Genomic DNA, 72,089 nt, shown 5'->3' with positions numbered 1-72,089 from the left:
ATAATTTAAATAATTAAATCATATATATTTAAAAATAATAAAGGTATAGATATCATTTTTTTTATCTTATAAATTTGTGTGATATTTTATTTCTTATCAAGTGATTAGAACTATTTTTCTTTATCTTATAAATTTGTGTGATAGTTTATGTATATATATACTACCGTCTACGTTATGATTTTTTTTCTATTCTTATTTTATTTTTATTATTAATTTTTTTTAAATATTATTGTATTTTATATATATCATGTAGTCATGTAAATATTTATATATACTATAGAATTATAATTCATTCTATTATATATATATTTCTTTTCAAAAAAATAATCAACAAATTTTTATTAAAATTATAGATAATATTTACAACTAAGCAAACGTATTTAGAAGCATTACTCAACCACATTGTATTTCTTGAATACAACAAATTTTATATTCTTATATTTTAAAAATACAACTTTAAGAAATAATATAAGATAGTGTTTTTGTTTACCATAAGATAGTGTTTTTGTTTAATAGAACCATATTAAAATAATATTACTTATATTTTAGGTTTAGAAATTTAACGCGCTGAAAAAATTGAAATCAATTGCAAATGACTTAGTAATAACGATTCTAAGTTCCAACCATTATTAATATATATATTTTCAAAACTCCAGATTACTCTTTCTACTTTTATAAAGTCTCTAGTATATTTATTCTTATGAATTCTTGAAAATGAATATAGTCGATGTCACTTCCAAGAAGGTAAACATGATTTGAGTTCCTTTATTAAAGTATACATTAGAAAATGGACATGACATATTGAATTTTGAGAAATATTAAAGGGTATTAATGTAACTCGTCTTTTAGTGATCATGTTTAGTACAATTTAATATCAAAGCTTAAATATTTTAATTTAACAACTATTATAAAAAATCGTAACAATTCTCATGAATTTTACACTTTATCTGGAGTGAACATCACAACAAATAACAACAGCGGCGCTTTCTATTTTCTCTTTAGAAAAAAATATTTTTAATTATTTTTATTTCTCCTGGATTGTTAATACATTATGGCAAAAATACGGTAACACGTGAGCATCACTTCATGCTCACGTGGGAAAAACGCGCGCGTGGTTTAGCTTAGATTTGTAAACAAACAAGTGACACGAGGCACACAAAAGCCGTATTTGAAGGACTATTTTGTACTTTCGCAACTCCACCACCACCTCCCTTCCCTTTCCTTGGCTCGACTAAATAAGCTTTCTCTCTCTGTCCCTCTCTCTCTAAAAAAATCAAATCCAAGACGACGGGGCTTGCTAACTTACGCTGTGGTGTCACTCAGCCCACCCCTCCCCCACCCACCCACCCACCATCACCAGAACCCTCTCCTTCGTCTCCAAGCTCACCTGCAACTGCAATGAGGGTCCGATCTTCTTCCATTCTCGCATTCTTCTTCCTCCTTGCTCTCCCTTCTATCATTTTTCCCCTCCTCGCCACCGCCGATTCGGTCCAGTCCAACTCAGCCTCGGAGGAGATCAATGCCACCACTATCCTCGACGCCGACGACGACTCTAACTCTACGCGGTCGAGATCCAATGAGGACAGCTTTGCCGACATGATCGATCGGGCGCTGGAGAGAGAGTTCCCCGAGAATGAGCAGAATGAAGGTTCGTATGTAGAAATTGCGTTTCCATTGGTGCCGTTGGTTGTTTAAGGGTGTTCCTTTTTTCATTTTTAGCTGGGATTTTGTTGTTCTGCATTGCGTTATTGTTCTGATGAAATCTTGGTTGGTGACTGTGTTTGATTTTCGATTAATGTGGAAGAAGAGAAAGAGAGATTTAAATTAGAATAGGCGTTACGAAATGGAAAATTAATTATTTGTTTTATTGGTTGGGTTGATGAATTAATGTCACTCGAATTTGTGTGTTCTATTTTGCAGCCACGGATGCTGGTAGCTTCAACAACAGTGTTGCCGGGCAGCAGGTTGGTATTTGCATTTCTTGAAACTGGCCTTAATTTTGTTTTCAAGTTTTTAAATTTTGGTTGGTTTCACTTTCATTGGGTAACATATAGGAGTATAAGAAAGTGAAAACTCAGCTTCAATACGTGTAAATGTTGTAACTTTTAATGTTATATTGTTAATCGAATAAGCAACAACTATTGGAATGGTGGATTCATATGGATTTGGCATTATTCGTCAAAAGATAGAATAGGGAGTTCTAGAAGAAAAATTTAGTTGGAATATCAGAGGAGTGTCTTTAAGAAATTCAACTTAACTCATAAGATCCCAATGTGGCCTGTCCAAATTATCATGAGTTATTCATTAGTAGTGCTTAACTTTTACTTGTAGAAACGGTTTGCAACATCATAGACACTTCTTTTAGTGCGAAAACCATTCATGCTATTCAGGAAATAAAGTGGAAAGTGCAGAGAATGTAGAATAAAATCAAATAAGAAATGATTTAGTCTATAGAATTTTGGTAACATAATTTTGTTATATCAATTTACAATAACCTAGAATAGTTTACTGAAAATGCTTGTAGCCATGTGGCTATTTACAGTAGAGAGATGAGTCACTTAGATTCTGGGCTTTGTAATAAATAATGGGCTTTATTAGTGCTCCAGTGATGTTTAGCTGAGCTTGGTGGAGCTGTTTGCTGAAGTGGCATAGCAAGATGGTCTTAATGTGTTAAAACATTTTATTATCATAATAAGAAAATTTAATATGGGAAAGCAACTATTTGCAGCTAACTGGCCTTGTGAACTTATGCTATACTCTGGTTGTCCTCAATGACAATTGTCGTAAAGCTGATTCATCCATTATAAGTGTTTGGGGAAACCTTGAATCAGGATTTGCACTCTTTCAGTTTTGCAGTGATATAAAGATACTACTTTAGATTGATCTCTTGAAATTTCAAGGCCCTGTAAATTTACTAGTAGGCCCTTCTTTCCTTTATGTTTATTTATTATACTTTTTTTAGAGAGTAAGTGGGGGGTGGGGCTACCATTACAGTGTATTCAGTTACCTGGATTTTTTTTTCCTGGTCTGTCTTGATTATCCTAATTTTTCTTTATTAATATTATTTGCCCATGGAATTAAAAAAAAAACATGTTCTAACTTAGAAATGAAACATCTTTGTTTTCAGGCTGTTTTGGAAACTGTTGCTAGAGTCAAGTCCAAGAAAAATGACACCAAAGAGGAAAAGTAAGTGCTTCTATCTTCTGAAATAATGGTTACTCCTTTTCTTTTCAATGGAAGGAGTAGTAACTGAGTTTACTTAAATCTGTTGCTGTTGAAGTTATGCTCAATATCACAATGGATGCTGAATATTTATGAGCCTTATGTTAGGTCATTTCAGTTTCATGATGTTTTCAATAATGAGAATCAAGCTGAAGATATGCCAACACTGATAGATCGCAAGGTATGCCTAGTAGTTGTCATTGAAAATTTATGTTGGCACATAGTCATTGGCTCTTCTGCTGTACATAACATCACTATCATGGTGGTGCATTGGCATGTCTTCTTTTTAAATTATAATTCAGTGTTTTATTATAGTCTTGATGTGCTAGAATTTTATCTCCAGGACAATGTTTTTATTATATCTAATCGGAAGTCAAAGTTTCCTGTGCTTCAACTTGACGCAAGGTAGGGTGTGTTTTTTTTGCTAGTTTGTTTGTTCCTTAATTTTGCATACAACCAACAGCAGGTTGGCTGATCTAGCTTGATAAAATAATTATTTTCTAGGCTGATATCAGACCTTGTAGTCGTCATTGTCTCTGCAACTTGTGGTGGCATTGCTTTCGCCTGCGCTGGACAACCGGTCCGATCACTATTATTTTCTCTTGCCTTAGATAACTTTCTTTTTAAGTTTTTAAGAGTGTTTATATCTCTAAACTTGTCTCTAAATGTTTGTTTCCTGACCTTTTGACAATGTGCAGGTTATTACTGGATATCTGCTTGCAGGATCTGTCATTGGCCCAGGAGGCTTGAGTTTTGTCAGTGAAATGGTGCAAGTATGTTTTTTAAGCTTTCACACCTGATATACCACTTTTTTGGTTATTGATAGTGGTCTTCTTGTAAGAGATCCTTTTGATATCATCTTATATAAAACTATTATTTTCTCATCCTTCAGCAAGAAGTCTCTTAAATTTATTTGGTCGTTGCTATGTTAAAGTTGAAGATTTTTTTGGTTCATATCATGCATTTATTTACTTCCATTGTCTTGAATCAAATTATTCATGAAGGTTGAGACAGTTGCTCAGTTTGGTGTCATTTTTCTTCTTTTTGCACTAGGCCTGGAGTTTTCTGCTACAAAGGTTAGCTTGTTCAATATTTTTTATTATTATTATCAAATGATTAGGCTGTGATAACTGATAAAAATGTGTTTAATTTACATTTTCAGCTTCGTGTGGTTCGGGCTGTGGCTGTACTAGGAGGTCTACTCCAGATTTTCCTGTTTATGTGCTTATGTGGAATAACAGCTTCTGTATGTCAACATTTTGTGGATTACTATATCTTCCCTTCCCTATTAAACACTTATCTCTAGGTAGACTAGTTTGCTGCTAAATTAGGTTTCTTTATGGTTCTGGGCAGTGAGTTATATTGTCTGTCTATATGACGGTAGGTTTGTACCAAGCTCTAGATACTACTTCAAAAAGCTTGATTAGAAGTTGACACTGCCATAAACCTGTTGGCTGAATTGTGTGATCAATGTTGAGAAGACTTGACTTGAGACTACTTATTATTGTTTTTACCCTTTGTGCCATCATTTCGTATGATGACTGATTCTAATGTGCAAAGCTGCTTGCCATTTCCAGTTATGTGGTGGTAAATCTTCAGAGGGAGTATTTGTTGGAGCATTTCTTTCTATGTCTTCAACTGCGGTGGTAATCCTCTATGTACTGATATCGTTGATTTCTCATTATCTTGTTCATGTTTATATAAAGGGAGAATAAATGACTTAATATTTTTGTATTTCATTCCTCCTATCTTCTTGGGGGAAGTTGTTTATTTAAACATCTATTCTTATTATTATTTGTAATTGGTTATAATTTTTTTTTACTTCTTTTGGTAAGAGGAGAGGGGAATTCAGAATAAAGATTATGGGTTAGTATTTTGTTCTCTGATCTTGTTTGGGATTGGAGTGTTTGGTTGTGCTTGTTTTATTGTAGATTTTCTATGTGGTTTCCTCTTCCACAGTTTTGCTTGTATTATCTTTAATCATTAATATTAGTCTCGTTTCTTATAAATTTTTATTTAATTTTCAATTTTTAATGGGTCATATTGCCATCTTTTGAAACACAAGTGTCCATTTGACATAGTATTTAAAAGCTGGCTTGTTGGCTCTATCTGATCCAGTTAGATCAATTGAAAATATGTGAAAGTTTGGAAAGTTTTTTTAATGTATAATTTTAAACGTGTAATAATATTGTTCTATCTATTTCGTCATGCATTTTCAGATATATAACTGTCAAAAGTCCTCTGCAATGGGTTCTTATGATGTCTTGTATGATGCTCCTTAGGTTTTGAAATTCTTGATGGAGAAAAATAGCATCAATGCCCTTCATGGTCAGGTCACAGTTGGCACTCTTATTCTGCAGGTTTGTGTTTATTCACTGTTCTGCACCTATCTAATTGTTGAATGTCAAGTTTTTGCTACTCGTGTCAGAACTTTCCTCAATATCAAATTATTATATCTTCTCTTAGTTTTGTAATTTATTTTTAAGAGCACTGTTGCGTGCTACCAGGATTGTGCTGTCGGTTTGCTGTTTGCCTTGCTTCCGGTTCTTGGTGGTACTTCTGGTGTTCTTCAAGGAGTGATGTCCATGACCAAATCGTAATAATGACAATTACCTCTCTTTACACACTTTACAAATCATGCAGAATGTGTTTTTTTTTAATTTGTGCATGTTATATTTTGAAAAAACAAACGCTGGGTTCAATTATCATTAAAAGACTGGTGTGAATTAGCTATTTGAAGGCTTAGTTCTGTATATGTTTTTTATTGTAGTTTTGTAATTTGATTTTCATCATGTGAAGTCCTCTGTCATAACTGAATTGATAGCATGATATAGATGCAGTAATTTTTGAAACTTCAATTGAGACTGCCTTTTTTTTTCTTTACCTTATGATGTGCATAGCATGTCTGTTTGTTTGAATTTTTTAGGATCTTGCCATATTTTTCTCCGGCTTATTTAACCTGAGCTTCAGTTGCACCTTACCCTATAACAATTATTCCAAACAATTTATAATATTGGAAATTCAATGAGTATTGCAGTTAATTGGCCTCTGCCTAGGTGAATTATGCACTATTGCTTTTCTCACAACTACTTGTGATCTCAGGTTGGTGGTTCTGATATCATTTTTGGCTATCTTGTCAATAGTATCTCGTACTTGTGTGCCATGGTTCCTTAAGCTCATGATAAGCCTATCATCTCAGGTACTAGTGATAGCTCTTTCAGTTTTTTATATTTCGTGTTATCAATTAAGTGTAGCTGATGAATTTTGTTTCAATTTTTTTTTTCAGACTAATGAACTCTATCAACTGGCATCAGTGGCATTTTGCTTGCTTGTTGCTTGGGTTTGTCCAGTTCCTGTTTCTTTCCTGTTTGATCACAGAACTAATTTATCAATTACTTTTTTAGTATGGAAATAAGATTGATCGTTTTTTAATTCTCTCTCCCCTTCTCTTTTCTGCATTGGTAATACAACTTGTGTTGTATCATCAATGAGATGAAGAGTAAATGGGGAGGGGTTCTGCTGTTTCAAGTCTCCCAATATGTTAATTGTTTTATCAGAACATCTCCATCTGTGGAGTGGGATGCATAAATTTCTTCCTTTTATGCATGTTTAATTGCAAACATGGACATATAATAAAGAATTATGTCATTTCAGTGTAGTGATAAGCTGGGTTTAAGCCTTGAACTTGGCTCATTTGCTGCTGGAGTGATGATTTCAACTACTGATCTTGGTCAACATACACTTGAACAAGTAAGATACTTTTATTTGTGAATCTACTTGAAGAGTGAGGAGCCTAACGAGAGATAATGTTCTTTTGACTTTCAACTTGCTTAAATATGACATACAAATGCATACATGCATGAATGTTTATATGAGACTCCCTTTGGTTTCTTAAAGGGTGGAGATTTGGTTGGGGGAAATAGTTCTAAGGCCTTGTTTGGTTGAGAGTAATGAAAATAGAGGAACAAGAATGAGAATGAGAATGGTGATGGTAATAGAATAGAATAGAATTTAATGAGTAGAAAAAATTTCAATGTGCAATGGAATGGACTTCCCTCCTAGTTTTGGAGGAATAACTATTCCACCAAAATGGTGGAAATGCTAGTCCTGTAGAATGACTATTCCAATGTGTTTAAGAGTAACCAAATAAAGAAATTGAATAAAAAATGTAATTTTTATCATTCTATTCCATTTCTTTCTCCCCAACCAAACTAGACCTACAAGTTAAAAATACTTCATTTTTATTTTAATAAACAAATATAAAAGTATATGCAATTTCCCCCTCTCATCAAGGCAGCTCCGCCACTGGGTATCTTTCTCATTAGTTATGTTTGTGGGAGGTTGACAGAGCTGTGGTTTTTAGTCTGTTCCGCTTGTCTCTTATAATAAGTTTGGTGGCTGATTTGGGACATAATTCCTTTTGGTTTTTGAAATTACTAAAATTGTTACATATATTGGTTAGTGTACTCTACTATAGTTAAATTAGTTCGTCTTAATAACTTTATCTTCCTTTTTATTGTTCATGTATGGGATATCTACTTTGTTATGCTGCTTAATTAAATATTTTAACCTTTAAATGTGATGTTCTCATCTGTTTCTGTCCTTAACTGGAGTTGTTTGTGTGGCAGGTCGAGCCTATTCGTAATTTTTTTGCTGCTCTATTCCTTGCCAGCATAGGGATGTTAATACATGTTCATTTTCTATGGAACCATGTTGATATATTACTTGCAGCTGTTATTTTGGTGATCATTATAAAAACTGTTGTGGTTGCTACTGTTGTCAAGGGGTTCGGATATAACAACAAGACATCTCTTCTTGTAAGATTTTACAAGTTGCCTATACAGTGTATATGATTTTTACAAACATTTCATTGACAGAGGCACCTTGTTATTTTACTCGTGTAGGTTGGCATGTCTCTGGCACAAATTGGTGAATTTGCCTTTGTTCTTTTGAGTCGTGCTTCTAATCTTCATTTGGTAGAGGTGAGTGCTTAATTCTAATCATACGGTTTAAGTGAATGCGTCCATTTGCTGGTCCTCAGTTTTGTTATCTGCTTTGCTTCTTTATGGTACATTAATAATGTTGTTTCTTGAAAACAAAAAAAAAAAAAGAAAAAAGAAAAGTAAAGTTAATACATGAGCCCTCTACCCAATTTTGTGTTAGAGTGACAGAGGAGTTCGGTTTATTACTGTACTTTTATAGGAATGCATCTCTTTTCTTGTGAATGCTTATGGAGGTACATAATTTTGGTCTTAAAGTGCAAAAATTTTAAATAATGTTTTTTTGGTTATGTCAACTTTATCAAATTTAAAACCAAAGTGCAAGTTTTTCTTCTGCAATTTTTCTGAAGGTCTTTAACCTCTTTTGCAGGGAAAATTATATCTATTGCTTCTTGGAACGACAGCTCTCAGTCTGGTGAGATTGCAACATACATGATAAACAAAGTTGATACCATACTGTTCTATTTATTTCAAAAGGAAAATAGCAAATTATTAGGAAGTAGAATGTACAAACTTAATTTTCAGGGACTTCACACTGATTATATTACGGTTGTCATTCTTTTTGTGAAATTATTGGCTAAATTTCTCAATGATTTGTTCTTTCATATGTATATATATATATTTATAGGATGCTACTATGAAACTCATTTGATTCAACTTTCACATTTTTATGATTATCAAGATTTGGATAGAATTTGAAATGGATATACCACCTCAATTGTGAAGTATATCTGCTTTTTATCTGTAGCCTGTTCTGCGTAATTGCTTACATCTAGTGAAAGTCCAGTTCACCTCTGATTTCAGAATATTGTTACTTGCAATCTATGGTGTAGGTAACCACGCCATTGCTCTTCAAGTTGATTCCTGCTGTTGTTCATCTTGGGGTCTTATTGCGGTGGTTTTCTCCAGATAGCCCAAGCGAGGTAACAATCTTCTCTTGTATATATATACATATATGCATGTATGAAACTGCCTTCACAGAAATTTTCAAATTTGAGTTGTCTAATCATTTAGCAAAGCAAGAGTTTTGAGGTACTTAGGAAGTTATTTGTCCTACCAGATTGGACATAAAGGGGATAATCTTCGGTCAGACAGTGCTAAACGGATTGCTATCTTGGTCCACGGCTCTCATGATTCATGATATTAAACATAAAACATGACCCAGAAAATTGCAAACCGTTTACCTGATGAGCTTGTTATACTCTGGAGGACAGGTGCTTAAGAGTGCAAAAGAGGTGGATTGAGTGAGAGAGAGGTTCCCACCACCACTACGACAAAAGCTCTACTTTCTTGCGCACATTCAGTACATAATAATACTGATTCCTGACCAGGCAGGCATGAGTCAATTGATAATTGATAACTCAAACCAAGAAAAAGAAAAAGAACACGAAATCCTACAAGGCAGATCTATAAGCCTAAGCTCATACATGCCAACATTACATTCTAATTCTTTAATTAGGTCATCTTGATTCGTCTATTTTCCCAGATGACCTATTTTGTGTAAAATATCAGCCGGTTTTCTTATTGATCTTGCTTGCAATTCTTTTTTCTTTCCCTTTTTTTGTTCGAGATGAAAATGATTGCAGCTGTGAAACTCCCAAATGTATCATCTTTCATCCCTATAATGAAACCAGTGTTTTTTTAACTGATAGAAAAGAGAACCAATGTGTTTGTTCTTCTTTGTTCCCCTGTTTTTTTCACTACACAACTCAATAGTTGTTACGCCATACAAATATGTCAATCACACAATTCAACAATACCTCTTTATTTATCTCTCTAGAAAAAAAAAAAGAAAAGAAAGAGCGATTCCAGTTGAATCATACTTCATACTATTTGGACAGAATAAAAATCATACACCATTCACTGCAGGGTCACTCCCAGGTAGATTATGTTACTTTCCCCTTGTGCATGATTAAAAGCGATACGCTGTTTTGGCCATATTTAATCGATTGAGATGTCTCTGTTATCTTTCTATTAACTACTATAATTTCATGAAGTGATCCTATTATTAGTAGATAACAAAAAGCTACTATAATTTAATGAAGTAATCCTATTATTAGTAGAAAACAAAAAATTAATCAGGAGAAAAGACAATCACTGTTTCAAAGCATGCCTTTACTTAAAGTCAATTAATCAAGGAATATATTAAGTCATCTGCGTGATGTTAATGTTCGATGATGCTCTAAGATGGGTGTGGATTTAATTAGTAAAGGGTTTGCAGGTCAGCCCTTCTCTGCTAGAACCTCCTCTTTTTACTGAATTTAAATTATTAACTTTAATTAATTACCTCTATTATATTATGCATGTATCTATTATTCTCTATTATATCTCTATTGTGTATATATATATATACTAGATACAAGTAACGTGCAATATGCACGTTTGTTTAGTTTTATTTATAGAATTTATTAATTATTTTTATTAAATTTATATTAATGTCATATAAATTTTGAAATAAATATTTTATTTTAATTAAATAATTTATTTATTTTTGTTTAAATTTATGTTTGTTCTAATTTTTGAATTTGGGAGTGACAACAAAAGATTATATATTATATGTTTAATGTAATATTAAATATTATACGTGTATTTTAAATTTAAGTTTCTTGCTAGTTTTTAAAAAAAAAAAAGCAATTTGTTACTAATTCACATTAGATTATATTATATATTTAATATGATATTATTCTAATAAGTGAGTTTAAGTTTAAATAAATTTTATTTAAGTTATAAAATGTATGATTTTATTATTTTTAAATAATTATCGTTGTAGAATATCTAAAAAATATTATATTTTAATTTGTTTAATCATTTATTATTTTAAAATAATTATCATTGTAAAATATCTCAAAAATATCATATTTTAACTTGTTTAATTATTTATTATTTTTAAATAATTATCATTCTAAAATATATAAAAAATATCTTATCTTAAATTTTTTAATTAATTATTTTATTTTATTTAAGTTTAAGAGATGCTTACAAACTACCGTTAAATATAAGAATATTCCGTAAAGTTAACATTAAAAAAAATAAAAAACCGTTAAAACCAAGAATTTCCGTTATCTACACACTTTTTATATATAATAGATATATATGCACAGAAGAGCTTGTCATCCTTCTTTTTTGTTTTACTCTTATTTTGTTTTTTTCTTTCAATTTTTATTTTTTATTTTTTTAATTCTAAAATCATCACACGTCTACACACTATGTATTACATTATTTTAAGTCATTATTTTTTTGTTTTTTTCTATTAAATAGTATATATATATATATAATATAAACTGATTATATCATGTTATTCGTAATTGTATATACACAATATACATTATATTGTATTAAGTATACAAGGTCATTTTTCTTTTTTGTTTTTTTCTTAATTTGTTTTTTCTATTAAACAATATATACAATATACACTAATTATATGATGTTCATTCGTAATTGTATATGCACAATATACAATATAGTATCTATATATATAAATTTAATATGTATGATTATATTGTATTAAGTCTGTTGACGCGATTCTTCGCCAACATGTAATTAAGAAAATAAGAGAAAGGGATTAGTGCTGAATAATGAACCGAAACAGATGAATGATCTTAAAATGGACTGATGACACAAATACGTTTTTAGGTGGTTCAAAGGTTAAAATCCTTCTACTCCACCAGCCAATATTATTGCTATACTTCTGGTATTCTTTACAGGGTATTTTGTTACACAATAGAATCCAACATCTTGCAACTCCCAAGGTCTCCATATTTATAGGAGAGGGCACCTGGGAGTTGGTAAGGGGGGTCATCCCGTGACCTTCTGACCCATAATGTCACTTCTGTGACATTCATGATTAATTCCTAAAACTTGACAAATGAAGTGTGGTCAAATCAATAGGTAAGGGGGATAATGGGACGCACGGCCCAACCCAGTCGTGGGTGCCTGAACACGCATGTTCATGCGGCGTGTCCGAGAATTCAGGGATATATCAGACACGTGATGTCTGATATATGCACGTTTATATTGCGTGGTTGACTTTATAAAGGGTCATAGCTTCCAACTCCAGCTCGTGCCTCGAGCTGGATGCCTTCTTGACCCGCGGTCTTTATTTTCCTGACTCGGCCCTCGAAATAATCTTGGTAAACCTTTGGTTACCTCGAGCTAAAGAGGTAGGACTTGACGACAGTAGCTCTGGCCACGTGGTATCCACACAGCTGATATAATTATGCCATATCTCAGCTCGCTAATAGCCCGTGGAAAATCAGGGCGTACATTTGCCCCCCAAGCCTCTGCTCGTGGCACACGACGTCATGTGGGGCCACACTGGGGGCTTTTAGGCTTCTCCATGGACTCTCCATATTCCACCTATTACGCAGGCGTCGAATACGTGGAGCATCGTGGTTGGTGACAGTACGTCTTCCGAGAACCGCATTAAATGGCCTAACCTATACTCAGCCGCCGTTTTGCCTTTCGAGTGGAGAGCCTCGGATCCCACATCAGAGCAATCCAACGACCCTCCTCACGTATATAAAAGGGGTGGCCATCTTCCGCATGGGCCACCCGTTTATTTGAAAACTTTCTAAATTTCCCATCTTCTTCTCTCTTCTCACCCTAAAAAAACCCTCTTTTTCTCCCGGTTACCGTTCCCAGCATTCCAGAAGATCAGGTGCAAGGGATCCTTTGAGGTTTTGGTACCAGTCATCCCGTCGAGGCCCCAACCCAGACGACCCCTTCATCTCCCCCACAGCAAAACATTTCGTAAGTTTTCTGACTGTGCATGCTTTAAATTTTCTTTTCACTGTAGCCTAGATAAATAGTTACTGTAGCTGCATGCAATATTCTGCTGGTTTTTGTGAGTATGGAGGGTGTAGGTTTTTATTTTAGGGCATCGATTGTAGAAGAAAACCATTTAGGAGCATGGTTCATAGGGTGCGTTTTCTGGGGAAATCTTCTGGGTAGGATTTTTTTTTTGGTATGCTTGTTTAAAATATCCAGCATTTTGGGTGCAAAACCGGGTAGCTTAGGGGACATGCTTCACAGGCGGTTTTGCACCTCTTGCTTACTGAAACTTTCCTGCCAAGGAAAACTTTTATCCTGACCCTCCTGACACACGAATTCTGAGTAATCAGGGATTTGTTGGGAGCACATGCGCGTGTTCATAGAACCGCGTGGTCTCACTCTCCACGGGCTGAGCTTACCTCAGCCCGTGCAAAGGAAACACTTCTCTTCAGATTCTTTCTTATGTTTAGGTCGCCCTTTCTAAAATTTATTCTTTTGTTCGCTAGGCGACCATATGGGACCCAAGAAGAACGCTCCTAAGAAGACCGCAGGCAGCTCGTCCTCCCAACAATCCAAAGGAAAGGAGGTGATGACAGACTCCCCAATCCCCGTCTTCGGGCCGGCCGTGGAGCAGGAGCTCGAGGTGGCACCCGATGCTTTATTCGAGGCCGAGAGGATCTTCTCGAAGATCACCGACCAGGGGAAAGTGAATAAAATATTCCTTTCCCACAACATCGAGCTAGGGAGGGGTGCCCTGATCGCCCGACCTCCCGCAGAAGGTGAACGGAGCTGCGCGCCGCTTGACGAGGAATATGCGGCGTGGAGTGACGAGCACTTCAAGGCTGGGGCCTTCCTCCCGCTGGACCAATACTTCGCCGACTTCCTCAACTACGTGAAGTTGGCTCCTTTCCAGCTCCCCCCCAACTCCTACCGTTTGTTGGCGGGGTTGAGATATCTGTTCCTGAAACAGGAATGAGAGGTCCCCACTCCGGCGGACATCTTATATTTTTTCTGCCTCGAGGCCAGCCCGGAGCAGCGGGGGTGAGGCGACGGGTTCTACTACTTGACCCGCTTTCCAAACACGGCTGCGGTCATCGAGCTGCCCAGCCACCCTAACGACTTCAAAGACCAGTTCTTTATGTCCAAGGGGTTTCGCAACTGCGAACTTCATTACTTCAACCGTCCTCGTAAGTACCTTTTACTCTTAGCTCGTAAGTTAAGTATTGATTAGCTCCCCTTTATCAGTTTTTGACTTAGAACAATTCTGCAGCCATTTTCGCGAGGACAGACAAGTCTGTGATCCTCGGGAGTTAGTACGAGACACTGGCGGGTCTGCCCCCCAGTGAAAAGGACTATCGCCAGCTCGTGACAGACGAGACGATGTTGGCGTGCAAACTGATCTCTCCAGGCCAGACTTTGGCCCTGAGGAGACCCCGGGGGCTTCCCCCAGCTCGCGAGATGAGGCCCATCCCCGAGGAGGAGGTCGCGGGGGAAGGAAAGGATGAGGATGAGGAGGACGAGGTGCCCCTCATAAGGACGAGGAGGAAGCGGGCGCTGGAGGTCGCCCAAAGAACGGGCGAGGAGAGGATCCGGCCCGAAGCAGCCGCAGGTCCCTCTGGGCAAGGTAATCCTTACATGTTCAGGGGCTTAGAAAGGGCCACCGCCGATCCTCGGTTAGCTAGGTTTAATCCCAACCAGCCCGTCCAACGCCATCGAAATGACCCAGACCTCGACGTAACCCTACTCCAGTGTGTCGACCGGCTCGTGCTGGATTACGAGAGTAGCCGCCCTAGGGGTACTGTAGTCGTAGACAACACCTTAGCCTTTAGGTCGGCCCTCTTTGAGGAGTATGGGACTAATCTCCGGTCGTGGCCCTCCCTTTGGGAGGGTACTGTAGCTCCGGGCCTTAGGCAATATGTGGAAGAGTCTAGTCCCGAACCAGATTCAGAACTAGAACCTGTTCCAGCTCGCGAAGTCATTGTCTTAGATTCCCCCGCAGGAGCTCTGGGGCCGATGGTCGTGACCATAGATTCCTCTTCTAGCTCGGGGGGTAGGATCCCTTTCACTGTATATACTTGAGTTCCGCTTTTCCCCCCTTATTTTTGTTGTTCTTGCATAAATGCTTACTTATATACTAATGTTGTCTTTCTTATGCCAGAGGAAATGTCTCAGCCTGGGAACAAAGACCTGCGAGCTATGTTCACCGGAGGGAACTCTTCTGCTGGGGCCTCTGGGCCCAAAATGAAGAAGCTCTGGGTGGCGAAGAAAGCCGCTGGGACACCATGCAAGTCCCCTGCAAAGGGGAAAGACCAGATCCCAGCTGCCCAGGCCAAGGTACCTCCATCTCCTGCCGCAGTGGAGAAGAAGCCCCCGCCCCCTCCACGAGCTCCCGCCTTTGTTCGGGATATGGGAGCAGAGCCCAGGATTTTGGCAACTGCAGTCCTCGAGGTGCGCATTCCGGTGGACCCCCAGGCCTTGGAGAAAATTCCTGACGTCTTTCGGGGGACGGTGTACGAGACGGCGACCTACACTGTCGACCACTACTACGGCGCCACCGAAAGGGACCTGCGGGCGATCGAAACAAGGAGCCCGGAGAGCGTGATGGAGTCTTCACTAGGAATGGCTCTAACGGTAAGCTGGCTTTACATTTTGTACTCTTTGGTTGCCATGCGTCGCACGCTCTTTCTTTTTTTTTTTAAGGCAGTTGCCTCTTTGCATTGTAGGGTGCCTTGGCTCTTCACCGTAGCATATCCAGGTCCAAGGCTCGGCTCGAGGACATGAGGGGCGAGCACCAGGCTGTTTTGGCCGCCCTGAAGACTGCCCAAAAGCAGGAACAAGAGGCTAAGGATGCATTGGCGGCCGCGTGGGCCGAGCTGGAGGCGTCCCGTCCCAAGCTGCAAGAGGTTGAGGCTACCAAGGCCGCGCTAGAAGCTGTAACGGCCGAACTCGAGGAGGCCAAGGATGCTCGGGCCGCGCTAGACTCTGCGAAAACTGAGGCCGCGGAGGCCAAGGCCGCCTTGGCAACGGAGAAGGCAGCTTCCAGCTCATTCATGGAGGACATGCTATACCACTGCTGGGTTTTCAACCTGGATGGCGACTTCTCCTTCCTAGGAGCGGATGTCTGGGAGCCCTTCCTAGAGGGGTTTAAAGCTCGTCTTCAGCAAGAGGCGCCTTCTGAGACCGGGGAGACCTCCACAGCGGCCAAGCAGGAGGGCGAGACGGCGACCTCAACGGAGCAGCCTGGTGGGGCCTAGGGCATTTCTTTTTCGAACACTTATTATTATTTTTTTTTGTAACTTTTGTATGAGGTTTTTCCACCTCGAGACACTTGGCTTTATCCATTTTTGCTTCTATACACTTCGGTAATAGTCTTGGTTTGCTTTTCTCTTTGTTAGTGCTATGATTGATGCTTTTATACTTTTCTTAGGAAAAACATGTTAACCAATCTTGACCCAACTTCTAAGATAAGTCCCGGTTGCATTTCGGACATTGCATTAAAAACTTAGTTCGCGTTAACTTCTTATTGATATCTCGTGCTTTTTAAGAAAAACAACAATCGATCAATTTGAATTAACTTCTAAGTTTTATGACCTGGTTATGTCCAGGACATTAGTTAGAAAACTTAGTTCGCGTTAATTTTTATCAATATATCGTGCTTTTTAAGAAAAGCAACGATCAATCAATTTGAATTAACTTCTAAGTTTTATGACCTGGTTATGTCCAGGACGTTAGTTTGAAAACTTAGTTCGCGTTAATTTTTATCAATATCTCGTGCTTTTTAAGAAAAGCAACAATCAATCAATTTGAATTAACTTCTAAGTTTTATGACCTGGTTATGTCCAGGACGTTAGTTTGAAAACTTAGTTCGCGTTAATTTTTATCAATATCTCATGCTTTTTAAGAAAAACAATGATCAATCAATTTGAATTAACTTCTAAGTTTTATGACCTGGTTATGTCCAGGACGTTAGTTTGAAAACTTAGTTCGTGTTAATTCTTGACTAATATTTTGTGCTTTTTAAGAAAAACACTGATTAATCAATTTGAATCAACTTCTAAGTTTTGAGCCGACCTGGTTATATCCAGGATAGGACTTAGTTTGAGTTAACCCTTTATCAATATCTCGTGTTTTTTAAGAAAAACATCGATCAATCGATTTGAATCAACTTCTAAGCCTTTAAGGCGACCTAGTTATATCCAGGCACCATATGCCCCCCCAAGTAACGAGGAAAGGGCCTTTCGTGGTTACTTGAGATTACACCCACAAATATACACAATAATAAACAAAGATTTAATTCTCATTGCTTAAAAAAAAAGTGGCCTTTAAGCCTTACAAGGGTGCTATTGATAATATTTCTTCAAATGGATGGCGTTCCAAGTTCGTGGGACTGCTTCCCCATTGAGCCGAGTTAATCTGTAAGTTCCTTCCTTAATGACCTCGGTGATTTGATATGGCCCTTCCCAGTTCGGTCCCAATACTCCATCTTTGGGATCCTTACCGGCTAAGAAGACTTTCCTGAGGACCAGGTCGCCAATGCTAAAGGCGCGTTTTTTGACCTTTGAGTTGAAATAACGAGTGATTTTTTGCTAGTAATGCGCGAGCTGAAGCTGCGAATCTTCTTGTCTTTCATCAATCAGGTCGAGGGAGGCGCAAAGTAGTTCGTGGTTGCGGTCCTGGTCATATGCTTGGACTCTATGCGAAGATACCTTAATCTTGACAGGGAGGACTGCCTCACTCCCAAAAGTCAGGGAGAAAGGAGTATGACCCGTAGGAGTCCGATGCGAGGTCCAGTACGCCCACAGAACCTGTGGGAGCTGTTCTGGCCAGACCCCCTTGGCTTCGTCTAGTATCTTCTTAAGGCTCGCCTTTAGCGTCTTATTGACAGCCTCGACCTGGCCATTTGCCTGGGGATAGGCCACGGATGAGAAGCTTTTCACAATTCCGTACCTTTCGCAAAATTCGGTGAAGTGGACGCTGTCGAACTGAGTCCCATTGTCGGATACGATTTTCTTGGGCAGCCTGAATCGGCAGATAATGCTCTTGACCACGAAGTCGAGGACTTTCTTGGAAGTTATTGTTGCCAAAGGTTCTGCCTCAGCCCACTTCGTGAAGTAGTCGATAGCCACCACGGCGTAGCGGACCCCGCCCTTTCCCGTGGGGAGGGCGCCGACCAAGTCGATTCCCCAGACCGCAAATGGCCACAGGGACGAGATCATCTTCAGCTCGACTGGGGGAGCTCGGGCAACTGTGGCGAATCCCTGGCACTTGTCACATTTCTTGACGTATGAGATCGAGTCCTTTGATAGAGTGGGCCAATAATACCCTTGCCTTAAGACTTTTAGGGCCAAGCTTTGCCCCCTAGTGTGATCCCCGCAAAAACCCTTGTGCACTTCCTGCAGGATGGCCTTTGCTTCGCCTGGCAGAACACATCGTAGGAGAGGTAGGGAATGCCCACGTCGGTACAGCACCCCATCTACCATCGTATACCTTGGAGCCTGGTACAGTACCCGCCGTGCGTTATTACGTCCCTCGGGTAACTTTCCTTTGGTGAGATACTCGAGGAGGGGGGTCATCCAGGTCGGTCTGGCGTCAATCATCTCGACCTTCGCCCCGACCTCTTCTATGCTTGGTTTCTCCAGGAACTATACCGGTACTAACCCCAAAGCCTCCGTCTCCCCGGAGGTAGCGAGCTTGGCGAGGGCGTCTGCGTTAGCGTTCTACTCTCGAGGTATCTGCTCGATTGAGCCTCGTTTAAACGCAGACAGTTCGACTTTTACTTGGCCAGGTAAGCAGCCATCTTGGCTCCCCGTACTTGATACTCACCTAGCACCTGGTTTACCACGAGCTGGGAATCGCTGAACGGAGCTGGCCCTTAGCTCCTGGGCTATCCTTAGCCCGGCCAGCAAAGCTTCGCATTCGGCCTCGTTGTTGGAGGCCTTGAATCCGAATCTCAGCGCCGAGTGGAATCTATGCCCTTATGGGGATATAAAAATGATTTCGGCCCCGGAGCCGTTCTCATTAGATGAGCCATCCACGAATATCTTCCATGACGCCTGGGTCGAGGTGACCTGGGGTGACCCTTCCACAAGATTCTCCTTGAATCCTGTGCACTCTGCCACAAAATCGGCCAGGGCTTGACTCTTTATAGCAGTTCATGGGGTGTACAAAATCTCGAACTGACTGAGCTCGATAGCCCATTTCAACAGGCGTCCCGATGCTTCAGGTTTTTGCAAAACCTGCCTTAAAGGTTGATCGGTCATTACGTGTATTGAGTGGGACTGGAAATACGGCCTGAGCTTCCGGGAGGCCGTGATAAGATAGAGCGCCAACTTTTCCATCAACTGGTATTGGGATTGGGCCCTGAGAAGTCTCTTGCTGATGTAGTAGATCGGTTTCTGAACCCGGTCTTCTTCTCGGACCAATACTGCACTAGCTGCATCTTCTGTGACAGCTAGGTAAAGGAAAAGAGGCTCTCCTGCCTTTGGTTTGGAGAATACGGGTGGCTCGGCCAGATGTGCCTTCAGGTCAAGGAAAGCACTCTCGCACTCCTCTGTCCATTCGAACTTCTTATTTCCTCGGAGCAGGTTGTAGAATGGCAGGCACTTGTCGGTGGATTTTGAAATAAACCGATTAAGGGCTGCCACCGTTCCTGTCAGGCCTTGAACGTCCTTACGCGACCTGGGTGAGGGAAGCTCGAGCAATGACCTGATCTTATCGGGGTTCGCCTCGATTCCTCTAGTGTTGACAATGAAACCCAGGAATTTTCCAGACGCGACCCCGAAAGTGCACTTCTGAGGGTTAAGCCTCATGCCGTATTCTCTTAGTATCTTGAAGCATTCTTTCAGGTCGGAAACATGGTTATCAGCAGTCTTTGACTTGACCAGCATGTCATCAACGTATACTTCCATGTTCTTCCCGATCTGGTTGGCAAACATTCTATTCACTAATCTCTGGTATGTAACACCGGCGTTCTTCAGTCCGAACGGCATGACCTTGTAACAATAGACGTTAGTTGGGGTCATGAAGCTGGTGTGCTCCTGGTCCGCCGAGTTCAAGGCGATCTGATTATAGCCTGAGTATGTATCCATAAAGGACATGAGCTCGTGCCCTGCTGTGGTGTCCACCAATTGGTCGATCCTTGGCAAGGGAAAACAATCTTTGGGATAGGCTTTATTCAGGTCGGAGAAGTCGATGCAGGTCCGCCATTTCCCGTTGGGCTTTGGGACCAGCACATGATTGGCGACCCAAACCGGAAACTTGGCTTCACGGATAAAGCCGCATTTCTTGAGCCGGGCTACTTCTTCTTCTAAGGCCTCAACCCGAGTTGTTCCCAGGCGCCTCTGTTTCTGGGACTTTGCAGGAATGCTCTTATCCAAATGAAGGGTTTGCATGATGACATTTGGACTGATTCCCACTATGTCCTTGTGTGACCATGCAAACACATCCAGGTTATCCTGCAGAAATTTGATCAGCTCCGCCTTCCTCTTGCCACAGAGGTTTTTCCTGAGCTTAACCATCCGTGAAGGATTTTGTGGATCGATATTTACTTCCTCGAGCTCTTCAATAGCTTGGAGCTCGGACTTGTCCTCGCCTATTCAGGGGTCAATATCCTTACTTAGGACGATGCTTTCCCCTTCGGCGCTTTGAGGTTTTTCAATCTCAGGATTAGTCAAAGGTTCCTGAGATTCCTCTTCTCCACCTTGGACGACCATTGTTAGCTGCCCGGGTTTCGATTTTCCCTTCATGGAAATGCTGTAGCATTCCCTGGCAGCAAGCTGACCGCCACAGACCGTGCATATCCCTGTGGAAGAAGGGAATTTCAGCGCGAGGTGGCGAACGAAGGTGATGGCTTCAAAAGCTATAAGTGTAGGTTGACCCAAAATGGCATTGTACGCAGCGGGGCAGTCGATGATCACAAACTTAAGGAGTTTTGAGACTGTCCGAGGTCCCTCTCCTAAGGTGATCACCAGCTCAATCGTCCCTATAGCCGCTGATCCTTCTCCCGAGAAACCATACAGCATCATGGAGGTCGCCTTCATCTCGGCGACAGTCAAACCCATCTTCTCCAGCGTGGACTGGAATAGAAGGTTTACCGAGCTCCCATTATCGATCAGCACTCTCCTAACTCTCCGGTTAGCGAGCTGCATTGCTACGACCAGAGGGTCGTTATGAGGGAACTGAACGTGGCTAGCATCTTCTTCAGTAAAAATGATTGGTTGCCTTTCCAATCGCTGCTGCTTTGGTAGATGCTGCTCGGGGACGAACTCTACTCCATTATGAGCCTTGAGTTCGTTGAAGTACCTCTTTTGGGCACCAGCCAAATGAGGACCTCCAGAGATTGTGGATATCTCTCCTCCTATCACTGGAGGAGGGACGTCTTAATCTACCCGAGGCCCGGGCTGACTGACCGGGACTTCTGGAGCAGGTCGGCTTGCTGGAACCCTGTTTCGCGCATACTGAGCCAAGGGGCTGGCTCTGATGAGAGTCTCGATCTCATCTTTCAGGTGTCTACAATCATCGGTATTGTGGACAACGTCGTTTTGGTAACGGCAAAACTTGGAGGTGTCTTGCTTCCCCTTCTGGTGCTTTAACGGCTCCGGTTTCTTCCAGGGGAGGCGAGCAGAGTTTGCTAGGAAGATGTTCTCCCTAGAGTGGGTGAGCTCTGTATAAGTCGCATAGATCGACTTAAATTTTTCTACGAACTTATTCTTCTTTGGGCCGTGCTGGTTGCCCTCGCTGTTCCCCTTTCTCTTGCCTCCACCGAACTAGTTATTCTGTGTAACGTTCTGGGTCGCTGTCACGACCTCCGTTCCCACTCCAGCGGGCTGCTCAGGGACCTGGCTGGTTCTTGCAGCTGAGGCTTGGGCCTCCTCTAAGTTGATCCACCCCTGGGCCCTATTTAGGAATTCGTTTACTGACCTGACTCCCTTCCTTTGTATTTCATTCCAGAGTCCCCCTCCGACGAGGATTCCAGTCCTCAAAGCCATGAGATTGGAGCTGTCATCTGCGACTCTGGCCCGAGTAGCGACGTTCGCGAACCTGCTCAGGTAAGCCTTCAAAGGCTCGTCGGGTTGTTGCCTCACGTTAGCCAGGGAGTCGGCCTTGACGCGGGCAGCTTGGGAGGCTTGGAATGCTCTTTTGAAGTCAGCAGAGAAAGTTTTCCAGGAGCTGATTGACTGCTTCTTGTTTTGTTTGAACCATTGTCTGGCTGGCCCAGTCAGTGTGGAGGGAAATATCAAACACCTCAGCTCGGGGCCAATGTTGTGGGCCATCATCAGGGTATTGAACATACCCAGATGATCTGACGGATCTCTGTCTCCGTTGAATTTGGACAGGTGCGGCATACGGAAACTGGGTGGGTATGCCGTTGCTGCTATGCTGGGGGCGAAGAGCTCAAGCTCGTCCCCCGAGTCATATTCGTCTTTTTCTTTCTCCGACAGGAGCTTCCTCATTAGCTCCTCCATCTGAGCCAGGCGCTCAAGGGTTTTGTCCTGATCTCCTTGGTTATTCCGGGGCTGTTCAACAGCTCCGGATCCATTGTATACGTTTGGTGGGTTATTGCCCTCCTGTCTTGAGATAGGTTATTTGGGGCATTCCCACCGTTACATACCTCGGACAGGTCTCCTTCTGAGCGAGCATGGCTGCCACCTCCTACTGGGTCTCCCCTATGAGAGTTAAGGCGATCTCGTAGGTCGCCCCTCGGGGTGGCTTGAGGACTTTGGGCCGAGCTTAGGCACCGATGCAGGTCTCCGCCAGAAAGGTCACTTCGGCGACTTCTGGTCCAATAGCTCCCGTTAGAGAAGCTCGGAGCCCGCCTTTGGGGGTGAGGATCCGGGCTTCCTCTGGGCGCCCTGCTACGATGGGAAGGTCCTGCGGATGGCGGGTTTCTCCTGCTGCTCCCATAAGCTGGAATATCTCGGATAGGCTGAGGAGGAGACATATATCTTATTGGTGAAGGAGGATGTCTGACTGGGGATGCAATCCTGGTTCCGTTAGGGCGAATCAGGTTAGGTAGGGGCCTTTCGGCCCTGCCAACTTGCGGGCCTCGCGGCTGGCAATCTGGATGGGGCGCAGGACGGCTGGCCGGGATGGGCTGTCGCTGTGAGCCCTCCCCGGATCTCCTTCTAGAATTCCCTCGAGCCCTCCTGGGCGCGCTCGAGGCTGGCTGTGAGCTGGGAGTTGAAGTTCGGACCGAGCGGCTATACTGTTGTTCGGCCCTGGGTAGTTCTTCGAAGTTTGCCTCTCGGCGGTGCGATGAGGGAGTAGAGTTGGGTGTTGGAGGTCTGGCCGAGCGGCTAGGCCTGGACCGATTACCCCGGCGGGACTTATGAGTCTCGCCTTGCCTCTTTCCGACGTTAGCGTCAGTTGTATGAGGGGGTAGTCGGGCCAACACCTCCTTAATCTGCTGACTAGCTTTCGCCAGCTGACTCCTCAGCTGAGCATTCTCCATCTCTACCGCCGGGTAAAAGTCCGGGTTCGGATTAGGTGGCCGGGGTGCCGAACTTCCCGTGTCATCCTGGCCTATTGGCTGCTTGCCCGGCCGCTGCTGAACTTCGAGGTTTTGCTCACCGGAGATGGCGGCATGATGAGCCTCCTGCCCATCATGTTGTTCCGCCTCGTTACCGTGTCTTGATGGAGTGGTCACCATAGTTGGATGTTTGCGATAGCACCAATCTAACTAGCTCTCAATGAAAGCACCAAATTGTTGACGCGGTTCTTCGCCAACAGGTAATTAAGAAAATAAGAGAAAATGATTAGTGCTGAATAATGAACCGAAACAGATGAATGATCTTAAAATGGACTGATGACACAAATACGTTTTTAGGTGGTTCAAAGGTTAAAATCATTCTACTCCACCAGCCAATATTATTGCTATACTTCTGGTATTCTTTACAGGGTATTTTGTTACACAATAGAATCCAACCCCTTGCAACTCCCAGGGTCTCCATATTTATAGGAGAGGGCACCTGGGAGTTGGTAAGGGGGGTCATCCCGTGACCTTCTGACCCATAATGTCACTTCTGTGACATTCATGATTAATTCCTAAAACCTGACAAATGAAGTGTGGTCTAATCAATAGGTAAGGGGGATAATGGGCCACACGGCCCAACCCAGTCGTCGGTGCCTGAACACGCACATTCATGCGGCGTGTCCGAGAATTCAGGGATATATCAGACACGTGATGTCTGATATATGCACGTTTATATTGCGTGGTTGACTTTATAAAGGGTCATAGCTTCCAACTCCAGCTCGTGCCTTGAGCTGGATGCCTTCTTGACCCGCAGTCTTTATTTTCCTAACTTGGCCCTCAAAATAATCTTGGTAAACCTTTGGTTACCTCGAGCTAAAGAGGTAGGACCTGACGATAGCATCTCCGGCCACGTGGTATCCACGTGGCTGATATAATTAGGCCATATCTTAGCTCGCTAATAGCCCGTGGAAAATCAGGGCGTACAAAGTCCATTACATTTATATAGTAATATAATAAAATGCTATCATCATTTATTGAATATTAATATATACAAAGGCAACGTAGTTTAACGCATGTAAAAGTTACACGTATTGATAGACTTGTTGCTCGAGTCATATTATGCTGGTGTGTGGATCACATATACAGTCATCCTTCTTTTTTATTTTTTTCTTATTTTGTTTTTTCCTTTCAATTTGTTTTTATATTTCTTTAATCCTAAAATTATCACACATATAGACACTATGTATTACATTATTTTATCTTTTACTAAATAAATAAAAATTTGACACTTATATTTTATTATTAATATTATTTACTTGTTATATTTTTTGTTACATTTTTTTGTTTTGTCTAAGTTTTTTTTTTCCTTCTAGAGAATCATCATCCATCATATAAATTTTTTATACTATCATTGTATACTTTAGTTTTTTCTTAAATTAATTACTCAGTAAAATTTATTTGAATATTTCTATTTTTCATTATTATTTTTATTCCCTTTCTTCTATTATTTTGTATTGAGATTTATTTTTTAATAGTATTTTTTTAAAATTAAGTAATTAAAATATGTTCTATTTTCATCATTTAAATAAATATTAACATTATTATAATATGATATATATTAGTTAATATCATATTATTTTTTTATAATATTTTCTTTTTAAACTTAATAAATAAAATTTGTACTCTATATGTCATAATTTATTAAAAAAATTAACATTATGAAATGATATATATTATTTAATTATTTACTATCATATTTTATATTTTTAAAAATATCATATTACAATATCTAGCAAAATTATAAAAAGATATCCACCAAACATAATTTTAATTAGGATTATTTGAATTAAAATCATACTATTTGTAAAAAAAAATATATTAGTTTCATATTAATTATAAACAAATATATTACAACTTTATAGAATTATTTTGAAAATAATAAAGAAGAAATAGTATTTTATGATTATTTTTTAAGGCAAATGTGATCATTTATTTTATTTACCTGTTATTGTTTTCTTTTTCTTTTAATTTAATTATTTTTATATTATTAAAACTATGTATGTGTATTAACTTTTGTTGGATATGTATGTTATTGTTTGTGTATGATAAAATCAGAGGAGTGACAAAATACATAATAATAATAATAATAATAATAATAATAATAATATCTTAAATTCAAGAAATAACACAGTCAATTCAATTTTCAAGCTCAATAATTTTTTTTTATTAATTATGAATTATTTGTTTATATTATTATTTACTTTCTTCACTTACAAGAATTCAAAACAAAAATATATTTATCCACTTATTTATTTTTAAATCACTTTTAGTCTTCTGACAAGAAGCAAAATACTAGAGAAAGAGTAACAATGTTAACGGGTTGCTCGTGGCTTAGCCACGAGCCATTCACTAGTATATATATATATATATATATAAATGGATCTGTTAGTGTCATTCTTATTTTGTCGTTTTCCTTCCTTTTGTATTGTGATTTTTTTTTGTGATTTATTTCTTTCACACTAATTTACTATATATACATATCTATTCTTATATAATAAAGATGAATAGTGAAACACTCAGTCTATTTTTTCTGCTACCTAATACTATATACTGTCAAAGAGATTGATTTTCTTAGATAATCTTTTAGAGAGATGTGTACAAATATAGATGTACTTAAAGTATTCCTTCATTTCTTCCTTCATTTTATCTTCTTTTGTTTTGTCTTTAGTGTATTTTACTTTTAACTAGTTTGTAGATTGAAAAATCTGATATTTATCATTTAATTTTTTATGTTATTATATTCATATATTATTGAGCTTATTTTATCATTTTAATAATAAAACTTACAGAATATGTGCTTGGTACTCTTTTCAATTTTTTTTTTATATAATTTAGTAAATAAAATTTGTTTACATTATGTCATATATTAAAACAAAATTTCCACTTTATTTTTTTGTACTTTATTTAAATACTTACTAACATAATTTGTATTTTTAATGATTTATCAAAATGTATAATTATATAAAAAATATCTATTAAATTTAATTTTGATTAAAATTATTTAAGAAATAAAATTAATTTTTCTAAATGTATTATTTTTAATCCTAAAAGCTACTATATATAGAAGCATGGATGTTTGGTTCCACTCATCAACTATTTTGTCTTTATATGAATTTATTTACTTTCTCAATAATTTGTTGTTTTTTAAATAAATAATTTGTCTTTCTTATTAACCATAAAAATTATATATTGTCTTTTCTTACTTACAGTGTTTATCATAATATATATTGCTATTTTTTTTTGTCGTTTTGGGAGTTTCTATTAGCATTTTTTTTTAATCTCTCTCAAATAAAAGTGTTGAATCCTAAAAATACGAGCTCGGTCGTCTTGTTCGAGGTACAGCTAGCGAGCAATAAATGAAGGTTATTGGATGCTGAAGATGTCTTATTAACTCCAGACTAAATAGTTCGATGTTACATTATCGAGTTTGGCTATTTAGAGATCTTCCAAATCACTTGAGATGTATGTGATAGAGATCGAGTAACACAACTTCCAGATCACCCTCATCAGGCTTTGAGCATCACTCAAGTCAGATCGCTCTGGAATATAACCTTCAGTCCAAGAAACACATTCAGCTCGCAATGTCTTGTGAAGCACATAAGAATGAATCCCTGCAGAACTTGGAGAATGATGTGCACAATTAATATTTGTAACATTTATCTAATAAATGTCTGACATCAAGGAAATTAGCATATTTAAAGAATTTATTAATTTGGGAAGTTACCCATTCTGGTAAGTTACCAAATATTATATGGTTATCCAAAATTGTCCATCAACCCCTATAAATATAGAGAGAATTGATAGTAAAAGGGACCGAATTTTTTATGCAAAGACTTTGCAGAAATTGTCTTAAACAATTTTTCTAATAGTGTTCAGATAGAATAATATTGATTCGTCGATTAGGTGGATTTTAACCACTAAACCATGTAAATTTGCTTGTGTTATTTATTTATGGTTTACAAAAGTCTAATCACCTTTGTTCAGATTTCTTAATTTACTGTTGGCGAAAAACCGCGTCAACAAAAAGAAATATATTAATATAAAAAAAATTAAAAAATAATCAATTTTAACAAATTAGTATTTCAAATGTTAATTTTTAAATTTAGTAAAAACTTATATTTACTCGTAGAATTGACCATTAATAATAAAAATAAGAAATCAAAATTTTCTGAATAATAAATAAAATTTCACGTTTATAAAGTCAACTATTCTTTTTCACAATTTTTAAATAAAATTAATAACAAAAAATTTAATCCTTTCAAATAACAAATATAAGTTTATTAGCATAAAATTAATTATTTTTTGTATAGGTAGAAGCAACGTACAATGCACGTTTGTTTAGTTTTAAAATTGTAAATATTGTCTATAATTTTAATAAAAACTAGTTTACTATTTTTTTATAATATATATATATATAAATATAGATATATAATATAATGAATTATAGTTCTATAGTATATATAAATATTTATATTAATAATCTCTACATATATGACATTTAAATACAATATTGATATAAATATATATTTGCATGACTAACATATATATATATATATACTGCCCATGGATGATTACTTTAATATTAACCATTGGATTAAGAATAATGATCCATATTTATAGTTGTTAATTAATATTTCTAAAAATAAATTTTAATTTTTTCAAATTTTTGGGAGGGTTACCTGATGAAAAACGTGTATTTATTATGAAAATATAATATTGTAAACTGTTCACTTTTCAAATGCATGTTAATTTCTAAATATAGCTAGTGTCTCTCATTGGTTGGAAATAACATTTATTATGACAAAAAAATAATAACTAAATTCGAAATTAATGTAGAAAAAAAATGTTTACCTGTTGGTGACTTACTATACCAAGTCACTATATTGTCACATCATCATAATTGTTAGTACCCATCTATGGCTAGTAACCATTGAGAAGTCTTCCATATATATATATATATATAAATTACAATAACATTTAAAAAGAAATCAATAATAGAAATAAAATAAGATTAGAAAAAGTCATAGTCTAGACAGTAGTATATATGCATAAACTATTTTTAGTTTCTAATGTCTCTTGCAATGTCCTTTGGGGAATTTGATAAAGAAAAAGAGCTTCAATCACTTGATAAAAAACAAATTAACACACAAATTTATAAGATAAAAAAATGATATGTATGCCTTTATTATTTTTAAAGAAATATGATTTAATTATTTAAATTATCATAAAATATCTTAAAACTATCATATTTTAATTAATTAATTTTTGTTTAAGTTTATGTTTGTTCTAGTTTTTGAATTTGGCAGTGACAACAAGACATTATATATTATATGTTTAATATAATATTAATATTATACGTGGATTTTAAATTTAAGTTTGTAGCTAGTTGATAGTAGATTATATTATATTATATATTTAATATGATATTATTCTAATACATAAAGTTTAAGTTTAATTAAATTTTATTTAAGTTATAAAATATATGGTTTTATTATTTTTAAATAATTATCATTGTAAAATGTTACACCCAAATTTCGAGCCATGAGAGTTGTGACCTCGAAAGCTGGATTCATAATGAATGAACTCGTAAAGTCTGGAAAATGTCCAAGATCTAAGTATCGAGCCTGCGAAGCAGAGACGACTTCGAAGATGATAGCCTCGAAATCCTCACAAGCTCGAAAGATAGACCCCGAAGTACATCTGTTCTCGGGATGGCCTCGGATCAGGGCTCCGAGCCTGACGCGCGTATGAGCTCGAAGTCATATAGCCTCGGGAAGATGCTATAGCTCGAAACTCAATAAGAAACCTGAGTGAATGGGGCCTTGGTGATATAGGATAATAACTTTGAATATCCCAGTGAATCACCAATAAGAGACGCGGTCTACATTTATTACTATAAATCCCCTATAATCAAGGGATATTATTTGATCAGTGTTACGCCCCCTGATCTTCAGGGGACGTTTCCTTGTATATCGGATTGCAGGCTTTTAATGCCATTTAATTTATTTGCATATACAGAATAACTTCCCAAAATATGTGGGATAGTATTCTGAAATCTTCTCTATAAATAGAGAGGTCATGCACCATTGTAAATGACCGAATTTTTGTGATCTTGAGGAAAAACTCTGGAGAATTCATCCTTGAAGAATTTTCAGAGATCATCTCAAGTTTAATAACAAAGACTCGTGGACTAGGCAGATTTAACTGCTGAACCACGTAAAAAATCTCGTTTGTATTATTGTATTTTTATTGGCCATTACTGATTATTGTTTTCGTGCTCTTCTTTCACTGTTGACGAAAAACGGCGTCAACAGTTTGGTGCTTTCATTGAGAGCCTTAAGCATTCAGTCCCTGAATAAGTCATGGCCACTAATAATCAGAATGCTCCTGAAGAGAATTGCCCAAGATGTCCTGTGAAACAGCCGATGGAAAACCCAGATGTTGAGGAAAGAAGCGGATCCTCCGATTCTCGCGGACCACCCGCTCCGCCACGAGATGAGGATATGTATTACAATCCTGAACGATATGTTCCCATTGTGGAACTTGAGAATCGGCAGCTGAAACAGCAGTTGGCAGAGGCCAACAAGCGGAATGAGGAGTTAGCTAGGATACCCGCGGAGGCGCAGGTGGCTCAGCCCCCGCCTCCGCGTGAAAATCAAGCTCCTCCTCCTAGGGACGTGCATGTTCCTCCCCGCAAGCCCCGGGGGCGTCCGCGAAAGAATGCTGCCCCAAGAAGGCCGGCACAACCTCCGGCACCAGCAGAGCCATCGGCTCCCCCTAGGCCCCAGAGAAGTACTCGGGCTAGGGCCCCGGTTAATCTACCTGTGGAAGTACCTGCAGGAACTGAGAACAACCAAGCCCCTGCAGAGGCTCGGACTCAAATCCCTGGGAACGCACCACATGGAACCAACCCATCTCGAGCAAACTCTGGACCGTCTAGGCCGCGAAATGGGTGGCAGCCACCGTCACCCATACATTTCCCTCCATCACCTATAAGATACCCTTCACCCCCTCGCAGGAACGCTCAACCAGCTCGAGATCAGGACGAAAGGCGTGCGGGGAGGAGACAAGGAAACAGGGAAACTTTCCAGGAGCGGAGAGATGCCCTATCAGAGAGAAGTCAAACATCTCGGTCCCGCACAGCGGAAACAAGGCGACACGAAAAAGATCCATCTCGAAATAACTATGCGACAAGTTTTACTAGTGACGACTCTGGAGATACCAGATCGGTCAGCAAGCATGATCGAGGTCGTAAGAATACTGGAAGCTGTAGGAATCGCTCTGACCTGCGAGAACGCCTGAATCAAGGTCGGGGTAACGATAACCCGATAAACTCGAACTTGAGGGATCGCTTGAATAGGCGTCAAGACCCCCTATGGAGGCGCAAGCTTGGAATTGTGATCGGCGACAACCGATTCCAGGCAGTACCCCTCGCGGACCCGGTCCAGGAAAGAATTGAACAGTTGGAAAAAGCCTTTAGGATTTTGAAAAGCGAGCAAGGTCGGGATCGATATGAAGATTCTGACGAGGAGCTTGAACCGTTTGCTCCCCATATTTCTAACACTCAATTTCCCCAAGGATTTCGGATCCCTCACGTCCCAACGTTTGAAGGGAAGTCCGACCCATGTAGCCATCTAAGTTCGTTCAACACCATAATGAGAGCGAGCAACGTGGGTTACGAGCTCAGATGCATGTTATTTCCAGCATCTTTAACAGGACCAGCCAAAAGCTGGTTCGAAAAATATAAAAGACACTCAATAACTTCATGGGAGCAGCTATCTAGAGACTTCAAGAAGCAGTTTAGAGCCATGACGGAGGTTAGGCCCGAGGCGTCAACCCTGACTAATGTTCGACAGCAGCCATGAGAAACTTTGAAAAGTTACCTTACGAGGTTCAATTTGGAAGTAGCCTGAGCTCGGAACGTGGATGACAGCGGTCACCTAATGGCTGTCCAAGCTGGAGTTATGCCAGGGAATGCTCTCTGGGACGACATGCAGAGAAAACCTGTGAGGTCCATAACCGAGTTTAACAAGCGGGCACAGAGGTTTGTCAATGTAGAGGAAGCGAGGTCAACACTTAATATGACTTCCCAGCCTGCAACTACAATGATAAACATAAAATCTGCCCTAACCTCGGTGGACCCACCAGCTTCAACGCCTGCTGCGGAAAACCCTTCCAAGAGAAAAAAGAACGAAGGGAGTAACCCCGAGGCCGAAGGAGGAAAGAAAAAGAAAGGGGAGAGATATTTCTCCGTGTACAGAGTGTACACCGAGCTCAACGAGTCTCGGGAGAACATATACCTGGCCAATGAAGCCAGGTCCCCTTTAGGCGTCCGGACCCGATGAGAAATCAAAAGTCCAAAAGGGACTCCAGCAAGTATTGCAGATTTCACAGAGACACCATGCATATTACTGATGAATGTCGACAGCTGAAAGACGAGATCGAAGGATTGATCTCGAGAGGTTACTTCAGACAATATGTCAAGAACCAGAGTACTAATCAGGCGATCGCAAACCAGAAAGCAGCCGCGCCACAACCCACGCAAAACATTAATTCTCGAGCTCGGGAAGAAGATAGGCCCCCGCCAATAGATGGAGAGGATTTAATAATCATCTCAGGAGGGCCTCATCCCGCAGGAGTGGGCAGAAATGCCCAAAAGAGATACGTTAACGAGCTGAAGACTGGGGACGGGTCTCCCTATGAACCCGAACCTAGAGCTTCAAAAAGTCAGAGGATTGAATCCCAACCAATAACCTTCACCGAGGAAGACGCGTCCCATGTCCAGTTTCCTCACCATGATCCGCTGGTCATCACTCTCCAGCTGGCAAATAAAAGGGTCCACCGAGTTCTCATAGACAATGGGAGCTCAGTTAACATTCTCTATAAAGCAACCCTCGAGAAGATGGGACTCTCCCTTCACGACCTGAAAGCGTGTGCAACTACTTTATACGGTTTTTCAGGAGAAGGGACCGCCTGCATGGGATCCATCGAGCTCCCCGTAACCTTGGGAGACTACCCAGTCTCGGCAACCAAGATGATGGAGTTCGTGGTAGTAGATCTACCTTTAGCCTACAATGTGCTGCTCGGGAGACCCGCCCTGGTTGGGCTGGGGGCAGTCTCATCAGTGAGGCATCTGGCCCTTAAGTTCCCGACCCCTAGCGGCGTCGGAACGTTAAAGGGAGATCAATTAGTTGGAAGGGAATGCTATAGCATTTCCTTGAGAGGAAAGAAACAGACGAGCGCACAAGCACTCGTCATTATTCAAAGTAAAGACGGGACGATCTTAAAAATTGATGAAGAGATCGATCCAAGGGTTGAGGAGAAAGCTGACCTCGAACCCTTAGAAGAGCTCGAAGAAATTCAGCTCGAGGAAACCGATCCCTCGAAAAAGGTGAAGGTTGGAAAACACCTCCAGGATGAGACAAAATAGCAACTAATTTGCTTTTTAAAGAAGAACCAGGATGTCTTCGCATGGTCACATTTGGACATGATGGGAATAAGTCTGAATATAGCAAGCCACGCGCTAAATATAGACAAAAGCTTCCCTCTGAAGCAACAAAAGCGAAGACAGCTGGACGACGACAGAAAGAAGGCACTGAAGGAGGAGGTTGACAGGTTAAAGGCAAACCGATTCATTAGGGATGCAGTTTACCCTGACTGGGTAGCCAATCCGGTGTTGGTCCCAAAACCCAATGGGACGTGGCGGACCTGTATTGACTATTCAGACCTCAACAAAGCTTGCCCGAAAGACTGTTTCCCATTACCAAGGATTGAACAACTCGTGGATGCCACGGCGGGGCATGGCCTGATGTCGTTCATGGATGCCTATTATGGATATAACTAGATTCCCATGCATGCCCCCGACCAGGAACATATGAGCTTCATAACAGATAAGGGGCTATACTGCTATAATGTCATGCCATTCGGGCTCAAAAATGCTGGGGCCACATACTAGCGGCTCGTGAACATGATGTTTTCAGAACAGATAGGCAATAACATGGAAGTTTATGTTGACGACATGCTTGTCAAGTCTCAACTTAACAATAACCATGTTTATGACCTCGAAGAGTGCTTTGGCGTGCTCCGCAAGTATAACATGAAACTGAATCCTCATAAGTGCACTTTCGGAGTATCTTCAGGAAAATTCTTGGGCTTTATCGTGAACGCTCGTGGAATAGAAGCCAACCCCGACAAGATCCAGGCCCTGATTGACATGCCCTCACCTCGAAGACACAAGGATGTCCAAAGTTTGACTGGCAGAATGGCGGCCCTAAGTAGGTTCATTTCAAAATCTACAGACCGTTGTCTCGCGTTTTTCAACCTTTTGAGGGGAGGTAAGAAATTCGAATGGACAGAGGAGTGCGAGCTAGCATTCCAGGAGCTTAAAAAGCACCTCGCCGAACCCCCCATCTTATCAAAACCTGAAACGGGAGAAGTACTGTACCTATACCTCTCCACCACCGAACATGCGATAAGTGCAGTACTCGTGCGAGAAGAAGAAAAAGTACAAAGACCCGTTTACTACATCAGTAAAAGGTTACTGGGGGCAGAGTCAAGATACCCCCTGATGGAGAAGCTGTCACTTAGTTTAATTCATTCATCTCGTAAACTCCGCCCCTACTTTCAAGCGCATCCCATCCATGTGTTGACTGATCAACCACTTAGGCAGGTCTTGTCTAAATTGGAGGCTTCAGGTCGACTTCTTAAATGGGCTGTTGAGCTCGGACAGTTCGAGATCACCTACCACCCGAGGACGACCATTAGGGCACAGGCGTTGGCAGACTTTATAGTAGAATGTACTGGCATGACCAACGATGAAGTTATAACCCCGGCCCACGAGCTATGGAAACTTTACGTCGATGGCTCATCCAATGAAAATGGATCGGGGGCAGGAATCATTTTGATTACCCCCGCAAGAAGCAGATTTCATTCTGCCTTAAGATTTAACTTCAAAGCATCGAACAATGAGGCTGAATACGAGGCTTTACTGGCGGGGCTTCGTATAGCCAAGGAGCTCAAAGCTAAAGCAATACATTGCTACAGCGACTCCCAGCTCGTGGTTAATCAAATCCTGGGAGAATACCAGGCTCGTGGCATGAAAATGGCAGCTTATTTGGAGAAGGAAAAATCCGCATTGGAGCATTTCGAATTTTATTTAATTGAACAGGTTCCCCGAGAGCGGAACTCAAACGCAAATGCCTTAGCTCGGCTCGCCACCTCCGCTGAAAATGAAGAACTGAACGTTGTGCCCATAGAACATCTCTCGGCACCTAGCATCAACGAACCGGAGGAGGAAGACATGTGTATGATTGAATCCGAGCCTACCTGGATGACCCCGATAGTTGAATACCTCGAGACCGAAGCCCTTCCAAAAGATCGGAACCAGGCTCGAAAGTTAATGTATCAACTTCCCTGTTACACCATTTTAGACGGAAAACTATACAGAAGGGGGTATTCCATGCCATTACTTCGGTGCGTATCTCCACCCGAAGCTAAGAAGATCATCGAAGAAATTCATGAAGGATTCTGCGGAGATCACACTGGGGGGCATAGCCTATCCAAGAAAATCATACGCCAAGGATATTTCTGGCCTACCATTAAAACAGATTCTTTCGAGTACGTGAAGAAATGCGACAAATGCCAGAGATTCGCCACGATTCCTCGAGCTCCACCATTCGAGCTGACCATGTTGACATCCCCATGGCCATTCGCGGTATGGGGAATCGATCTCATAGGCTCTCTCCCAAACGGCAAGGGCGGTGTAAAATATGTTGTAGTCGCTGTGGATTATTTCACAAAGTGGACGGAGGCTGAACCATTGGCTACAATAACTTCCAAAAAGGTCCTCGACTTCATGGTAAAAAACATCGTATGCCGATATGGGGTGCCGAGGAAGATTGTATCCGACAACAGAACTCAGTTTGATAGCGACTTGTTTACCAACTTTTGTGAAAAGAATGGAATAATAAAGAGTTTTTCATCAGTAGCTCATCCTCAGGCGAATGGCCAGGTCGAGGCTGTAAACAAAACTCTCAAAAGTTCACTAAAGAAAAAGTTGGAGGAAGCAAAGGGACGATGACCCGAAGAATTGCCCCAAGTCCTATGGGGATATAGGACCACAGCTCGAACATCAACGGGGCATACCCCATTCTCTCTAGCGTACGGTTGCGAGGTAATGTTGCCTATTGAGGTCGAAATTCCAACAATCCGAACTCACATTTACGACCAAAACTCAAACCACACTAAGCTCAAAGAAACCTTAGACTTGATTGAAGAAAAGAGAAACGAGGCTCAGCTGAGGAACGCTGCCTACCAGCAACGAGCTACCAGGTATTTCAACAAGAGGGTTCGAGATCGAAAGTTCGGTGTGGGAGATCTGGTGTTAAGACGCGTATTTTTGGCAACACGAGATCCAGCAGCTGGTGTGCTCGGGTCGAATTGGGAAGGACCATACCAGATAGAGTCAGTCATCCGGTTCGGTGTTTACAAGCTAGCGAGATTGGATGGGAGCTTGGTACCGCGAGCATGGAATGGCGAACACCTTAGACCTTACTACCAATAGTATAGGAAAAGTGTTGCCTGTAACCATGATTTTTCTATCTGTATTAATTTGTCTGCTTTCGAATTCCATCAAATAAAGATCTATTTCGTTCAATATGTTATGTCTCTTTTTATTTTTGCAATCTCTCTTAATTTAATAACCTATGGTCAAACTCATAGGATATTAAGGGGGCATCATTGGTATACATACCATCAGCTTAAAAAATAAAATAACATACACGAAATACATACAAGTGTTTGGATACAACCAGATGCGCGAGCTTAGATAGTTTGGACGTAACCGAATTATCAAAAACATACAAGTGTTTGGATACAACCAGATGCGCGAGCTTAGATAGTTTGGACGTAACCGAATTATCAAAAACATACAAACATTTGGATATAACCAAATGTGCAAACTAGGTTAAAAATGTAAGTGTGGATTACAAACCAAAACACGAACTTAATAGGTTTGGAACAAACAAGCTAAAACTAATCGACGATAAGTGGGAACCCAAACCTACTTCGAGATAAGTCGAGATCGAGGCTGGAATATCTAAAAAAAAAAAAACCAGTTTCGAACTCTTAACCTCGGAGAAATAATCGAGGACAAGAAAAAGTAACTAAGCAATAAGATATAACTAAACCATTCGCATTACATACCATACAAGTGCTTTCGGGTTCATGGTTAAAGTAATATCCGACCTTGATAAATAACGAGATCGGAAGCGGATAATTCGAGCAAACGATGCACGAATGCGTTGGGTCTCGAGCCTAAAATCCAAACTATGTTTGTATGAATAAATAAACATAAACGATTCATTAATATAAATATGCAAAATATTTCGAACCAAGAAATGTAAAGCATATGTATCAATGTAAAAAGAAATTGTATCAGCCCTACGGGCATAAATTAAAACAATTACAAAAATAAGGGGACGCAGCCCCATGATAAGATTTCCCCGAGATTAGATTCAAGAAGGAGGAGTCTCCTTGGCCTTCTCAGCATCGGCAGCATTGGACCCCTCAGGACGAATAGCATGATTATCCTCCTGAGCACCTTCGGAGGCGACCTCCGAGGCAGCCTCTTCCGCCTCGAGCCGAGCATTCCACTTATCCAGAAGCTTCGCCTCGAGAGGACCTAAGAAACTGGTATCGAGGTCTTCGTTGTTGGCCCACATTCTGTACATGGCCGAATCAACTGCCTGGTCCTTCTTTTCTTTATACTCAGCAAGGAGGCGAGCCTTTTCACCCTCAATTATATCAAAGGTAGCGGCCTGGTCTTCTTCGAGCTTTTTGTTAGCCTCTTGGAGCCGAGCGTTCTCCTTCTCAAGCTCCGCGAGCCTGACATTCTCTTTCTCGAGCTCCGCGAGCCTAGTATTCAGCTTCTCAAGCTCGGACGCTTTAACCTTAAGCTCCTTGGCTCCTGCCTCGAGCTTTTCATTTGCTGCCTTCAGGTCGTCACTCACTTTGAGTTGAAGATCCTTCGCCTCTTGAGCATAAGACTTGCTCGAATGGATCTCGTTGTTCAACCTATAGTTGAGCTGGGCAGTAAAGGCAAGAGATTGACAAAAGAAAAAATCGTCATTAACGCCAGGACTGTGTAAATATAACTGAGAAGTAGAAGAAAACTTACTGCGGCAGCGAGCTCGATACTCTTCTCATAGAGGGCAGTGCAGTCTCGGGAATTGTTCAAGTATTACCATTGAGGAGCTTCGAGACTGCTAAAGCTCTGGCCGATTCGGGACATAACATCCGAACACAGCATAGACCCATGGGGTCCAGCCGCGTTGTCAATTACATACTCCTCGACGTGAGTAGAAACTGACATCTTCTGAGCTCGAGAAGCAGAAGGCTTTCTGGGAGGTGGACCAAGTGTTGGCTGGACCACTACAGGAAGTTGAGGCTCGGCCATAATGGAGGCACCGACCTGCGAAGTCGACGCCACGGTGGAAGTCCTGACCTGCGAAGTCGGCGTCGCGACGGAGCTCGTAACAGGCGGAGGAGGGGTTTTCTCGGACCTCTTGGGGACCTTGGTGGGCCGGTCAGCCTTTCGCGACCCCGCCCTGGGACGCTTGCTCCTTTTGGCGTCGCCACTCTCGATGATGTTGTCAAGGTCGGAGTCCATCTTGCCTGCACAGTCACGCCACAATGTGAATCATAACAAAAAGAGGGAATAGTATATAAAGTGATTCAGTATCGCATAGATATACAAAGTAATGATAGGAGAAACCTAACTGGAACTCTCCCCCGAGCTCGAGCTCGGGGACCATGAAATTCCGCCATCTTCAGAAGAGGTGGGGGGAGTACCTTCCCTATAGATGGATGTCAACCTCGAAAGGTCCCTATAATCATTGGTCCCATACTGAACGGCTATCCCATCTCACACCTCGTTCAGACTGTACATGGTGTTATACTTCCCGAGCCAACTATCAAACCTATGAACTCGATCGTCTACCCAAGTCCATATGTAGAAGTGGTCCCTATCATCCGGGCATAAAACTAACCTATCGGGTTTGTGTTTTAATAAGGTGGGGGATCACATTCTCGAGCTAAGGATGAATTTACCTTCTTCATCCGAGTCTGAGCTCGAGGCTTCATCGTTAGCCTCGTTCCCCGATGGTGGACTCCTTCGGCGAGCTGGAGGTGGAGGCCTCACCTCTCTCCTTGGAGGGAGGATGCCTGTGGGCAAAGGCACCTGCTCCCAACGATCATACTTTTTATTGGACCAGTCCGAGGTGGACTGGCCATCTCCCAAAAGCCCGCAAGCTCGGAGCTTACTCTCATGTAAGAGGTATGAGAGGGACCTCCTGTCGTAAGGGAGTTGGAGCAGAGTCTCTCTATGCTCCTTCATTGCGTCGTCGGGAGTAGGACGGTGAAAATTGGCTGGAAAATAAGACACATTGCAACTGAGTACGAACCTGCAAATAAAAGCCCGAGCACAAAGATAAAGAAGGTTGGAGTACTTACGAATCCGTCTGAATGAGTAGCATCGAGACGGGGACAAGCCATCTGTCCATAAGAAGGCTTTGTTAAAGTCATGTGGATGATTAGGAAGATCCTCAAACACATTTTTCTCTTTGGGGTAGCCCGAAAGATAGTAAAAGCCGTCTCCTCCCCGAGCTCGGGAGGGGTTGCTTTTCAGACAGAAGAGGTATAAAATCTCCTGTGGTGAGGGTCCTTCTCACTTCAGCTCGTGGTATAGCGACCTCAGGGCAGACAGAACCCTGTAAGAATTGGTGTTGAGCTGGAATGGAGCCAGCCCAACAAAGTCCGTGAAGTCCTTGAAAAATGACTTCAAAGGCAGTAACGCTCCTGCCTTCATATGCTCTTGGCTCCAGGCCACATATCTCAGCTTGGGATTTCCATCTCCCGGGGCGCGGCAGCTTCGCTCACTGGGGGTAGGAGCTCGACACCTTAGGGTGCTCGACAGCCTAAGACCATGGAAAGCCAGGATATCAGTTATCTGGCCTAGTGAGGTAATCGAACTCCAGTAGTTCTCGGCATGAAGAACTCCCTCCTTGGTTGCGAGGTAGAAGGCTCCCCCATGAGCGAGAATTGGAGCTCTCCCGGGCTATAAGCAACGGTCACTTTTAATTTAGGGTCGAGGGGAATCGGCCTGGGTCCATAATCAGGTTCTGGATAAAGAGCCTCCCGAAGGGTTCTCCTCTTCCTCTCTATAACCTCGTCAATTTGGTGGCGATAATGAGCTCGAATCTCCTCCTGTTCGCACGCGAGATTGTACTCACGAATCAGACGTTGATTCCGAGCAAACAGCGACTCCAGACTCGGGGTTTTTGGCGAGTAAGGGATTGCCAGCAACGACCCCCACCGTCTTTCCAGATTCTGTGACATCTAGCGAGAAAGAAAAAATGGTGAAGGCCATGCATGCAAGAGTTCTAGAATTACGAGCTTGACAGGATAAGCTCGAAGAATGCTTAAGAATGCAACGAATAGGGATTAATGATATGATGGTACCAGAAAGGTGGCAGGCGAACGATCGTGGGCAGATTTCCAAGGTACTCAAGTACCCTGAATGGGCAATACCCAACTGACACGTGTCCATTTTCAAGTATGTGACGATGCGGTTCCCGAAGAAAGTAGTTCAAAAGTTTCCTTCTCATAGGATTCGAACAAATACTTTTGAGGGGGCAAAATGTTACACCCAGATTTCGAGCCATGAGAGTTATGACCTTGAAAGCTGGATTCATAATGAATGAACTCGTAAAGTCTGGAAAATGTCCAAGATCTAAGCATCAAGTCTGCGAAGCAGAGACGACTTCGAAGATGATAGCCTCGAAATCCTCACAAGCTCGAAAGATAGACCCCGAAGTACATCTGTTCTCGGGATGGCCTCGGATCAGGGCTCCGAGCCTGACGCGCGTATGAGCTCGAAGTCATATAGCCTCGGGAAGATGCTATAGCTCGAAACTCAATAAGAAACCTGGGTGAATGAGGCCTTGGTGATATAGGATAATAACTTTGAATATCCTAGTGAATCACCAATAAGAGACGCGGTCTACATTTATTACTATAAATCCCCTATAATCAAGGGATATTATTTGATTAGTTATACGCCCCTTGATCTTCAGGGGCCGTTTCCTTGTATATCAGATTGCAGGCTTTTAATGCCATTTAATTTATTTGCATATACAGAATAACTTCCCAAAATATGTGGGGTAGTATTATGAAATCTTCTCTATAAATAGAGAGGTCATGCACCATTGTAAATGATCGAATTTTTGTGATCTTGAGGAAAAACTCTGGAGAATTCATCCTTGAAGAATTTTCAGAGATCATCTCAAGTTTAATAACAAAGACTCGTGGACTAGGCAGATTTAACTGCTGAACCACGTAAAAAATCTCGTTTGTATTATTGTATTTTTATTGGCCATTACTGATTATTGTTTTCGTGCTCTTCTTTCACTGTTGACGAAAAACGGCGTCAACATAAAATATCTTATTTTAATTTGTTTATTTAATTAATTTGATCTAAGTTTAAGTCAGGTTTATAATCTACCGTTAATTATAAGAATATTCTGTTAAATATAAGAATATTCCGTTAAAGTTAACGGAAAAAAATAAAAAACCGTTAAAACCAAGATTTTTAAACTAGAATTGACTTCATAGTGGTATTTTATGATATCAAATTGACATTCTTTAAATTATATTGAATCCAGAGTGTTACAAAATGTTCATATCATAAAAAATACTAAAAAAATATATAGTTATATTTTTTATTTTACTATTTAATTAATAATATTTTTGGGAGCATTTGTGGTAGGGTAGTCCTTTATACCCTACCAGTACAACATTTTCCTTACATGGGCATGTGAGGGTATTTTTATTCCAGATTTTTTTATGATGACGTTCATTGTAGTTATAACGAACCTCTTACAAATTTTCGAGAAATTTTGAAATAAATTACAATATCGAAAACAGAGTTCAAACAATTGATTTTACATGCTTATAAAAAAACAAGCACGAGTACAACAATGTATTTGAATTTTATTTTCGGTTTGTATAATACTTATTTTTATTAGATAAATTTGAGTTATTTTGTCATAATAAAAATTCTTTGTACCAAAATTAGTGAATTTATATGTAAGTTGAATTATATTTATTTAAAATTAATTTAGATATGTTATTTATTTAAAATTATTATTTTATATTTGAAAAAATGATTTATAAAAAAATGCCAGCACATTCTTGGATGTGCTTTCCCACTAGTATATATATATATCTTGAAAACATAACTTTTTTGTTTTAACGATTTCTTTTGCTTTTAAAATTAATTAAAAGTAAATATTTATTAATTATATTAATATAAATTCAAATGTTATAAAATATCACTAAATATTTATTAATTATATTATTATAAATTCAAATGTTATAAAATATCATTATTATAATAATATTTAATACTAGATTAGATATTTATTAATTATATTAATATAAATTGTAATGTTATAAAATATCATTATTATAATAATATATAATACAAAACTAGATATTTAATAATTATATCAATATAAATTCAAATGTTATAAAATATTATTATTATAATAATATATAACATATAATATATAATCTTAATTTTTATAAAAAAATTCTAAAATAAATATTTAGTAATTATATTAATATAAATTAAAATATTATTATAATAATATTTAAGACAAAACTAGATATTTAATAATTATATTAATATAAATTCACATCTTATAAAATATTATTATTACAATAATATATAATCATAATAAACATATTATATATAAGTGCCGTGTGTGTACAAATAATATGACTGTGTAACTAAATAAAAAATTAGAATAGCATTATCTTCTATCAAGAATAAAAAAATTTATTCTCCAATCATTGAAGTGTGATTGAATAATATCATGAACATTTTGTACCTTAATTATGGTAGTTTGTGATCTAAAAAATTATTGTATTATTTAAAAAAAAACATAAACAATGTTTTTGTTTAATTTTTCTTTTAATATGTTTATGTTATTCTTTTATAAATAATACTATTTATTTATTTAAAGTTTATATGACATTTATAAAAACTTAATAAAAATAATTAATAAATTTTCTAAATAAAATTAAGCAAATGTGCATTATTACACGTTGCTCGCACCTAGTGTATACATATATATATATAAATATACTAGGTAAAAGTAACGTACGATGCACGTTTACTTAGTTTGAAAGTTGTAAATATTGTTTATAATTTAATAAATATTGGTTCACTATTTTTTTCAAATATATATAATAGAATTAATTATAGTTCGGTAGTATATATAAATATTTATATCAATAATCTCTACATATATGACATTTAAACACAACGTTGACATAAATGTATATTTACACGGCTACATGATATATATATAAAATACAATAATATTTAAAAAGAAATTAATAATAAAAATAAAATAAGAATAGAAAAAGTCATAATGTAGACAATAGTATATACGCATAAACTATTTTTAGTTTCTAATGTATCTCGCAATGTCCTTTTGTGAATTTGATGAAGAAAAAGAACTCTAATCACTTGATAAAAAACAAATTATCACACAAATTTATAAGATAAAAAATGATATGTATGCATTTATTATTTTTAAATAAATATTATTTAATTATTTAAATTATTATAAAATATCTTTAAAATATCTTATTTTAATTAATTTATTTTTGTTTAAGTTTATGTTTGTTCTAGTTTTTTAATTTGGCAGTGACAACAAAAGATTATATATTATATGTTTAATATAATATTAAGTTTAAGTTTAATTAAATTTTATTTAAGTTAAAAAATGTATGGTTTTATTATTTTTAAATAATTATTATTGTAAAATATTTTAAATATTATATTTTAATTTGTTTAATTATTTAATTTTATTTAAGTTTTAGTCATGTTTATAATCTACCGTTAAATATAAAAATATTTTGTCTAATATAATAACGGAAAAAATTAAAAAACTTTAAAACAAAAAAAATTATTATCTACACACTTTTTATATTGAAGAGATATCATATACCGATATCGTTGTCCACATCCAATAAAATTATATAAATGATAAATATTTGATATATGGGTTCATGCTACATGATTTGGTCGATGCTATTTTTATTATATTTATTTATATATATATAAGATAATTTTTTTTATAGGGGCTTCACTTTAAGTCCTACCGGTAGAGCTTTCAGTATTTCTCGACCCGTGAACAGTTTTCGGCACGACTTTTTTTTATGACCGTGTATATTGTAGCTATTTAGAGCATCCTGCAAATTTTCAGAAAATTTCGAATAGTTTACAGTACTGTAAACTAGGTTTAAACATGTTGTTTTCCATGCGCATAAAAAAATTAGTCACGCGTGCAACAACATGTTTGAACCTAGTTTTCGGTATTGTAAACTATTCAGAATTTTCTGAAAATTTGCAGGATGCTCTAAATAGCTACAATATACACGGTCATAAAAAAAAATTGCGGCAAAAACTGTTCACAGATTGTAAATACTGAGAGCCCTACCGGTAGGACTTAAAGTAAATCCCTAGAAAGAACTCTATATATATAAATATTAAATATGTCGGAGCGTGGATAATGGTGTATCCATCAACTATTTTGTTTGTTTATACAATTTCTTTCTTTCTTTTCTATTTAGCACCATAAGCGGGTACATCACCTTCTTTAATTTATCAAATACTTTAAAGTTAATTATAAGAAAATAAGAGAGAGAATGGCTTCATTGACTTATATTTATTTGTATTCTCATGCTTTACTTTTGTAGATTTGTATGTAATAAATTACGATAGAAAAATAAAACACCTAATAAATTATGGTTTTGTCACTTTTGTGTTGCTTGTAATAATTTACGGGTTTACATGTCTTATGTCTTGGGCAAGTAATAAAAAAGAGTAATGATATGTGCATAAAAATATTATACCAATTGACGTGATAATTTTTTTTGATCAATCACGTTTATTTTAGACGGGACCAATTCTTTTAAAAAACAGTGTTACATCAATTGATGTAATGTTTTGGTGCATAATTTTGGTGCATATATCATTATTGAATAAAAAAACTAATATACATAAATACGTAGATGTTTCCTTCTCTCTTGAAATATCATTAAATAAAACTTTTCGAAATCATATGATGAAATTAATAAATAATTTTTTTTTTTGATCAAAAGAAGATATATATTGACCAACAAGCAGTTACAAAACAAACCAGAGGCCGGACCAACCTACCTCAGCCAAAACCAGAACAACACTCACAAATTCATTACAAACTTAAGCATTTGCTTTTCACCATAAGAACACTTACTGCCTACTAAATTCAGAATTCTAGCTTTGATAGAAAATCTAATCATATGGTCAATCCTATACATTGGTAAGCAAAAGTTATCATGCCAGCAATGGTTCCTATTCTGCCATATGTAATACACAGCAGCTGCACAAGTAGCATACAGAACCACCGAAAACCAGCCATCCCGAGGTAAAGCCAGCCACTTGATCCAATTACTAAACTGAACCGGCCAGGAGAATCCTCTAAGCCAACCCTGGACAGCAAGGAGAACATTTCTGGAGAAAACACAATCAAAAAATAAGTGAGTATGAGACTCTTCCTCTTGACCACAAACTGGACAGCAAGCTGATAGAAGAGGGATATGGCAAGACAGCAACCAATCCCTGGTATTCAACTTCTGGTTTACTGCAAGCCAGAAAATAAACTGGTGTTTAGGAGCTGAAAGCCTACACCAGAGAGCCTTTATATAATGAACCCGCACACCAGGAAACACAGTCGCATACAAGGAGCCCAGATGGATTTTACCATTCCTGACTGCAGCATTCATTGCTGCACCAGACCAGAGATGTCTCAGTTTAATGAGTCTCCTCCAATACCAGCTTGTATCGTGCTTTAATCAATACTCCCAAATTGACTCGCCCTTTAGATAAACACCATTAACCCATTTAACCCATAACAAGTCCTGCTTGGAAGAGATTGCCCAAAAATATTTAGCCATCACTACTTTGTTCCAAGATGAACTGTCCTTGAAACCCAGCCCCCCAAAACATTTAGGCCTACTGACATGCTCCCAGGATATCCTATACATTTTACTTCTATTTTCCCTCTCACCCCAAAGGAACCTCAAACACAACCTATCAATAGCTTTCACAACTTTTTGAGGTAAAATAAAGATGTTCATCCAATAGGAACGAATCCCCAACAAAAATGAGTTGATTAAATGCACACGGCCAACATAAGATAAATGGCGATTAGACCACCCTTTCAGCCTAGCTCTCATTTTATCAATCAGAATATCACAATCACTTGCTCTCCACTTGGTCGGTCTCAAGGGAACTCCCAAGTAACTCATGGGGGTCTCCACTAGAAATGTAGGCTAATAAAATGTAAGCTCGGGATTAACATGTGTTAACATCATACTTGTACAATTTGTCACAGAGTTCCAAAGCTATGTCATCAGCGCTCGAGCATGAGTAGCAGACTCGAAGGCAGCAAGGGACTTCCCCAAAAGATGAGTCCGAAAGACCAATCAAATAGGGAGGTATCGACAACTGGAACAATGAGCTCAAAGCTATGTGTGATCTCGAAAGCGCGTTGGAGCAGTATTCAAGCTCGAAGACGCGTTAAGTTAATGCACGGGGATGCTATTGAGAAATCCTTATGATCAAGGGATTTAGTCCAAACCGTATAATCAACCCTATTGTTTAGGGATATTTATTCGTAATAAATGTGATCGATTGTGTTTACACTACGAGATCTGTTATCTCAATTTAGACATGATATATATCTTATAATATCCCTAAGATTAAGGGAGATTTCTTGTAGCCATGCCTATAAATAGTATGGAAATAGTCATTTGTGAGGAGACACTATTTTGTACTGAGAAACACTCTGTGAAGTTACTCTTCCTTGAAGCTTTCACGAAAAGTTCAATAAAAGTGACTCGTGGATGTAGGTAGATTTTAACTGCTGAATCACGTTAAAATCTTTGTTCTTATTTTCTTACTGAATCATATATTTGCTTAATTGCTCTTATTTTTAGTTGACGAAAAACGTCGTTAAACGTTTGGTGCTTTCATTGAGAGCATTAATCAACTCTATTATTCCCAAGCCTTCCGATTGAACAAGCAATGCCTGTGTAATATCCCAAATTTCCTAATATGGCTTAGTGCCTGGATTAGGGGGCCGGGAGGCAATAATTGAGTTATTATGTGAATTATATTATAATATAATCATGCTTGTATATTAAAAATATTAAATATGTGTTTGTGTGATTGAGATCACATTATTATGTGGATATATTTGGGTTACTCGGCGAGAGGCGATCCCGGTGAGCAAGTTAGTGGGAAAGTCACAACGAGGTCTTAATACCCGGTTCGGGGTGAGCTTAGGGGTATTCTAGTAATTTAGTACATTACCGGGAATTAGTGGGTAATGGGAATTTATTGGTAACCGTGTGAGAATATTGGAAGTAGCGGGAATTATAGGATGTGAATTGCCCTTGTGGAAATTTGAGGTATAAGCTAAGGGCAAGGGGTAAGATGGTCATTTTCTCTTTAAGTGTAATGTAAGGTGAGCTGGGAATGTTTGAGAAATTACAGGAAACTAAAAAGGAAAGAAATTCAGCAACTCTTTCTCTTTCTCTCACGTTCTCTTTATGCTCCATGGGTGCTTGAATAATTTTTGGGGAATTGAAGAGTAAAGCTTGGGAAATCAAGGTGTTAGGCTTGGGGAAAAACAGAAGCTAGGTTCAAGTGATTCATTCCAACAGGGGTAAGAGTTTTGAACTGTAATTGTTTGGTTATTTATGCTGAATAATTTAGAACTATGGTGTTGATGCATGTTAGATAGTTGGAAGGTTAAGTTTGTGGATTTTGATAAGTTTTATTATGATATATGGCTGGGTTTTGTTTTTGAAAGGGTTGTGTTAATTATGGGAACTGAATTGGAATGTTAGGGTGGAATCAGATGGGTTTTAGTTGGGTTCGGTTGAAGAAAAACCCAGAAATTTATGGGTTCGTGGTGATGAGCTGCAGCTTTTTTATGGTGAGCCGCGGCTTGTGAAGGGATTTTTGAGCCAGCAGGGTTCGGAGGCAGGGGCGGGTCACGGCGCCTCAGGGGCGCGCCGCGGTGCGCGTTGGATTCCAGGGAGGCCGAGCCTCTAAATTTAGAGGCGGACCGCGACTCGGGTGTGAGGGGCCGCGACCCATAAAGGGAATTTGGTCTTAAATGGGATTTTTAGATTGGGAACTTAACCATTTGGGCTCGGGATTGATTCTACTTCCTTGTTAAGTGGAATTTGATGTCCCGGAGGCTAAGAGTTTGTCTGGAAGTTGTTATTTACTTATTATTGATGGGAACTTCCTTATCGCGGTTGTGACTAGGTTTTCGCTAAGGGCTTGAATCGAGGATCGTACTCAGAGGGTCGTCGCTAGTAACTCGCATCCGGACCAAAGGTAAGAAAATTGCGCCTGTTATGTGAATGCATGATTTGAACTTAGTTAAGGTGATGAACATGACTATAATTATGTTGCGAATGTCCGATTAGGTACGCTGTAACGTGCATAATTATTATTATGCTTATGACTGCTGAGTGAATGTATTATAATGCATTGTGTGATTATTTGGTAAGTATGCTATATGAAGTATGTGACTGCCTGTTATGACTATGAAGCTTAGTTTATAAACTAGGGTATTGTGAGGATGTTAAGTGGGGATCAACTTATTAGTTGAGAATATGATGGGCTCTAGGAGATCCTTATTAGTTGAGAGTCCCAAGGCTTCAACTTATAAGTTGGAGGCACGTGGTGGCTTGACTTATAAGTCAAGGGCTTAAGGAACTTAGTTTATAAGCTAAGATTGGCATAATGCACGTGGAGTGCAGGCTACCATGGCTGGGCCACCTTGGGAGTGCGACATGCACTTGACTGGCTCGGATGCCAACAACTTGAAAAGAAGTGCAACATGCACTTGTGAGACTCTATAGTCTCCAATTGGATTTGACGAATGTACTGGCTTCAGTTATTACTGTTTAATGGTTGTGTTATTTAGTGAAATGTTGATTATGTTTTCTTGCTGAGTCTTCTAGCTCACAGGTGCTTTGTGGTGCAGGTAAAGGTAAGGAGAAGCTCAACCAGCCATGAGTCGGAGGGCATTAGCAGTGGTATGTACATATGCAGTCCGCTCGACCACCACGACCGAGATGCTCAGAGGAACTAGGGTTAAACCCAGCTTTTGCCGCCTAGGTCGGCTTAATGTATAATCTGAGTATTGTAATTAGTTTTTAAACTGATGTTTTTGGGATCCCATGTAAGGAACTTGTTTTTAACTTAATGGAAATGTTTATGAGATGATCAAAAGTTTTTAATACCCAAACCTTAGCGACTTAATCACATGTTTAGTCCAAATGACTTGTTAGCAAGTCTAGCACTGGTTTCAAAACACACCTGGTAATGGACCCTAATTAGCAGGGCGTTACAGTCTGCACCCGCTGGAAACGTTCCTGGGACTGGGAATGGTCCACCATTGCCCAGAATACCCAAAGAAAACACTCCCCAAATGGAGGCACCTTCCCAACGGCCTGGAAAACAGCTAATGAATGAGGAAAGTCCTATCGAAGGGAGTGCGTCATCAACTCCACGAGAACACGACCAGGGGTCTACGCCACCTAACGAAGATTACTATAATCCAGAGAGATACCTGCCAATGGTGAAGTTGGAGAATCGAAGACTACGAGAAAGTTTGGCTGAGCCAATGCGGGAAAATGAAGAGATGATGAGGAGGGTCGTAGAAGTGCAGGCACCCCCACGTCGAGCTAGGGGACGTCCTCGATGTAGCACTGCGGCAAAGGCAGCTGAGCAGAAGGCAACCCAACAAAATCAAATACCAAAAATTGGAGCAAGTGCTGGAATTAACCAGTCTGGGTTGCCATCTCGAAATCCCACCCGAACCAACAAGCCAAGAGAAGTTTTGGTCCTCATTGGGAACAACCGAGCTGCCCCTTAATTAGCTCAAAATCATAACCCAAAACCACCAAGGCCGAGCGTGAACAATGAGAGATCGCATCCCTCTCCAGTAAGCCATCATCCATCTCTAATCAGGCATCCTCCATCACCTATTAGACATCCATCTCCAGCTCGAGACGTACCCCAGCAAGCTCCTAGTGGAGAACGAGCTGGGGGACATGCACCACAAGGGCTTGCCCAAAGTGCTAGGAGTGGAAGTAGGAGCGGAGGCCATCGTGCTCATCCCAAACAAAGGGATGCTCATGAGGTCCCACCTGAGGCAAACCAAGGACACGGAAAGGCTAGGCCACCCCAGCCATCAAGAAGTCATGTATCAAGGTCACGTGATACCGAGGTTAGGGTGCACGTGAATAATCCACCTCGAAAGAGATGCCCCTTAATGGTATCCACAAAGGACTGTTAGCTTCCTAGAAGAAAGTCAGGAATATAGTAGGTCGGTGAGTGTCTATAACACCGAGCTTGGGTATTATGAGAACTATCTGAATGAGCATCCTGATCTTCGAGACCACCTGAACCAAAGCTGGGGGCAATTCAATCAATAAAAATCGGACTTGAGGGCACACTTAAATGCTCAAAGGGAACCCATACAACCGACATACGAGAATTATTATAACCCTATGTAGCAACAAGGAGTTGGAGTTCCAAGGAAAAATAACTAGCTCCCGATGGTACAGGCTCACCCCCCGATAAGATCAGTCCAAGAAAGAATTAACCAACTCGAGGAAGCATTCAGGCTTCTTCGAGAAGGGAAAAAGAATAATGAGGCTTATGACTCAGATGAGGAGCTCGAACCCTTTGCTCCACATATCTCGAGCACGCCTTTCCCTAATGGGTTCAAGATACCCAAGTGGCGCCTTACGACGGGACTACCGACCTAGATAGCCACCTGAGCACCTTCAACACAGTAATGAGGGCTAGCAATGTCGGATACGAGCTCAGATGTATGCTCGTCCCAACCACACTCACTGGACCAACAAAGAATTGGTTTGATAAATTTCATAGACATTCGATCTCATCCTGGGAATATCTTTCCAAGGAATTCAAGAAGTGATTTCAAGCTACGAAAAACATCAAGCTCGAGGCTTCCTCCTTAACAAACATAAGACAACAGCCAGAAGAGTCGCTAAAAAGTTACTTGGTGAGGTTTAACATAAAAGTAGCCCAAAGCTCGCAACATTGATGACAACGGTCACCTCATGACAGTAGGAGTTGGTGTATTACCAGGAAGTACCCTCTGGGACAATATGCAAAGGAAGCCCGTGAGAACGATAAACGAGTTCAACACTCGAGCTCAGAGGTTCGTCAATGTAGAAGAGGCAAGGTCAACACTTAAGCTGAATCCTCCCCCCTCAATAACAACAATGGCCAACATTAACTCAGCTACGAATTTGGCTACGACATCTGCGATTCAACCCTTAGGAGACAATTCTTCTAAAAGAAATAAGAACGAGGGAAGTAACCTTGAGGCAGACGGGGGTAAAAAGAAAAGGGAGATAAGAATTTCTCCATATACACCGTGTATACCGAGCTCATAGACACCCTTGAGAACATATTTTTTGCAAATGGAAATCATGTCCCATTTAGAAGACTTGAAAGAATGTGACATCAACATAGCAAGAGGGATTCGAATAAGTTCTGCAGATTCCACATAGACATAGGTCATACAACTGAGGAATGCAGACAGCTGAAAGATGAGATCGAGGGGTTGATATTGAGAGGCTACCTCGGACAGTATGTCCGAAACCGGAATCAAACCCAGGCTCTGCCTAATCAAAGGGAAGTTCTGGATCAGCCTGCCCAACAAGTCACGGCACTGCCTGCAAGGGAGGATAATCGACCTCACTTAATTAATGGAGAAGATGTAATAACCATCATTTGGGGACCTTACATTGCAGGGGCGAGCTGGAATTATCATAAGAGGTACATCCAAGAGCTAAAGACGGGAGACGGATCTCCCTACGTGCCTGAACCGCGAGCTCCAAAAAAACAGAGGGTCGAAACCCAACCAATCACTTTTACCGAAGAGGACGCTTCCCACGTCCAATTTCCTCACAATGACCCCTTGGTCAAAACGTTCCAAATCGCAAATAGGAGGGTCTGGGTCTGCCAAGTCCTCATTGATAGTGGAAGCTCAGTCAATATCCCTTATAAGGCAACGCTGGAGAGAATGAGGTTGTCTGTTCGAGATTTAAGAGCCTGTGCAACGACCTTGTATGGATTCTCAGGGGAGGGAATCGCCAGTACAAGATCCATCGAGCTCCCAGTCACCTTAGGAGACTATCCACTCTTGATAACTAAGATGTTGGAATTTATAGTAGTGGATACCCCATCAGCCAAAAATCTCCTGCTCAGGAGACTAGCCCTGATTGGGTTGGGGGCAGTCACATCTGTTAGGCATTTGGCTGTAAAGTTCCCAATGCCCAGTGGTATCGGGATGTTGAAATGGGATTAATTAGAAACTCGAGAATGCTACATTATTCCTATGAGAAAAAAAGGTCAAACCAGTGCACATGCACTAGTAATCATAGAGGAAATTAAAAAGATAATATAACAGGTTGACGAAGAAATCAACCCCAGAATAGAAGAAAACAAGATCGATCTCGACCCCATTGAAGAGCTCGAAGACATTCAACTTGATGGTAAGGACACCACCAAGGTGGTAAAGATTGGGAAGAACCTCGAAAAGGAAGCGAAATAGCAATTAATTCGCTTCCTGAGGGAAAATCAGGATGTATTTGCATGGTCACACTCGGATATCGTTGGGATCAATCCCAACGTTATAAGCCACACACTGAATATTGATAAAAACTTCCCTCCAAAACAGCAAAAGATAAGACTTCTTGATGACGAGAGAAAGAAAGCCTTGAAAGAGGAGGTCGACATATTAAAAGCAAACCAGTTTATCCAAGATGCTTTCTACCCAGAGTGGGTAGCCAACCCAGTATTTTTCCCAAAACCAAACGGAAAGTGGCGAACTTGCATCGATTTTTTGGACCTTAACAAGGCATACCCAAAGACTGTTTTCTGTTGCCTCGAATCGATCAGCTTGTGGACACAACCTCGGAGCACGACATCATATCATTCATGGATGCATATTCTAGATATAACCAGATAGCCATGCATGCTCCTGACCAAGAGCATGCGAGCTTCATGATAGATAAAAGGCTATAATGTTACAACATGATGCCGTTTGGGCTAAAAAATGTTGGGGCCACATACTAGAGACTAGTGAATAGGATGTTTCCTGAACAGATAGGAAATAACATGGAAGTGTATATGGATGACATGCTGGTCAAGTCCAAACACAATAATAACCATGTTGATGACCTCGTAGAGTGCTTTCCTACTTCAGAAGTACAACATGAGACTTAACCCGCAAAATGCTCATTCGGAGTATCTTTGAGGAGTTTTTCAAATTTATAGTAAACGCTCGAGTCATCGAGGCAAACCCAGATAAGATAAAAGCCTTAATTGATATGACTTCACCTTGAAAGCATAAAGATTTTCAAAGCCTAACTAGACAAATGGCGGCGTTAAGTAGGTTCGTTTCAAAATCTATGGACAAGTGCTGTAACGTCCCAAATTTCCTAATAAGGCTTAGGGCCTTGATTAGGGGGCCGGGAGGGCCATAATTGATTTAATATAGGATTATGTGATTATATGCATGATTATGTGAATTATATTATTATATAATGATATTTACATGCATGTGGGTCCACTTCTTATTGGAAGTGCATTTTCGTAATTTTGGCCATTAAGAGCATAATTGTATATTTATGTGCATGTATGTGATATATGGGTGAGACTACATTATTTTGTAGATATGTTTGAGCTATTCAGCATGAGACAATCATAGGATGCAAGTTTCGGTTTGGTCATAACAGGATTAATTACTGGGCTCGGGGTAAGCCTAGGGGTAATTTGATGCTTAGTACATTACCAAGAATGAGCGGGTAATGGGATATGATTTATTAATTATTTGAGGAAATTGGGAGTAACGGGAATTGGAGGATGTTAATTCTGATTAACGAGATAGGTGGGAAATGACAATTATGTCCTTGGGGGGCTTTGAGGAATTAAATGACCTTAAGGGCATTTTGGTCATTTTGACCATTAGATAAACTCAGCCAAGGAAGGCTATAGATTAAGCTGGGCAAAAAAAAGGGTTCCCTTTCTCTATCTCGATTATTTCCTCTTCTCTCTCTTGGTTAGGATTTTTGAAGCAAGCAAGAGATTTGAGGCTTAAGGGTTTGAGGATTGAGGGTTTAAGATCGTGTTCAACAATTGAAGGTGTAAATTCAGGGATTGAGGTAAGGTTTTCAGTTTAATTTCTAAGTTGTTACCCTGTTTTGAAGTAGTTTATAAGTTTGAGGTTTTGATCTTAGAATTAGATGTTTGGTGTGGTTTTAAGAGGTATAAAGCCTGGGTTTTGTTGTTAAAGTAGTGATGATGTTGTGGTAATGTTTACTTGGGATATTGGCATTGGTTTGATGAGTTTTGGTTGAGGTTTAGAATGAGAAAAATGCAGGGGAGGTGGGTTCGCGGGGTCAAGTCACGACTGAGTTCATGCAAGTCGCGACTTGAATGTGTTTCAGAGCCGCCCATGGGCTCTGTTAGGCAGGCGCGTTGCGACCCATAAGTTCAAGTCGTAGCCCGCCCCTGACACTCAGACAGAGGACCTCTCTGCCTTGGGGGCGCGCTGCGGCCCTTGGGGGCAGGTCGCGACCCGCTTGTCTCCTTTGTGACAGGATGGATTTTATCTAATTTTAGGCGCGGGTTTCCAATTCTCAAGGCTAGGGATTGAATCTACTAACTATTTTAGTAGGATTTGAGGTCCTGGGAGCTAGGTTTTAGCTCATGAACCTTTTATTACTCATTTTTATTGATGGGATTTCATATTTGGTTATGATTAGGTGACCGCTAAGGGCCTAATGACATGATCGTTCTCAAGGGGTCATTCTTCATTTATTTTACGCTCAAGTCTAAGGTAAGAATACTGCACAGAGTATATGATGCATGGGATGCATATGATACATGTGGTTATGGCATGACATAAATGTTAAATATTGAATTGATTAGAGCTTGAGTCTCTGTAATTGTGCATGATTAGGATTATTGGTTAAGCAGGTCGAATGCCTTATATCTGGATATTTGACATATGATATATGTCTATTTGCATTACCTCATTGAGGAAGCACTGACTTATTAGTCAGGGAGCAACAATGGTGTTTAGTATTGGTTGTAAAGTTCTGACTTATCAGTCATGATCAGCAGTAGTACTGAGCACTGGTCGTATGATATTGGCTTACGAGTCAAGAGCGGCATTAACGTGTTTAACGCAGGCCGAAATGATTAAATCTAATCAATATGAGCATTAAATGCTTGACCGACCTATTGGTTGAAGAAAATGAAAGCGCTTGTCTAATCTAAAGGCTAGTTACTCGAAGCCAGGGCTAAACAAGCTCAGGTGACTGAAATGTCACATGGCTTGGGGCGTAAAACCCCAGAGAGACTTATTAGTCATCTATTCAGAGAGGCTTATTAGTCATCTATCTAGAGAGACTTATTAGTCATCTATCTAGAGAGACTTATTAGTCATCTACTCAGAGTGCAAGATTCCACAATTATTTATTTGTACCTGCCTGCATGCATGAATAGGGTTATTACTGCTAGGCATGCTTATTATGATTTGGTGGCACGTTATTGTCTGCTTATGAGCATGTGTTTGAGTTTTCTTGTTGAGCCTCGGCTCACGGGTGCTATGTGGTGCAGGTAAAGGTAAAAGAAATCTGGACCATCCTTGAGTTGGAGAGCTTAGGTAACGATGTGTACACATGCGGCTGCTCGACTACCACGACCGAGGGTTTAAAGAGGAACTAGGATTAAACCCTATTTTGCCGTTTAGGTTGGCTAGTTGTAAATATTTTATAGTAATTAACCTTTAAAATGTATTTTGGGATCCCAATGTAAACAGTAAACGTTTTAGTGAAACGTTGTATCTTTAACCAAATTCTTTTAACCCTAAACCGTTAATCACATTTAGTACACACTTATGACCATATGACTTTTTTAGTGAGTTTAACACTATTTAAAATGCACAGCGTAACGGTCCCTGGGTAGTAGGGTGTTACAAGTGCCTACCATTCTTTAATCTTTTGAGAGGAGGCAAGAAGTTTGAGTGGCCAGACGAGTGCGAGCTCACCTTCTAGGCTCTCAAAAAACATCTCACTGAACCATAAATCTTATCGAAACCAGTCATGGGGGAAATATTGTACTTGTACCTTGCTTCAACTGAGCATGAAATCAGAGCAGCGCTCGTTCGGGAGGATAAAAAGGTACAAAGACCGGTCTACTACGTCAGCAAAAGACTGTTTGGAGCTGAATAAAGATATCCACTGATGGAGAAACTAGCATTATGCTTGGTCCATGCATCTTGAAAGCTTTAACCTTACTTTTAAACGAATCCTATTCATGTGCTGACCGATCAACCGCTAAGACAGATACTAGCATAACCTGAAGCATCCGGAAGACTATTAAAATGGTCGGTCAAACTCGGGCAATTCAAAATCACATATCACCCGAGAATGACGATAAAAGTTCAGGCCTTGGGTGACTTTATAGTCAAATGTACAAGATGTTGAGATTGGTTAAATATAATGGTTAAGATGTTTACACGTTGGGGTGTAAAACACTTAACGATTTTCACTTAAAGATAAGTGAAAACATGAGATTGTGTAGAAGGCATCTAAAAGTGACGTTTATGGGTCTAAAGTGATACATTGAGGTATCCAAACATTTTCAAAAAGTTTGGTAGCATTTGGAGCAATTTTAGGACCATTGGAGTGGTCCAAAGTCAGAGAAGGTGGCAATACGTCGCCCCCTAAGTGGCGTAGCATCGCCTAAATATGAAGGGCTTCAAAAGCCAATCGCCTGCTAGTAGGCAATGTATCACCTGTCAGGCGATACATCGCCTGCATGTAGGCGATGCATTGCCTAGGTGGTATTTTAGGGACGTACAGTTTACATAAAATGCTCCAAATGATGTGTTTCAAATGTTCTAATCCTATTGGTTAGAGCAATGATGATGCCTACACTATATATATGGGTTATTAGAGTTGAAAAGACTTGACCACACTTACTAACTCTCTCTAAAAGTCATTATCTCTCTAGCTTTCTAAGATCAAAGTTTTCTCCAAGAAACTCATCAAGCTTGCTTAACTTGCATGCGTTTCAAGGCTTGTTCAACCCCAAATCTAATTATACTTAGTTGAAGCTTCAAGCAATTGGGAAGGCTTGGAATAGAGATTTTGGACAGCAATATTCATATTGTGTATAAGCCTTAGAAGTTCTCCAAGTTTGAAGATTCAAGTTGCTCAATACAAAGGTTGTATCTCTCTAACCCTAATCTTGTATTTTGTCAATGTTGGAATAGATGATTAAATGTATCTATGTTCATCTTATCATCATTTAATCATTTAGTTTCTTATAATCAAGATTAACATTCATATCGTGAACATATTTCTTTGATTATCAAGAATTTCACTCATACTTTAAATTTGAATCTTGATCAACATCTAGGGTTTGGAATATTGCATTATTATCATTATTCATTGTTGATTTACAAAGAGTAAAGCCATATATTCCCAACACAAGAATCACCAATCATAACCCCAGCCCACGAGCTGTGGAGACTTTATGTCGATAGATCTTTCAACGAGAGCGGATCGAGGGCAAGCATAATCCTCATAACCCCATCAGGAAGCAGGTTTCACTCGATCATAAGGTTTGGCTTTGAGGCTACACATAACGAAGTTGAATATGAGGCATTGCTAGCATTGGTAGCAGGACTCCAAATAGCTTCCGAGATAAAAGCTAAGGCCATACACTGTTATACCGATTCTCAATTAGTAGTCAATAAAGTGTCAGGGGAGTACAAGGCTCAGGGGATTAAGATGGTAGCATACCTGGAAAAATTCAAAAAGGCATTCATGCAATTCGAGTTCTACGTGATCGAGCAAGTTCCACGAGAACGGAACTCAAACACAGATGCCTTAGCTCGGCTAGCACAACCAGAAAGGTTGACACGCTCAACGTGGTATTAATAGAGTTCTTGTCGGAACCTAGCATAACCGAGCTCGACAAGGTCGAAGTCGACATGATAGATTCACAGCCTACATGGATGACACCTATAATCGACTATCTTGAAATTGGGAGCTTGCCTATAGACCAGAACGAGGCCCGAAAACTGATGTACAAAGTACCGAGGTACACTATCTTGGAAGGGAGACTGTACAAACGAGGATATTCCATGTTGTTATTACAATGTGCAACCCCTCCTGAAGCTAAGAAAATTCTAGAAGAAGTCCATAAAGGATTTGATGGAGATCATGCTGGGGGGCACAACTTCTCGAAGAAAGTAATAAGATAGGGATATTTTTGGCCAACAATAAAGGCAAACTCATTTGAATACGTAAATTGATGCGATAAGTATCAGTGGTTCACCTCGGTACCACGAGCTCCACCAACCGAGCTCACCACGATCCCTTGGCAATTCACGGTGTGGGGAATTGATCTCATTGGATCCCTACCAATAGGAAAATGTGGAGTTAAATATGCAGTAGTCGTCGTTGACTACTTCACAAAATGGACCAAGACTGAACCTCTAGCCACAATCATCTAGAAGAAGGTTTTGGACTTTGTGGTAAAAAATGTCATTTGCAAATATGGGATGCCAAGGAAGATAGTTTCAGACAATGGAACCCAATTCGATAACAATCTGTTTACATAGTTCAGCGAGAAAAATGGGATTATTAAAAGCTTTTCGACGGCTCATCCCCAAGAAAATATTCAGGTTGAGGTCGTAAACAAGACTCTCAAGAGTTCTATGAAGAAAATGCTTGAAGAATCTAAAGGCAAAGGGCCCGAAGAACTACCACAAGTTCTATGGGCCTATAGGACAACCGCTCAGACCTCAACCAGACACACACCATCCTCCCTAGCGTATGGCTGCGAGGCAATGCTGATAATTGAGGTCGAAATTCCAACTATAAGGTGTGAAAGATATGACCAAGACTTAAACCAATCCCGGCTCGAGGAATCCCTAGATCTAATCGAGGAAAAATGAGATGAAGCCCAGCTTAAAAATGTTGCATACCAACAAAAACCTGCAAGATACTTCAATAAAAGGGTTCAAGATAGACATTTTGGGTTAGGAGACTTGGTGCTGAGGCGCATATTTTTGGCCACACGAGACCCCTCTGTAGGCGTGCTCGGACCTTACCAAATTGAATCTATCATTCGACATGGAGTCTATAAACTAGCTCGATTGAATGGCGAATGGATCCCACAAGCTTGGAACGTTGAACATCTATGACCTTATTATCAGAAAATTATGGAATGATGTTTATTTAGTCATAACCAAGCTTGTATTTTCCCAAAAGCACTCTTTTGTTTCTTGAGATTTTCCCAAAGGGTTTGCTCTCGAAGGTTGTAATGAGGCCTCTTATAAATAAAATGTTAAACTCATTTTCATCATTTTATTTGTTATTTTTCACAAGCTCTCAGTGTTCAATAAATTAAGTCTCTCAATCATAGGAATTTGAGGGGGCATAAGTGGTATACAATCATACCACAAGCTCAGAAAAAGAGAGCAAAAATAAATATGAATATAAGTGCATGAATCGATAACCAAGAAAAAGTTTAATTTCATTACGAGTCTGGATTAAACCAATAATATTCGAAAACTGAAACAGTAGTGGAATTTTTTGCAAAAAGTTTCAACCTCATAACCTCGAGACCATATTCGAGGGTAAGAAAAGTTACTATTACTAAGCAAGAAAAAACCTGACTAATGAGACTACACGCCAACAAGTGTTTTCAAAACGCGTGGTATAAGTAGTATTCAACCTTGAAAATAATGAGGTATAAATTGACTGATCGGATTAACTATGGATAATTATATGGAAATTCGAACTTAAGCTCGAACTTGTACTTGTGTGAATAAACGTGTAACGACCCAAAATCACTAATATGGCTTAAGGGTCTTGATTAGTGTGTCGGGAGGGCATAATTGGTTTATGTGTGAATTTATTAACTTAATGCATGATTATATGATAAGCATGCTAGTATGGTTATATGAATGTAAATGTGATTATGTGCTATAATTGTGAGAACCACATTATTATGTGGGTAAGTTTGCAGCATGCGACTTGAGGCGATCCTAGGGAGCTAGTTAGCGAGAAAGTCACAACGGGGCTTAATACTTGACTTGGGGCAGGTCAAGGGGTATTTCAGGAATTGGATGGTTATTTAGGTTATCGGGTTATGGAAATAAATAATTGGAGATATATTTGAGGTTAGGAAGCTTAGGTGGGAATGTTGGGGAATTTTACCATTTTATCCTCGGGGACGTTTCCAGCACCCCGAGCCTCGGGATTAACTTAATTACCTAAGGATAGACTAGGTAAAAGCCTAGAACTCGGTGGAAACAAAGGAACCGACCTTCCCTCCTCTTCCTTTTCTCTCTCAAGGGGAAACCACTAGAACCTAAGGAATTCAGCTGGGAATTCAGTGGATTGAGTTGGAGTTTTGGAGGATTAATCTAGTGTTTAGCTAAGGGGTTCAACCAAGATTAAGGTAAGTCATAAGCTTTGTGCATGGTGATTAATTCTGTGTTTATGGCTGGGTTTTGAGGTGTTTATGGATTTTGATATTGAAGGATTGAATTGAAGCTGAAACTTGGGAGTTAGCTCAGAAATCTTTCAGAGAGTTGGTTCATCAAAGAAGGTAAGCTCCAATTCATGATTTAGTGTTTGAATTCTGAGTTTTTATAACTGGTTTTGTTGTTTTTAAGTTTTTGGGTTTCAGAGATTAAAGTGAGATTTTGATGAGTTTTCAGGCTGGGTTTTCGCTGGATTATGTTGCTGGAATCATGTTAGAAGTTTTGTGATAATTGAGTTGTGGAATTGAAATGGTTTTAAGTGAGGTTTGAGAGTAAAAAATGGAGGTTTTTCTGGGTTCGAAGGGCTCGGGCCGCGGCATAGTTCTTGGTGAGTCGCGACCCTCTGAAGTTGAAGTGTGTTGAGAAAGGAGGGCGAGCCGCGGCATGGGGCTTGTAGGGCCGCGGCCCGTGTCTGGTTTTGAGCGTGGATGGGTTCTATTTGGGTGCCATGCCACGACATAGGAGGCTTGAGCCGCGGCCCTTAAGGGAATTTAGGATTTTAAGCATGGGAATTTAACCTAGGGTGCTCGGGATCGATTCTACTACCGTGATTGGTGGAATTTGATGTTCCAGAGATTAGAACCTAATCTAGAAGCCCTTTTACAATTATTAATGGTATCCCTTATCTTGGTTGTCACTAGGTATAAGCTAGGGGCTCGGGAAATAGATCGTGCTCAAAAGGCATCTCGCGTAACCAGTACACTTGGAAACTAAAGGTAAGAAAACTGCACCCAGTTGTGGATTTATAATGGGACTAAGGGTTCCCTGCTTTGCATGCTTTTTTAGAGGATGGTATTATGCCATGTAAATAGTAAACGAGCGGCCTAAGAGCGCCGGAGTTTACATTAGCGCACAGGGCACGGCTCGGCCACTGGTAGCTGAGGACAGCTTATTATGCACTGAGCTCGGTTTAAACGGGTTGAAGTCAGTGGGGTAAACAAAGGGTGCGACCTAAGGTGTCGACCCTGATTATCATGTGATTTGATTGTTATTATTGATTGGTGGATTGCCATGCTATATAGCTGAGTGTTGATTAGTTGAATCTTCGTGCTATGTGATTATTGTGGTATGTTAAGTGTATGATCATGCCTAAAGGGTTATTCAATTGTTATTATTGCTTGTTATATAATGATATGTTTTCTTGCTGGGCCTTAGCTCACGGGTGCTTCGTGGTGCAGGTAAAGGCAAGGGCAAGCTTGATCATCCCTGATTTGGAGAGCTCTGAGAGCATAATGTACATGATCAGCTGCTCAGCTGCCACGGTTGAGGGGAGACAGGAACAGGAGAACTATATATGTCTGTTTTGCCCTTAGAGTGGCTAATGATCGTTTGTACTCTGGAAATTTTTTAAACTAACTTTTTAAACGTTGTTTCTTTTGGGATCCCTGGTGTAAAAAGTTTAATTATATGAAATGTATCTTTTGAGACCAAACCCTTTTAACCCTAGTTCATTAGTGGTTTCAGTAACACGTTTTTCACTAAATGACTTAATTAGCAAGTCCTGCACCTTTATAAGTACACAGTGTAGCTGTCTTGGCTATCCAGGGCGTTACAAAACGTGTATGAAAGCAAACCCATAGTACTAAGCTCAGAATATTTCGACATAGAAATATGATGCATAATACTAAGGGAAAAAGCAAAAGGTGGACAATGTGTGCAAAAGTTTTCTAGCCGGAAAATTAAAAGCATAAAAACTACCATTAAATGAGAATATTCACAAGATAATAAAAATGGTTCAAACTCGACTTGTAAATTGTCTTTGCCCAAGGGCATCAAAAATGATGATTATAAACAAAAAAAAAACATGGGTCACAACCCATGTTTGAATCCTCAAGGATCGGAAGCTTCGGCACCTCCCGATCCAGCTTGTTCATAGGCCTTCGCCATCTCATCTACTGCGAGTTTGGCCTCCTCTGCCTCCATGCGAGTTTGCCATTTCTCCACATACTCCTCCTCCTTGCCAACGATAAAGCTGGTGTTGAGGTCAGGGTTCATGGCCCAAATTGTTAGGATTAATGTCCTAAAAACATATTAAAACATTTTATTGAATTAGATAAAAAGAACAATTTTATTATTTTGAATATTATAATTATTGTTTGAATTAATTATATGATGATATCAAGAAAAATCCTTATTCGTTCATGAGAATATGATCTTATATTAGTACAAGAGAATTAAGATCATATATAATGAATAAAATAGTTAGTAACATATTAAAGTAAAGAATCTTTAATGAATGGTTACTAGTGCAGTTTACTAAGCATACGGTATGCAAGTGATCTAGATTCAGATTACTGATGTGGATAGACATCTTATTAAAGGTGTTGTATATAATGGAGATTATATATGACAGGTCCGATAAGAATTAATTGTCTTTATAAACTTGTCGTTTGACATAAAGAATTGATTCTTATCATAATAGATGATCATTTGTAGATCAGTCTAAATCCTGAGTATTCATGAACTCCTGATTGTGTTTATTGGATCTTTTGATTCACTCGTTAAAGTTTCTTAGTATAATGAGGCTAATGACTTTTGTTTTGGAGATTCAATATAATGAATGGCTGGGAACATGAATTACAATAATGGAATCCATACTTTCCTAACAGATCGAATATTGGTTCCATTAAGGGTTAATTTTGGAACTGAATAGTTATTGACCTCAAATCTTTAATTTGATTATAGATAAATTATTCGATAGTGAATAAATGGTATCAAGGATCAAGAGGTAATTAGAAGGGTAAAATGGTAATCTTGACCAGCTCTAATTAACGAACCAATAAATGAAGGACAGAACTACATTTATTGATTATATCAATAGACTATAAGAGAAAACTCTGTAAATATAATTCTATAAATACTTAGAGTGCAATTCCATATTTATAGTGGAGTGATCATAGAATTAATAAATAAGATTATTTGATGAAAGAGTTTGATTAATAATCTGATTTATTGGAGCTTCGTATTATAGATCTGTGGTCCCCAGATCACCACTGTCCTACACTGTCAAGGGTAAGGATATCAAAAGAAAGATTTGTAGAGAGAATGACTTAATTGCAAATGAATTAATTTTTCAAGACAATGAAATAATTATGTGATAGTTATGAGTAATTGATTAATTATTTAACTGTATAGTTTTTATTTTGAAAAACTATAGGTTAAAATAAATATTAATCTTGTTTGGATTAATATATAAAGAGAGATTTATAATTATCTTATTTTGAATAAGATATTTATTTATATTATGTAAAACTGATATTTTAAGATAAAGTTAATTTTGAATTAACTGATATTTATTTTGGGATAAACATATTGTCTTAAATATTAATTAAATAAACAAATGAGAAAATTAGGTATAACCTTAATGTGGCTCACGCCAGTCACTGTGATATTTCATATCCCTGAGATTTGAATTTCAAATAATTTGTTTATTTAATTATATATATTCAATTATTCTTTTTTTAAATATAGTTTAAATTAAATAATTAAATAGGTTATAACTGATCAGTTTTATTTTAATAAAATAAAGATTAATTAAATTGGTTAATTATCTTTATAAACCTAAAAGAAGCGATACTTGTAAGGAGGTCATTGTTTTTCATAGACTAAGATTATCTCTATGAAACAGAAGCAATAGTTTTCTTAAACCTGAAAACTATTCAATTCCTCTTCTCTCTATCAAACCTCTCTAAATCTCATGTGTTGAGTACATCTAGAGAGTCATAAATCAACATTTTGAATCCTATGTGTCCACACACGTCCTTGTGTGTTTGAGGATTAGTTTGGAAGATCAAGGTGTGAGCTTTCAGGACTTGGATAGGAAGATCGTTGATTTTATACTAAAAGATTCGAGGACACTTGATAGGCTACAAAAGGTAATCTTTAATTTGATTGTATGTGATTTAATACATATATATATATGTATGATCTTGGGTGGTATTAATAATTATTAAAAAAGGCTCATTCCCCGCTGCGTATCTCTCATTTGCTCTTTTAATACCAACATAAATTCAGTACATGGATACGTCGATGGCACTATCTTTTTTGGCCTTAAACTCCTTCAGAAGACGAGCCTTTTTTCCCTCCATGACCTCAAAGTTGGTGGCCTTTTCCTCATCGAGTTTGGCGTTGATCTTATGAACCTTTTCGAGCTCAGCCGTCTTGGAGGACAGCTCCAACACTTTTGCATCCCGTTCCCGTTTGATCTCCTCAATCTACTTCATCACCTCTTTGAGGGCGTCTTCAGCTTGGGTTTAGGCAGCTTTGGCCTCGTGTACATGCCCGAGTATGGTGGTTGATTCATTGGTCAGTATCTGGAACTGGTGGATGAAGGCTAAAAGGCTCTACATAAATAAAAAGAAAAACACTTAAGTCAAGCAAAGACAAATAAATGTAATTTCGAACTCAATAGGCAGTAATACTTACTGAGGTGTACAACTCCCCGACCTTATCAAAAAGAGCGGCAACGTTGTCACAACCCCTCAAAAATTCCCAATGGGGACCTTGAAGATTTCTGCAAGCGCGACCCTGGCGGGTGAGGGCTTCAAAACCGAGCTCGACACCGGAGGTGCCAGCCTCGTTATTGACCACGAATTCAAGCTCGTGGGGGGCGATGGTGAGCTTCTAGGCTGCTATCAGAGTAAGAGCGGAGCGAACTTTTTTCCTTTTGCTGGAGGCTTTGCCGAGGGCAGTCGAGCTGGGGGAAACTTGAGCCATGACCTACGGCAGAGGGTCCACTGAGGGAACGACGGCAGAACCTGACGGGACAATAGGAAGATCTGAGGTTGTGGGATTGCCTCAGATTTCTTGGGTATCTTTGAAGCCCTGGTGGTCTTCGATGATACCTTGCCTCACTTCGAACCCTTCGAGACGGTTGGCTGGCTGAGAAGATTCTCGAGATCGGAGTCCATCTCACCTGAAAAAGGGAAAACAAACATTAGCATCTAATCATGTTTGAGAAAATATCTGAACATACTCCTAAGAAAACGAAACTAACTAGAAGATCCCCTATGGCTCGGACTTGGGGACCAGAAAATCCCTCTATCTTCGGAAGATTCTAAGGGGGTTCCTTCTCGATAAGTAAGGGACATCCTAAGCAAATCCTTATAGTCATTAGTCTCGTACTGGACAACTATCCCTTCCCAAACCTCATTTATACTATACAAGGTTTGGCATTTGTCTAACCAACTATCGTCCTTATCTACTTTAAGATCTACCCCTGACCAGGTCATAAAGTTATTATGGGGATCATTAAAAAGGACTACAACGTTGGACTCTTATTTTATTAGGGTCAGAGACCACATAGACAGGTCTTGCACGACTTTACCTCCATTCGACGAGCTAGGAGAAGCCTCATCATGTGCTTCAGTCCCTGAGCCTGAGGGTTTAACTAAGCAGGGAAGGGGGGCCCGAGACTATGAGCTCAAGTGCTTCCTTTTGGAGGGGAGCTTGGCGGTTGGAACAGGAACATCCTCCCACCTCGCGTACTTATGGGTCCCAGCATCATCCATAGACTTGCCTACACCCAGGAGACCGCATAGGCGGAGCTTGTCCTCGTGTAGGAGATAATTGAGGGACTGTTGACCTACGAAAGCTTCTGCATTTTCTCCCTGTGATCTCTCATGGCATCAGGGGGCTACAGACAGTGGTAATTGGCTGCATAAGTAAATTGGATGAGCATTTTGAGCTCAGAATGAAAGAATTCAAGGATGAAAGTGTAAAAATATACTTACGGATTCGTTGGAAAGAATATAATCTCGATGGATCGAGCCTTTCTGTCCAGAAGAATATAGTCTTGAAGTTCAGAGGATGGTTAGGTATGTTCTCGAACAACCTTCTCTCCCTCAGATAGCTCAACAAATAGTAGAAGCCATCCCCACCGTGAGCTCGGGAGGGGTTGCTTTTCAGGCAAAACAGATATAAAATCTCACGTGCTCAGGGTCCATCCCACTTTTTCTCGTGGTAGAGCAACTTCAGTGCTGCAAGGACCCTGTATGAATTGGACTAAAGCTGGAAGGGGCCGATACCGATGCAGTCGGTAAAATTCTTGAAGTACTCCTTTAAGGGCAGAAGTGCCCCAGCTCGCATATGCTCGCGACTCCAAGCTGTGAGCTTGACTTTCCTGTCCGGGTCATCTTCACTCGGAGCAAAGCATCTTCTTTCATCGGAGCTGGAAAAACAACACAATAATTGGCATGACAAATTATTCCATGGCAAGACACGACGTTAGAAATCTGTCTTGTGGAGGTGACAAAGCTCTAATAGTGTTCAGCCTCGAAGAAAGAACTCTTCGAGGCTGGGGAAGAGGGAATTTCAGGGGCAATTTGACTAGCCGGTTGGTTTGATATACCTTCCATTAATTTGAAGGAAAGCTTGCCTGGGGGAAATGCTATGGTAACCCTACACTTGGGATCTAGGGGGATTGGTCGGACCTTAGGATCTAGGTCAGGATACACGGCGAATCACAATCTCCTTCTTTTCCCCTATTCAACCTCGTCGATTTGACGTCGGAAGTGGGCTCGTATGTCTTTTCGTCCAAGGCGCTCTTTGTGCTCCTGAATCAATTGTTGGTTTTGAGTAAATGGAGAATCAACTCGAGGAAATGGTGGGTGGTAAGGGATCGCAAGCTTGGGCCCTACTGATTCTCTGAAGATTGCATCATCTAATAAGGAAGAAAAGGGTGAGGGCTTGTTACTTAGAAAAAATAGGTTGGAAAATTCTTGTTAATTCGAGCTCACAAGCTCAAGATAATGAGATAGAATATAACAAGCCCAAAGACTGGAAATAGCGAGACTGCTCGAATGCCATGGCCGAGCTGTTATAAGCTCGGGGCACTGAGAGTAAATCCACGCAAGAGCAGGGCGGTCACTGTAATGCCCCAAAATCCCTAATGAGGTTTAATGGTCGGATTAGTAGGCCGAGAGGGTCATAATTGATCTATTATGTCATTAAATGATTATATGCATGTTTATGTGAATTATATTATTATATGATGATAAATGCACGCATGTGGGTCCATTTTTCATTATATGGGCATTTTGGTAATTTGGCCCGTTGAGGGCATATTTGTATATTTTCATGCATGTTGGTGAATTATTGATGATGCCACATTATAATGTGGATTTTTTCGAGCTATTCGGCATGAGACGATCTTTGAATGCAAGTTAACGGTTTGGTCATAACAGGGTTAATTTCGGGGCTTGGGGTAAGTCTCAGGGTAATTTGATGATTAGTGCATTACCGGGAATTAAAGGGTAATAGGATATGAATTATTAGCATTTGAGAATATTGGGAATAATGAGAATTGGAGGACGTTAATTATAATTAACGAGATAAGTGGGAAATGACGGTTTTACCCTTGGTAGCCTTAAGAGGGAATTTAATGACCTAGGGGTATTTTGGTCTTTTGACCATGGGTTACACTTAAACTAGAAAGCTATAGAAACCTTAGGAGAAAAAACAGAGACTAGTTTCCTCTCCCACGATCATCATTTCTCCTTCTTCTTTTTTTGAATTTTTGAATCCCCAATTGAAGATTCAAGCTAGGGAACCAAGCCTTAAGGGTCTAGGATTGTGTTCTACCATTGAAGAGGGCTCCCTCTTGAGCTTGAGGTAAGATTATAGCCATGGAAACTCTGGTTGTACTCTGTTTTCCATTTGATTTTCAGTTGGGATTCTTAGATTTGATAGTTGAGAATTCATGGAAGTTTTTGGCAAAGTTTGATTGGGTTTTGATGCCTAGGACTTGTAGAATAGGTTTTTGGGTTCATTTGTGAGTTTGGCTGAGGTTTGGAATTAGTTTTTGAAGATTGGAATTTGGAGAAATTGAAGGTGAAAAACCAGGGCTGAATCACCCTGGTTCTAGCGCTACAACGCCCAAGGGTGGGTGCTACAGCGTTGTCCAGGGCATGTCAGCCCTGCTTGTAGCGCTATGGCGCCAGGGGGCAGTGCTGTAGCGCTACCCTATATTTCCAGGGTACTCTTTTGGGGGTTTTTGGCTCAGAGTTTCAATTCCTAAGGCTCGGAATCTAATCTATTAGCCGTTTGAGTACGATTCGAGGTCTCACGAGTGAGGTTTAGATCATGAACCTTTTATTGATTTATTTTATTGATGGAATTCCATATTTGGTTATGACTAGGTGACCGCTAAGGAATCAAATGATCGATCGTTCTTAAGGGTCGTTCTTTTATTATTTCTCGCTCGAACTAGAGGTAAGAAAATTGCACCTAGTATGTGACATGCATGATTATTAATGAAGCATGTTGAGTGCTCTATATGTGGACATTGATTGCATATTAAATGCTTAGCAGTTTTGCTCATTTGTGTATGGCACTGACCTATAAGTCAGGAATTGGCAATGGTGTCAGTATTGATTGTGAAACTGTGACTTATTAGTCAAGTTTGGCAATGGTACTAAGCACTGGTCGTATGGTATTGGCTTATGAGTCAAGAACGGTATTAGCGTGTCTAATGCAAGCCTAAAATATTAGATCTAATCGACATAAGCATTATCGTCATAAGCATGAAATGCTTGACCGATCTTAAGTTCGATGAAAACTAAAGCGCTTGTCTAGTCTAAAGGCTAGTTACTTAGAGCCAGAGCCAAAAGGCTAAGGTGATCGACATGTCACATGGCTTAGGGAGCAGATCCCCAGAGATGGACTTATTAGCCATCTATTTAAGGAGTAGATGTTGGGAATTGTGCCCTGAAAGCATATGTAGTAGACATTGTTTTATGAAATAAATAAATAAATTGAATTATGCATATATTTTATGGACTATATTATTATGTGATAATATTATGTAAATATCAGAAAAATTCCTAAGTTCATATATGTAATCTCAAACACATATTGGTACGGGAGAATTGTGTTTGAGATAAATGAACTTGAATAGTTCGCAGTAAAATAAAGTTATGGAATCTTTAGATTAATTAGTGCAAGTACGGTCCAGTAGTATTATGAATACATGTGATCTAGATCCGGATCACTAGTGTGGTAAGACACTTTAGTGGAGGTGCTTTATATATTAAAGAATATATAGAACTGGACCAGATATGTTTATTAATACTTAGTTAAATACCGTTTCGAAGTATTAGTTAAATATATCAACTAATGATCATATACAAATAGATCTTAATCTTGATGTTACTATGAACTCCTGTTTATGTTATATGAGTTCTTTGATTCACTCGTTAGGGTTCGTCAGAATGATCAGGCTAGAAACTTTTGTTTTGGGAACTCATTAATGTAGATGGCTGGGGACATAGTATACAGATATGGAATCTATGCCTTCTCATAAGAGATTGAATAATGGTTCTCTTAAGGGTTGACTTTTGGGACTAAAAGGTTATTGAGCTCAAATTCATTATTTAGTTATGAATTAACCTTCACTAGTAAAGCCAATGGTACTTAAGGAAACAAGAGATAATTAAAATGGTAAAACGGTAATTTTATTCCCAATTAATTATGAACCATTATTAGAGGGTCAAATTGTATGCAATGATTATATCAATGGACGCTTTATAATTATAAAGTACTAAGTAAATGAAATGTCTATAATTACAAGAGTGCACTCATATTTATAGTGGAATAATCATGAGATTAATAAATTAAGATTATTTAATTAAAGAGTTTAATTAATAATCTCAAATTTATTGGAGCTTGGAATTATAGGTCCATAGTTCCCCATAGCAGCTCTATCAACACTATTCAAGGTAAGAGTTGATATGAAGGGAAAAATAGTTTAAAGACATATTTAAGAAAAAATTTGTTCTTCAGGCCAAATATGCAATTATATCAACACTATTCAAGGTAAGAGTTAATTAATTAATTACAAATTAGTTGTAGTTAACAAAATTAATTAATATTTAATTATTGTATAATTTTTGAAATTATATTAAATAATTAAATTAATTTTGAAATTTAATTAAATAAATAATTAATTATAATTTTCGAAATTATAATGAATTAAATATTTATTTTAAAAAATATTGGATTTAATTATTTAGTAGAATTAATTAAATATCATTATTTGAGTAGGAGATAATAATCTAATAAGTTCAAATTGGATTTGAATTTAAAAGATTATCATTTATTCAAATAATTAATTATATTTGATAATTAGTTAAAAAGATATTTAATTCAAATTTGAATTAGTTATCAGGTTGTTAGATCTTATCTGACAAAGTAGATTGAATAAATAATTAAATAAAAATAGAAAAATCAAATATCCCTAAAAATAGGGGTGGTACATGTGCACACATAGCCCCATGGACTATGTGTGGCGTATACTGCTATTATTCAGGGATAAGATTTACAATTTTATTTAATTAATTAATTAATGAATAATTCAAAAAAATTAGTTTTTGGATATTTTCATTAATAAAATGATTAATTAATTAAAAAGTAAGTTGTAAGTTGGTTACAGATTTATTTTTTAAATTTGAATATTTTCTTTTAAGTATGACTAATCAGAAAATAAATAGAAAACTTATATATCTCAGACAACTAAGTTTATTCACTTTGTGAAAAATAGATCGATATTTTTCTCTTCCTGAAAAATAAAGAACCAATTCTCAGGCCTATTCTCTTGATCTCATGTGTTGAGTACATCAAGTAGAATCACAAATAAACTATCATTCATTCTCTAAGTGCCCACACACTTCTTGAGGTGTAGGGAGCACTGTGGAAGATCTTGGTGTGAGTATCTAGGAGCAGCTTGGATAGGAAGATTGTTCTTATTACGAAAAGATAGCAAGGACATTTGATAGGCTTCAAGAGGTATGATTTTTATTCTTAACTTTCTTATGATTAATGTATGTATATTAATGGATTCGCATATTTAAAGGTATTTTAAATATGTTACTAAATTTTTGTTGTACACTCGGCCAACCCCACCACATTTCCGCTGCATATTAGGAAACTCGTTCCTAACAGCAGAACCCTAGAGATAGGCTTATTAGTCATCTATACAGGGAACAGATCCTTAGAGGTTGACTTATTAGTCACCTGCCCAAGTTTGTGACTCAAAATTCACTTATCTGATTAGGGTGCAGAGCCCTAGAGATATACTTATTAGTCATCTATTCAGAGTATGATTTAATAGTCACTTATCTGATTGGGCTACAAGCCCCAGCATGATTATCAGAATCTTTGTTGATCTTCACTTATCTGATTTGGGTTACAAGCCCAATATGATTATCATAATCATCAATTGATATTGTATACATGTAGTAATGAGTTTTCTTGTTGAGCCTTGGCTCACGGGTGCTATGTGCAGGTAAATGAAAAGAAAAGTTCACCCAATCTTGAGTGGAAAGCTTAGGTGGCGGTGAGTACATATGCGGCCGCTTGGCCACCACGGCCAAGATGTTTCTTAGAGGAACTAAGGGTTAACCCTATTTTTTCCGCTTAGGTCGGCGAGTTGTAATTTTTACACTATAATGACCATTTTGGATTGTAAATAACTTGTAAACGCTTTTATGGGCCCAATCACATTTTTATATTTTAAATAAAATATATCATTTCCTTTTGATCGAGATTTTTCACCTTAGCCTATTAATAACACATAGATGCACGTTTATAACCTAATGACTCGTTTAGCGAGTTAAGCACGGTTTAAAGTTCACAGTAACGGTCTTGGAGTAACCAGGGCGTTATAGTCACTCCTTTTTTGGGATATCCCTGATTTCTAGGAAGAAATTGGTAGTTACCCAAAAAGAGGATTTCTTCAAATTATGTGCATTAAAA

The 72,089-nt window shown here is 39.2% G+C and overlaps 2 protein-coding genes across 3 annotated transcripts; one reads left to right on the top strand and one right to left on the bottom strand.

Moving 5' to 3' along the window:
• The first annotated feature begins 1,207 nt into the window (after nt 1-1,207).
• LOC133797197 (K(+) efflux antiporter 4) lies at nt 1,208-9,867 on the top strand. 2 transcript variants are annotated; one of them, XM_062235025.1, is made up of 20 exons: nt 1,208-1,648; nt 1,921-1,964; nt 3,128-3,186; nt 3,331-3,403; nt 3,566-3,627; nt 3,727-3,802; nt 3,921-3,995; nt 4,227-4,298; nt 4,385-4,468; nt 4,800-4,868; nt 5,505-5,582; nt 5,730-5,818; nt 6,325-6,421; nt 6,509-6,562; nt 6,877-6,972; nt 7,851-8,039; nt 8,127-8,204; nt 8,593-8,637; nt 9,056-9,145; nt 9,437-9,867. In XM_062235025.1, the coding sequence occupies exons 1-20, from the start codon at nt 1,399-1,401 to the stop codon at nt 9,464-9,466; spliced, it is 1,710 nt and encodes a 569-aa protein (XP_062091009.1). In that variant the 5' UTR covers nt 1,208-1,398; the 3' UTR covers nt 9,467-9,867. The 2 variants fall into 2 exon arrangements, with proteins under 2 accessions (XP_062091009.1, XP_062091008.1); XM_062235024.1 differs by having other exon boundaries at nt 1,210-1,648; nt 9,283-9,867.
• Nucleotides 9,868-44,838: 34,971 nt separating this feature from the next.
• On the bottom strand, nt 44,839-45,420 carry LOC133795387 (uncharacterized). Its single transcript, XM_062232836.1, has one exon. It carries the CDS (start codon nt 45,418-45,420, stop codon nt 44,839-44,841), a length of 582 nt encoding a protein of 193 aa, XP_062088820.1.
• Nucleotides 45,421-72,089: the final 26,669 nt, after the last annotated feature.

This window comes from Humulus lupulus, chromosome 8 (assembly GCF_963169125.1).
Source record: "Humulus lupulus chromosome 8, drHumLupu1.1, whole genome shotgun sequence".
Lineage (NCBI taxonomy): Eukaryota > Viridiplantae > Streptophyta > Magnoliopsida > Rosales > Cannabaceae > Humulus > Humulus lupulus.
This window is presented reverse-complemented; position numbering and strand designations above follow the sequence as displayed.

Coding starts and splice junctions, on each gene's coding strand:
- LOC133797197 (XM_062235024.1), top strand. CDS start 1,399: ATGAGGGTCCGATCTTCTTCCATTCTCGCATTCTTCTTCCTCCTTGCT. Junction 4,469..4,799: donor TATGTGGAATAACAGCTTCT/GTATGTCAACAT, acceptor TGCCATTTCCAG/TTATGTGGTGGTAAATCTTC. Junction 6,563..6,876: donor TTTGCTTGCTTGTTGCTTGG/GTTTGTCCAGTT, acceptor ATGTCATTTCAG/TGTAGTGATAAGCTGGGTTT.
- LOC133795387 (XM_062232836.1), bottom strand. CDS start 45,420: ATGAATGCTGCAGTCAGGAATGGTAAAATCCATCTGGGCTCCTTGTAT.